The sequence below is a fragment of the Fringilla coelebs genome (assembly GCF_963513975.1).
Source record: "Fringilla coelebs genome assembly, chromosome: 2".
In the NCBI taxonomy this organism is placed as follows: Eukaryota; Metazoa; Chordata; class Aves; order Passeriformes; family Fringillidae; genus Fringilla; species Fringilla coelebs.
Window position 1 is genome coordinate 13,971,989 of NC_140029.1, and position 72,089 is coordinate 14,044,077.

The 72,089-nt window shown below is 39.7% G+C and overlaps 1 protein-coding gene across 1 annotated transcript; it reads right to left on the reverse strand.

The window, feature by feature from the left end:
* Nucleotides 1-4,174: 4,174 nt before the first annotated feature.
* PDK3 (pyruvate dehydrogenase kinase 3) lies at nucleotides 4,175-56,647 on the reverse strand. Its single transcript, XM_084226546.1, has 11 exons — nucleotides 56,437-56,647; nucleotides 37,757-37,898; nucleotides 31,023-31,094; nucleotides 23,324-23,508; nucleotides 21,139-21,228; nucleotides 20,287-20,364; nucleotides 18,112-18,188; nucleotides 16,806-16,907; nucleotides 16,095-16,205; nucleotides 10,424-10,537; nucleotides 4,175-9,353 (listed from the first exon to the last, which is right to left on the reverse strand). The coding sequence occupies exons 1-11, from the start codon at nucleotides 56,540-56,542 to the stop codon at nucleotides 9,210-9,212; spliced, it is 1,221 nt and encodes a 406-aa protein (XP_084082672.1). The 5' UTR covers nucleotides 56,543-56,647; the 3' UTR covers nucleotides 4,175-9,209.
* Nucleotides 56,648-72,089: the final 15,442 nt, after the last annotated feature.

The window sequence follows — 72,089 nt, forward strand, 5'->3', positions numbered from 1 at the left end:
ACCAAAAATCTCCCACATAATACAAGGTTCCCTGTATCACCCGAGATGGATTTGGGTCTGTTTTCAGCAGTGCCTTGGTACCACTTGGGAGATGTGTAAGGAATGTCCCTGGGAGTGAGCTTACAGTGTACAGCCCAGCCCAGAGGGGACCCTTGTTTTGGCTGGTGGCAAACCCCTCAGGAACAAGACAGTCCCTGAACCAACACCAGGCCTGTCAGCTCAGCAGGAAGGAAGGTTTGATGCTACAGTAGAGTTGCTTGTACAAGGGTACCAAACCATCATGGAAAGTCTTCTGTGTGATAGCATGTAACTCCCTGACCTTCTCATAAAACACAGCTGAAAATGAGGCAGAAAATGGAGCCAGGGCTTGCCTCTTGCATGGAGACCCTTTCAAGTATCAAACCATCTTAAGAACTCCTCTTCTGATTGGATTTTGACAAGAGATCACTTTCCTCTCACAACACAACGTGTGTTCCACAAGCACACACACACACACAGAGTATGTTTTCTGCCCTTTTCTTTCCAAAGGGAAGATCCCTTTCTGGTGTAAGGAAGGGCAGCATTAACATTTCTAATCCAAATGGAAATCAAGGCCACTGCCTCATGGCTCTTTCTGAGGGGAGAAGAGACAGACACAGACTGAATAAAAATAACTGAAAGCCTTTGGACATGCACTTTCACTGTGCCAAGTGGAATGTGGGAATGTGTGACTGAGACTCCAGCAAACACTGAGGTGCTTTCCAGGATGATCTCCCAGCGGAATGCAGGAGGCTCCCATGTTACATAAAATTCCTCAAATGTGAGACCTGAACTGCCCTGCCCCAGCACTTACTCATGGCCAGTTCTTTCACACCTGGTATCTCCGTCTCCTTTCAGATACTCTCTTCAACAGCACCAATCCCTGCTTCAACAAGGAATGGGGAACTGCAAGTTCTGAGCCAGGTGAGGCAGTTTTGCCTTTCACATAAACACAATTTAATTTTTTAAATGTTTAATGGCATTAATCAAGAGAAAAATGTTCCATTATCTCAAAACAATTATTCCTGTGCCTAAGCACGTGACAGCAGGAACACTCAAAGGGAAAATCCTCCCGGTGGCACCAACCAGGCTGCATGTGCACATCAAGTCTCACACATCAAGTTCTAGAAACAGCCGTGATAGAATAAATTATGTCTTCTTCAGCATGTTTTGTGGTATTTTTTTACCATATTCCTGTGATTCTCTAATCATATTTCCCTACAAGCACTGATTTTCCTTAAAATAAAGTGACTGTGAACTGCAAAGGCATCACCTGCGCAGTAAGAGCAGATTAATTATAACCTGCTCTTTACAAGTGACCAGTTCTGACTACCAACAGGGGATGTTATTTTAATGTTCTACACACCATTCTGGGCTCTTCATTTCAAAACTAACACATTAACCAGTAGGGATCCAGTTACTTTGCTACTTGGCCATACTTAAGATAGTTTATATCATCATCAGTTTAAAAGTTAATGAGCTTCATTTTTACCAGCGTCCTGAGCTTGCACTTCTGTGGTATGTCATTAAAAGCCAAATGCCAAAACAAAACGGGAAACTACCCCTTGGGGGAAATTTTCATTTTTTTCCACTCATCCCCCCTTGGTTATCTAAAAGGCCTCTCACAAATGAGTGCATTTATTCTAGAAAAGAATCAGCCTGACATTTTAAATATTCATATTGTTCACATGCAAACAAAACTGCATAAAACCATATCCTGTATAAGAATTAACAAATGCCCCCAGAATAGCTCATTCCAAATTAAATACAATTCAAACAGCATCACAAATCTTGGGGGCTTGTTTTAACTTTCTTTTTCCTTCTCCTCTTCAAATGACTCCACAGCACAAACCTGGTACCACAGGCACAGAGAGAACATGAAGAACTGTTAGAAAACCCATAAGCTCACAGTCTGTATGTTTTAAAGAAAGGGAAAAAGAAATAATGCTATGAGGCCAAACACCTCTTAAACTTCCACTTTGGGAAGTCAAATCAATTTGTCATTAAGAATGTAGAGCTAAAGCACACAGGAGCTAATTAAAACCCAGCCAGTATGCAATGAGTGGTGGTGGTACCATGCCATCAGCAGAACTGACTCTGGCCATTCTGACCTGAATGAAATTGCACCCACAGAGAACTACCCAAGGCATCTTGTATGTTTTACTCAACTGTTTACCAAGAACCCAAAAGTTGAGATGCATTATGTATTTCAGCACTAACAGCAAGACAAAATGCATTTCAAAAGACCAAATAAAGCATAACTCCAGCCTCTTCACCCATCACAAATGGCTATTTGTGAAATAGTTGGTGAGTGGCAGCCATGTCCATTATAACCTGCAGGACCCAGCAGTTTTACACAGGCAGTTTTCAAGTGCTGCAGCACACTGACACAGACACCCATTCGCGGAAGGGACTCCCAGATCTGAAAACCAAGAAGGAAGATTTGTTTCCCTGAGGGGAAAACTTAACCTTTAGTGCAACAAAGAGAAACTACCACCCAGCAGTGACTCACTCCTGGCACACAGAGAGAGCCACCTTCCTTCACCTCAGTGGTAAGGTAACCTGACCCTGCCTCGAGTGCTGGGCCTCCACCACCCCATGGAGCCCATTCCATGTCCACAAAGAGGTTTATGAGCCAAAGGGGGAAGAGCCACCTGGATCAGGCAAGGGAGGTGCTCGTGGCAGCCATGCACACCCACAGGCCTGAGTCTGCCAGGACAGCTCTCACGGCACAACGTGCAGCATCAGCTCCCATAACCACATTCATGAAACTCCTCTGAAAGTTGCCAAATACCAAAAGAGTCAACATGGGACCTTGAAACAGGAAGAACTGAAGCTTTCTTCTCTAAATGATCTTTTAAATCAGTGTATTGCAGGTACCTGCACATTTATTAATTTCAGGAAAAGAATCCACAGTGGCAGATCAAAATGGAAAATGATTTTACAATGTTCAGGTGTTGGTTCCAGCTGCACACTGGCAGAAGCAGTGATGTGCCTACTGCCTTTGGACTAGGACACACATGAGGGGAGTGGCCTGGGCCAAAGAAATACAAAAACTAAGCAAGTCACTAGGATGGAAAAGGACTTTGGGATTGCTGCAGCACCATTTCTAAATGGCTGCTGCTCTTAGGCAACACACAGCAGGCATTATTTACTACACTCCATCTAACTCCCAGTGAAGATAGTACAAAAGCTTCAAGTAAAAACAGCCTCTGAGTTAGATCATGAATATAAACTGATCTGACATTTTTAAAAAGTTTATTTTTTCCTATCAAGCATGCCTGACATGTTTTATATGTCTCACTTCATTTAAAAACTGTCTAATGCAAGACTTCTTTCCACTGAAAACAAATTGAAGTACTGAGTAAGTCTACAGCCATCTAAAAAAGGCATTAATTGTATAACAAGAAGCAGATCCCTTATTACAAACTGTTCTCCCACATATGCCTGTGTCCTAAGCCATAAATCTTCATTATACTGCTGCTGCAACTGTTTGCTTTATCTTCTACAGGCAGCAACTGTCAAATATGCAGCACATGCTGACACATTTTGCAATTCTGAGCTACTTAATTAACTACTCAGCTCCTGTGAATACCCCGTCACGGCAAATGGTAAGCAGTGAGAAAGTACAACACACAGATTTCTTCTCAGCTGAAGTTTTAAAATAAATTCTTAATCTGAAAGAAAATTATCTCAGTTCTAGCAAAATTCTGGCCATCTGGAGCCTCATTTATTACTTAATAAGAAAGCTAACAAGCCAAGCAAGATGGGTCCCCAAGCATTTTCTTGCTCTGGAACTGCTTGGTAACAAACTTTGGGTTTTTTCATTTTCTTTAATAATTTATGAATGCATATAAAACGTTACAGAACGCTGAAGAAATTTCAAGGTGGAAGCCTTGGGTGTTGTATATCTGTTTATAACAGCTATTTTGGCTGTTAAGAACAATCTGAGAATTAGCTTTTGGGAGGTTTACATAGCAGGAAAAAACCCAAACCCAAAAGCTGCTCATATGCTAAAATTCCTCTTGAGCTCCCAAGTGAGCTGTCTGAGGGTGCTCCTCTGTAGGCATGTGAGAAATTGACCTTAGACTGCCAAATCACAAACTGAGCTCCATATTGTGTGAAACCAAACCAGTCCCTTAAAAATTTCAACATGTAGTTTTTATGTAATTTTATTTGTCAACCACGGAAAGAAAAAAGGAAAATAAGAGTATACACAAGTCAAATACACAGGTAATAGACTAGAAACAAGACAAGTATAAGATTCAAAAATAAATTTAAAATATTGCCAAGTAATCTCATGAAAAAATACCTTCTCACCCTTTCATTACAGGTTTAGTAGATTCAAACAATGCCACCTCAGAGGAAAGGCACCACAAGACCACTTTCCCTTGTGGATGCCAGGTGCAACACAGAGCAGCTCACCAGGAAGAGCTGTCCTGTACCTGCCCCTGGGGACAAAGGGACTTAATTTCCACCCACATGACAAACTCATCACATGCCAGGGCAGCGTGAGCACAGCTCCAAGTGAGGTGAGCCAGCCTGCAGGTCCCTGAGGACAATCCCTGCTGCGGCGCCCAGAGCATCCAGGGCACTGCCTGGAACCTGCCTCTGCCTGATGTGACTGCAGAGGGTGTGGATCTCAAAGGACTGTGTCCAACACCTCTTGGCAGTATTCAGCTCAAAGGAAAAATTCAATAAAGCAATTAACACCAGAAGGACAACGTCAGAATTATCATACACTCATCAATCCTTCTAGTACCACCTGAAAACCCCTCCAGATTTAAGAAGCAAACAAGTTCACTATGCTGATTTCTGAGGACTTTTAAGGCAACATAATGCTTCAATTAAAGCACATGAACTTTAAATTTTCTTATTTATTTTTAATTAGAAAGCCACTTCAATTACACAAATCTTCATTGTTTCAAATTAATATCAACCGCCTGAGTCCTGATCCTGAGAACATTCAAGTGGCATTCCTTTCATACACTGGTGACTTGTGCAAGTATTTGCAAGACTCAGCCCTGAAGTCACTACACAATTTATAGCTACGTTCCTCATTTGTGAACAAACTCAACCTCTGAAGTCAGTAACACTTTGTTCTGTCATGTGCCATCATATTCCCTTAACTTCAGCAAAAACACATTTACATATGTGAATCCATAAACAGGTGCCAGGATGCCAGGAAGAAGCAAGGAAGAGCTACCAGAAACCACAGCAACCTGGAAACAAGCAAGGAAAGGGAACACTGTACAATGGGGCATGTTATCCTCAAGATAAATACTAACACTGACCATTGAGGTTGTTTTCTACAGAATTATTTCCATGAATCTTGACCACATTTGCAGCACCTCACACATAAGGATCTAGAGGTACCCATTAATAAGGTGAGGAGGGAGGAAACCTCTTCCATGTCAATGAGGTCAAGATATCACCTTAAATACTATGGCTGGGTGGAGGTGAACCAGAGATTGCACTAAAGATCACTCTTGCTCGCTTCTTGGAGAAAGTGAATAGCTGTTTCAAAGCAAATGTTACTGAGGACAAAGAAAAGAATGCTACCCAGTTGTAGCAGTAAATGCAGCCTTTCATGGCCAAAATGTAGCCTGAGTTTTCCAAGAACACTATAATTAATATCCATGTTCTTTAAGCATGTGCCAATGGACCTGCTTTAAACACTGCCCAAGAGGTAGCACAGATTGCAGCAGGACAAAGACTTTCTCTGTGCACTCCTAGGTCATCGTAGTCAATTACACAGGCAAAGGCTGCACCTGAGTTGCAAAAGAAGCATTTTGGTACCTTCTGAATTTTTCTCATCAAATGTGGACTCTGAAAGACCCCTTGTTGCCTTGAAACAAAGCCTAGAAAAGCAGGGAGCATATGTACATGATTTGGAGAAACTTCTATTAATATTAAACTAGGCAGAGGATTAATAAAATTACATTCAAGAGACATACTCCAGAAAAATGCACAATGGACAAAAAGTAAACTATTTGTTACACCGTAACATACAGAAGCTGTTTGTAAATTCTCGGGAAGAATGAAGGAGCAAACATCTCTTGTTCATTTTCTTAATCATAAACGCAACAGGTAAGGAACATTTTCATTGAAAACTTTTTTGTATTTCTGCGTCCTGTAAGTCAAGACAAGCAGGTTGCAATGACATCAGCAGGCCATAACTCTGAAATTCATATAAAGGAAATATACTTGTGTATCATCAGAAAGTTTGGAATTAACAGTCCCAAGATATTAAAATATAGTTATAAGAGAATCCAATCAAAGCTAGAAGTAACTGAAAAAAACAGTATCTGTAGTTAAACCAGCCATATTAAAAACCCACCCATACTCATTTTTCAGGCACAGCCACTGAAAAACCCTCTCCTAATTGAAGGTCTACTGTTACTGCTTCCTAAAACAGTTTTCAGACTAACACCCCTATGCAGAAACATGGCAAAGGACAATAAGTGGGTAACAACTGATGGCACACCTGGGATTGCCACTAAAGCACAGGCTGCCCGGACAAGGTTGGAGAGAGGAAAATTCTCTCTTGCATTCATTGTAATGCCCCCATAAAGACCTTGGGGAATGGAAAGAAAATGAGTTCCTTGTGCTCCAGCCTGCTGTTTCCAGGTGTTTGTACAAGCTCAAGGTTCTTGGAAATGGGTGTCATTTCAGGGGAGTTCAGTTTTCAGGTACTGGAGCACTCCAGTCCTGTAAGCAGCCAGCTGTTTTTGTGGACCAAGTGACGTCACTAACACAGCATAACATCCTCCACGGTAACTTCAGCTTTTGTTCAGTTTCCATGGTTTACATCCCATGGCTCCCGTGGCCTACATGAAAACCCGTCCAGTGTGTCAGCATCCTTCCTTTGCTTTCTGTTCCCTCTCCTCATCATGTAGAGGAGACAGCCAAAAGTTTCTTATGCAGACTACCTTATTCTTGGAATGTTTCGGTTAATGTTCTATAAAAAACTTACCACGTGCAACTGAGGAAATATCAGTTTCATCACAGGTTTCTATCTTTAAGCAAAATCGCCTCTGCAATTACTATAAAACATAGGCAACAGGAAATAATTTTAAAAACAGTATGAAGTTACAGGTGGAGGCAGAAGATAAATGACTGAATTTTAGTAGATGTGACTTGCAACCAGTGTTTCAGTCAAACCATTCCCCTGGTTTCACCACAGCTGTATTGCTTCAATAACAAGCTGCCTTCTCTGCAGCAGTGCCTGCAGTGCTGGGAAGCTGCTGCTCTGGAGGCCACACTGTCACACCCTCACTGTGCCCTGCCAAGATCCTCAGGCCAGGGCCAAACAAGTCCAGTTTGGGAACGGGAGGGCCCCATCAGCCCCCTCCTCTTCCTGCCTCTGGCAGAGGGAGCTGAGGGAGCACTGCCCAGCTGAGCACAGGGGGAGCCTTCAGCAGCTGCCCCACCTGATCCGCAGGGAAGGGCAGCAGCCCATGGAGACAAGGAGCCAGTGCTCCCATGGCCTGATCCCAGTCCCTCTGTGAGGGAACAGCCACGGGCCCTCGAGCCCTGGGAGCTCATCCACTGCCACACAAGATGGGGAACTCACTGCAAGAGGCAAGGCAAGAACTTTGACTCCTCAGAAATGGGGCTCTATGGAGTTTATTGCTCAAAGCACTTTATAATCCTTCAATGAGATGTACTATGAAGTGCAAAGTACTATTGTAAAATCAAACTAAGATTCTTTTTCTTTTTTTAAAATACCTAGGAGTTTCTCATCATTTCCCTAATAAATCAGTTTTTTATAAAAATAAATACTGGGAGGACAAAAGGGACAGTTCCCCCACAATTTTAGTAAACAAGTTTCATTTTTCCATGCTAAAATCTCTATTATCTTTCCAAAAAATATCAAAACACCTAAGAGAAACTGAGGGTGCATCAGAGCTGCTTACAACTCATCTCCTTTATTGCCACAGCTAATATATCACTAGAGCTTGTAAATTTCACAGGTTTTTCTGAAAGGCCATAATATCAGAAACAGCATTTGGCAAAGACTTTTGAAGAACAGTTTTCTAATAGTCAGCAATGACCCTTACGATAAATTTAAGGGGAAAATACTTGGATTTTTTTCATCTTTGATAATTTTTTAACTTAAACCAGGTACTGGCCACATTTTGTCCCTCCCATTTCTACTGTATTTCCAGTTTCATGTACTTAGACCAATAACATGTTCCAAATGCTGGTGTACAACATCTTTATATACACTACAAATTCAGATTACCGGACTGCAGTCAGACATTGAATGTATAAATAACTTTGCAAACTATTTACAGATTTTAAACTAATCAGGTTTCAAACAACCAACACTCTTAAGGCAAATTCATTTGTATGACTGGCTGTCTGGCCTCTCAGCATTTCTCTCCCAATTCCCCTAAAATGATAAGCAAATAGGAACATGAATTACCCCCTGTCCCTGTATTGACAGAATTTCTTGTATGAAGAGATGATCTAACTACTTAGGAGCTTTCCTGAAAACAAGGAAAAATTCATAGAAATGCATTTCTGTGTCAAGAAAATCATTAAGTTGCATACCAAGGAGTTTAAGTCCTACCATCTTATAACAACACAACTTTAGTATGCACATGACAAATGGGTTTGGGAATTTGGAGAAAGCATCAGTTTAAAGCTGCACAACCCTCTTTAGATCTATGCATTTATAAACTCACTAGAGATAAGATCTGAAGAGCTCAAAGGGATTTTCTCTTAGGGGTGACACTGTGCAATACAAATGCTGCATGAAGCACACGTTTAGCTATGTCAGAATTTTTCTCTTACACCATATTGCTGTGGAAGATACTATTCACCACTTAGGGGTTCTGCACATCTTACCAATCCTTACACTGGAATAAGAATTGGCCACTTCAAATAGTAGCCTTTTGTTACAACATTGTGTTCCTAAGTGCAATCACAGTGCGATCCCTTTTGTCAATGCATGACTGAAGCAACCAAGCATATTGTGGTGAAGTACACAGGATTCACATACCAAACGTGCTCAGTGCCTTCCGCAAGTCCCAATCATCACTTTGTTCTTAGTATTTTTCAATGCCCTGATCAGGTCTTTGTTTGGAAGTAATTAGCTACTGTGGTTTGAAGGATTTTGGAACAAAGCAGAGACTTTATACTGAATGCAGAGGTCATCTCCAACAGAGACAAAAGGTGGCAAATTATCGATTAGCTTTGTATTTAGAAGCATCCCTTGGTTCACTGCTAGGATTGCTCCAGTCATCTGCTTCAGGTGTGGTCTTGTAGTGCCGCCATGCTGACTTATTAAAAACAGGAAGTCTTTCAAATGATTCACTTGAAAGGGCCTATGGAAAAACAAAAGCAATGGTTAGGGTATCACTGGAGATCCAGAGCAAGGTGATACTCTGGCAAGTTCTACAGTTACAACTTCTGTACCCAACAAGTGTCACAGTTATCCCAGTGTTACATGTCACAGCACTACTTTGAAAACACTTGAGCTGTGACTAGTAGCTCTAGTTATACTCAAAGTCCCAAAGTTGAAAGAAAATAATAGCATTGAAAAATATTGCCCTTCTTTCCAGGGAGTGGTGTCTACACAGATAGCAAGAAAAAGATTTTGGATCAGAAACATTTCAGTATTTCAGTGAGATTTGTCACTGACATAAAGCAGACAGCTAACTCCAACACTTCCCCTCCCCAATGCACTTGGGCTCTGCCAGCACACTGACCTGTGGGGGCTGACCCACTTCAGCACCTGGGCCACCTTTTTCCTCTGAGAAAGGCCAGACAGTTTTCCTCCACACACACATGCAGAGGATCAAACCCATCGGAAGCAGAGGAGTCCACAACTCACTTGCTATGTGCAGCAGGGCACAGTGACAGTGCCAAGCCAACAACCTACATGAGCTATACATTCTGGTTTTTTAAACTCCCTGATGGAATTCAAGCCGTGTTAACCTTTAGCCCCTGAGTAGCCTAGGCTGCCTCAAAAAATGACAACAGGATCAATACAATCTATTGCATCAAGAACTGCATAGAATAGAACTGCATATTTACTAGTCAGGAGCTGGCCAACAGCCTTGTCATTTCTATTGTGGCCAAAATTTAGAATCAATAAGCATTAACCAAAATTATCTCTTATCACATTCTTGGAAGATTCACTGCCTATGACAGATTAACAAAATGCAACAATCCAACACAGGGATTTAAAAAAAAAAAAAAATCAAAGCAAACTAACTAGTGTTAGTGCCAGATAAATATATATAATCTTGGGGTTTAGGATTTTATGTAACTGATTTAGGTAAAAGTGTCAAAGACAGCAAAAAGAAATTTGAAAACAAGCTGAAGAGTGAAGAGAACCTGCTACAAACAATCTGCACTGCATTATTAGTTTATAAAAGGGTGAAATTCATACCTTCAAATAAATAACAGCATCTGAACCCACGCCTTCCATTGAGTAGAGTTTAAGGTCACCTTGAAAGTACCTCGCATACAGACGAGAAATTGGCAATCCATAGCCAAACCCAGCCTGCAAAAACAAGAGAACAAAAGTAAAAACACGATGAAAAGTTAAAAAAAATGCAAGAGATCTCTTCATTAATTTACAAGAGAGGATACCTAAACATTAGATTTGTATCAAATTATTTTTGAAACTTTCCTTTATTTCTCAGCTTACACTCTAAGTCGATATTCAGTCTTTTGATCATACTCCTTTTTTCCCGTGCATTAGTTTTTAGTACAAAAAAGTCTGAGTCCTTTGCCAGAAGTCCCTTGTCCATTTGCACTTTCTCAGAGGCAGGCAGGTGCAGCATACCAGACATGCTGCTGGCAACCACCAAAGCAAGCCAATGCTCTACACAGCTTCCTCACTGTAGGGACCATTGCTGAAGTACTGCATTCTTTCTTTGGAAAAAAATCAGAGTTTTGACAGCGTATTTTTTCTCCCCCAAGCTTGTAATCGTTCTCTCAAATGTCTCCAGACTTCAGAGACTACACGAGAAAGCCAGAGACAACTCTTGTCTACTTCATCTGGGTCACACTATTAAGTGACTGCTGATGCCACAGTGATCAGCAGAGTCCTGAGATCAGCAGAGGAACACACAGACTAATAGAAGGCAAATTATCCTCTCTGTTTAACAAAAGATGAAGATTCCACAGCACTGAATGAACTCCTGAGGACTGAGATGCAGTACAGTCAACACAATTTTCAAAGCATAATGGACTTGATGGGTACAAAGTTTAGATTTTAAATTGACAAAACTATTCATAATATTCATAACCATGCCTGCAACAAGATCAATCACATGGCATCTCTTCCAACCCTCTCTTGTCAATAAAGTTGTAAGAAAACCCTCCAAGTCTCTCTTACTGGAGCCAGGGAGTAAGATTTTGCTCAACACATGACTCCTTCAGATAACTGGCTCTGTACTGAGAACCACAATGTTTGGTTATGCACCCAAATCCCAGGACTATCCTGGGCAATAAAGGAACTATTCCAAACACACAAGCATTTGGGGAAAAAAACCCCAAACATTTACAAGGCAAGGTAATATGGGTGGACTACAAGAAAAAATAGACACTTGAAGCTTTCAGAAAACCAATAAATTAATTCCACAATGATATTTCTACAAAAGCAACCTGACAGAAAGTGATAAACATGCCCTGTATTTTATAAACAAAGGCCTAAAATGATACAAAAAAGAGAATGCTAAGAAGAAGGATTTGCAAGCATTATGTACGGCTAATATGTGGTATCACTTTATAGGAAATCCCTCGAGGGAAAAATGAATGTAAAGAACTTGTACTACAGTGTCCATCACAAATTCTCTTGCTGTCACCTACTACAATATCTTTAGGCTATTTTCCCCATTTTCACAGAATTCTAAATTTAATATTAAAATTGGTTCACAGTTGCTCACTTAGTTCTTCTGAGCAAAATGAGATACTGAAATGCCAAATATGCCCTTTTCACACTGCCTGTCATAGCTATTAGTGTCCATTAACATGTTTGGCTGCACTTTTCCCAACAACATGTTTTAAATTTCTCAAAGAGAAATTTCATCTCCCACTCAAGACATATGCATGACTTTCAAACACCTGGCCCTGAAACTTCAGAGATTTCTTTCTTAACCTCTAAAAAATTGATTTGGCTGTCTCCAAAAGAACTAAAAAAAAGTCAAAAGCTGACTTCCTCTTCTGGAGACTGGACAATAAATACATTACAGAAATTATAAAGCACAGCAACCAAAAGGCAACTTGTGGACAGTCCATACCCCAAAGACCAGCTCAAGTAAAGGCCAGTATCAAACAATACTGAAAACACTTTATACTTTCCTCACTCCAGAACTACCCCTCCTTAAAAGCCAACTTCTGTTTGTCTCCTGTTCCTTTATGCTCTGTGCTAGCCCACATCATTATTTCATACAGCCCTCTTTCAAACATTTCCTGTCAGCTTCTCTGTGCACTGCCTTTAGGGTGCTGTCCAAACCAGGTAACTTAAAAGAATTAGAGACAAGAGACCCCAGATGGGTACCTTGTTAATCCTGGCCTTGCAAGGGTCTATTTTGCAAAAGACAATTAACAAGAGGTGTTTACTACATAGATCTGTGCTTGATCTAGGGGACAGAACAATCTGTGATGGCACATCTGCCTTGAAAAAGGAAAACTCCTTAGAGCAAATTTATCATTAAATGTTATGGTATGCATTAAACAAAAAGGAAGTTATTACATCTCTGTGTTACTAGCATCAACAGATTTTAATTACAACTAATTTAAACCACATTTCTCCTACTAAAAACAAATGCTGTCAGAGAGAGAACCATTAAATTCCCTAAGAAAACCTACTATCATTAAACATGACCATGTGTTTTAATCTGTACTCTATGTGCAGTGCAGATGAACCTAAAGCCCACTAGAATCTGAATGCTGCCATGGTAACAAGGTTTCTCAGCAGGATTTAAACAACATTTGCAAAATGGAGCAAAAATTTTCCCCAATCAACAGAAGGATACCTCTCTTCCACTGCCCCATTCCATGAATGTTTCATAAACTAGACAGGGCATCATATAACAACGGGAAAAATTGTTAGAACAGAAAAATATGTCTGTTTACACTTCACCCCAGCTTAGCTTAGAATATTACCTAAGTCAAGGATGACACACTACCAGCCTTCTGCAGCACTGTAATTCTTTAGTGGCTTGGTCTTTGTCACTAAAGGGACTCCTTCTGCATGGACACCAAAGAGGATTTATGTGGAACCTTTCTGCTGAAGGATTTTTATTTCCAGACTGACATAGAAAACACTGCATAATTGTTTTTATAACTGGATCTGGGCCATAACACATAACATGTCAAACTTCACTGCTAAGTTCCTTGTTCCTATTAGTGACAAGATTTGGCACAGACTCAGAGTTTATGACTTTTTTCTTTCTGCACACATATATAAATAACAGAGCTGAACAGCTTTTCTCAACTTTCAGTCTTGTGCAGGCATTGGTCAGACTCACAGGGCAAAAGCTGCCAGACTCACTAGAGAGGGGGATCCTTTGTAGGTTTGACTACAGTGGCATAGACTGGGAAAGGAAACTAAAACCTGAAAACAGGATACAGAAGAATACCAAAGATAAATGCCACAGAATCAAAGTAAGCAGTTTTGAAGATGAGGAAGTAAATATAGCAATGCATTGCTAAAGATGCACTGAAAAAAAGAAAAAAGAATAGCGTCAGTCCTAAGACGAACACATTTTACAATCAGAGCTACAAAGGAAGAGACAGTTTAATAGTGAATACAACTGGTAATCAAGCTATAAGTTTATCCTGAGAACAAGTTTCAGGAAATCCTTGTAGACTGATAGGGTAAATTGCTGATCAAAAGTCAGACAGAACAAAGGCAGATTATGCATCAAGAGAGATTCTACCATTTGTAACAAAGAAGAAAGCTTGTATTTGAATTAAGGCCTGTTGCCTCTCACCACATTCAAGAAGATTTTCTATGAAAAAGCAGAAGTTTGAAACATAAGACTCAGATGTGCTGTAGAGGTGGGAGCTGTGAAGGATCAGTGCCAAGCCAGTGCAGACACAGGACTGTGTTTCACACCTCCCACAGTGCAAAGGGGTAACCCAGTGCAATGCACTTCCATGACACAATGGTACCCACTGTGGACCAAGGCAGCACCATAAAGACTTTCTGCTCATAAGCTCAGAGGAAATTTACTACCTCTGAGTCACTCTGAACTTTTATTAGGGCGGGGGTTCTCGGGGTCTCTCTGACCCCAGGTGCCGTAGGTGTCCGGATAGCAAAGTCCTGCTAAGCACAACCTGTCCAGGCATCCCAGGCAGGCTCCCAGCCACAGGCAATCTTAGCAAGCAGCTCAGCTCTTAAGTGAGATCAGCTCTTTGGTGAATTCAGCTCTTTGGTGAATTCAGCTCTCTGCTTGCTAAGTGCCTTCAGCAGATGCAGGGAGAGGGAGGAGAAGTGCTGTATGAGGCTCTGCAGAGGTGTCTTTATTGGCAGCTTCTGCAAAGGGTGACAGTGACAGCTCTTCTGCTGAACAGTGCAGAAATGGGGGTACGTGGGTTTTGGAAAACAGTCCAATACTAAGGGTGGAGGCAAAAGTAACCTATCATCCTACAGAGAGATAACAAGGGTCCCGAGGTGGGAGAGCGGCTTCTTTGGCCCAGTCATCACGACCAGGCACTTCCTGTCTTAGGCAACTGACTGCCAGGGAGGCCTTGCAGGCCTTGTGCCTGCTACACCGAACTGATTTTACCCTCAGTTCACTGTAAATATTTTATATCCAAAATAGTCATGTGGACAAGAGGGAACAGCCCCAAGCTGTGTCAGGGATGTTCAGGCTGTGTCAGGAAGAATTTCTTCACTGAAAGGATTGTCAAGAATTGAAACTGGCTGGCCAGGGAAGTACTGGAGTCAGTCACCATCCCTGGAACCATTAGGAAACAACTGGACATGGCACTTGGTGCTGTGGTTAAATTCACATGGTGGTGCTTGGTCAAAGGTTGGGCTCAATCCTGGGAGGTCACTCCCATTCTTAATGATCTTTAAGGATCTTAATGATCCTTAATGGATCTTAGTGATTCCATACTCTGCCCCATTAATCATCTGAAGTCACCTGAAGCACAGAAGTATCAGTAGGGGAGAAAAAAACCCAACTACTTAGGAACGTGCTATATGAGAATGCTCCTAAGCAGGGAAAGGAAATTTCTTAGATAATCAACTTCTCAACAGGCTTACAGATAAAGGATTGCATCAGAAGCAACAGATGAGAAGAGGCAAAATACAGTATCTGTATTAATGCACTTTCTGAAACCAGTCAAGTGGAACAGTAGCTATACAATTTTTATCACAGTGAGCCAATATGCAACTATTTTAAAATAGTATTTTAATATTTTTTTTAAATCATGCTTGCTAAAAGAATCTACACATTCAACACTGAAATAATTTCCCTGCCTAAAAGAAACTATGAGGAAGTATTTTTTTATTTGAAATATGGCCCTGATGCATCTGAGAAAGGAATATCACAGAAGATATTTCCAATTAAATAGGAATATACCAAACATGTTCATACCATATGCAGGATTGGGAATGTTTTTTGATGTGTTTAAGTCCATAACTTCAACAAAAATGATCTTTAAGCTTCAGTATAAGCTTGTGCATTGCCAGAAGGTACTTCTCAAGTGCTGAGCAGTGTGGCCCAGCTTTTTAATCCATTTATGATAGGAAACTTAAATTAAGAATAATTTATACATCAAAGAGGAACTCATTAGGTCATTCACCTGCTCAGTAATACAGCACTAATGATCCTGCCCATTAACCTGTGAAAATACTGTGCTTGTGCAGATTTTTTATGCTTGTTTCCAAGAATGTAATGTCAAGACAAAACAAAGTAATTTTTTATTCTGTAGACTAAGTGATAACAGAATTCATTTTCTCCTGTTCTACCTGGAAAGATTTGCTAATGATAAAGCGTTTCCTCAATGGAAAACCTGATCCAGCAGATTGCAGTGAAGGGCAATGTAAAATCAGAGTATTGCAAAGGGACATTTAAATACATATTGCAATTGCTTACCAAAGGCACAGCCCTTGAGGGCTCCAGACTGGGCCTGGGTGCTGTTGAGTACATGTAGTTAAACAATCTGTCTATTTTTCTTAGAGGTACACCTCCACCTTTGTCACTTATCTAAGGAATGAAAATGGAAGAGTTTTAAACATTAGGTTCTGGAAAAAACCCACAAAGCATCAAGAAGCATTATCTAAATTACTTTAGAAATTAACTAAAGGAGCAGTTAAGGCCTTTGGGGCTGTCTGGTTTGGAGAAAAGTAGGCTGGGAGTGACCTTGCCATGGTCTACAGCTTCCTGAGGAGGGGAACTGAGAGGGAAGTGCTGATCCCATCTCCCTGAATCCAGCAATTGGACATGTGGGAACAGTTCTAAGTTGCAGCAACAGGGGGGGTTTAGAGTGGACATCAGAAAGCATTTCTGTATGGGAAGAGCAGTGAAAGAACAGGTTTCCTGGAGAGATGGTCAATGGCCCAAGTCTGTCAGTGACCAAGATGCATTTGGACACTGCCTCTAACAAACATGCTTTGGCTACTGGTCAGCCCTGAAGTGGTCAGACAGTTGGACAAGATGCTGCTTGTAGGTCCTTCCCAACTGAAAATATTCTGTTCTAATGAATATGAAGCAGGTGATACAATAATTAATTTGCTTTTTCAAATTAAAAGTCCTTCTACTCTAAACCTAGCAGGTTTTCAATGTATATTGTTTTTAGGCATTTACCTTAATAGATAGATCTTCTTTCCCCAAAGTGACTAAGGTTTTGATCGATGGACAGGCTTCTTTCTTACCTTCATGCAATTCCACTGTAGCTCTCATTGAATTCTGAAGATAAAAGAAAACACAGTCTCTTTGATTCTAACATTAACATATAAGATTTTTCAGACAGGTTAGAACTTGAATTTATTTGGCAGCATCTACTCTGTCCTACAGTTGTGTACAAGATAGAACAGCCTGTATTTAACACAAATTCAACTGCCATCAAGTCAATGAATTGTCCAGTTAAATTTTTACATTACAACTTTTTGTACATATCTTTTATTTATTTGATATAGTCAGAAAAAAGAAAGCAGGACTTTTTTTTTTTTTTTTTTTTTGGGTCCTGTGCGAAATCAAATAAATATATCCACAGGATAAGAACATCCTTCACCTCCATCATGTACCACACCAACAGTGACATTCACCACAGAAAGCTAGTTTTGATTTTCTCAGCCTGGGTCATGTGTAAGTTACCATCTGTCAATCTGACTTCATGTTAACAGAGTTTCCACTGCCAGTCCCAGTTCTTTACAGCTACAAATTACTGGCTTCAGCCTGCTTCATGACTTGGATCAAAAACATACTCACATGTACCATACAAATTCTCACCTGTTTTGCTCCAAAACTTACAAATGGCAAAATGGGAGAAGACTTCAATGAACCCAGTTGACAAATTTCAGAAATCGAACCCCAAAATCCAGTACTTTGAAAAAGTTTCTCTCTGGTCAAATACCAGTTTTCCTCTCAATTTCTGGTGTTCAGCTGCACCACCTAGAGACCTCCTCTCTTGTTTCAAATGATGTAACAGCTCTTACATGTTCCATTTGCACTCTTGTTCCAATTATTCAAAAAGCACAAAACCAAAACAAAGCATGTCACCTACACTACTCAAAGATACAGGGCCTGTTTTCACAATAAAGACACTGATCCTAGTCCTCAAATATGCAATAAAGAAGCAAGCTCATAAAAACTGCAAGGTTATGAATATTCCATCACACAAACCTAGACTGCCATGAGTGTTCTAAGTTAATAAAAAAAGCTACAAAAGCACAACAGGAGAAATGGGAAACAAGGCAGTTTCTAAGTACACAGGGTCATAAAGGAGGGGTTTAAATCTGGCTTTTAAAGAACTGAAGAGTGTTTGAAACTTAAGAATAAGCTTAAGAAAGGAAAACTGAAATAACATTTCAGAGCTGTAACTGAAAGGAATCACAATTTCAACAGTAATAGGGTCACAAAACCCTCCCAAGTATTAACAAGTGCATCCTACCTTGAATAATTCAAATAACATATGAAACAAATGAGAAGGTACATAGACTACTTGAATAGGCTTGTTTGGAGCTTTAGCTAAAAAAAAAAAAAAAAAAAAGAGGGAAAAAAAGTCAATTTTTCTTCAAAACATTATTTTGTAGCATTGCTGTTTATCAGAAAAGCACAAACATGTAAGCACAGACAAGTATGTAAGCATGTTCTACTTTTCCCAGCACAAAATTAGTTCCATGAAGTAAAACCATAAATTTTAGTCACTGCTAGCACCTGAAATAACACATTATAATTATGATCTTCAAATCCATCCAGTCAGCAGAGTTTGTTTAGATATGAAACTTCACTAAGGAATGGTTGGTTTTCTACAACAATGAACACTAACCAAGAAAACATTCCTACTTAAGTGGGAAACTTTCATATGCTCACATACTATTTAAGCATAATATTTGCTGCACAGAAATATTCTTAAAGTAAAGAACTGCTTAAATATTCTAAGATCAACTACATATTTTCCCTTTGTTAAAACACACAAAATATAAGTATTCACAAAAATTTTCAAATATACTTCAAACAATATTCCAGCTTCCATATTCCCAGCCATCACTGAATTGTTTGTCCACTGCTGTCCCACTGTGAATGTTTCAGCAGAGGGGTATGGCTTGGCACAGGTCTGAATGCCAGAGTGCTCATTGATTGATTGGGCAGGAAATAATACAGCTGCATTTAATACATTCCAGGACACTTTTTGGGGCTGAAGATGAAGTCATCCCTGAACATTCAAGCATCTACTGACATTAAATTATGCAGTTACAGAGAGACTGAGCAGCAGTTCAGACTGAAGGGAATTCTCAAACTGTCTGCTTCATAAATTCCAGGAAGATTTAAATATGCACAAAGAACATGACTGGAGTCAACTTCATTCCTTTTGGCACTGAGGGCTGGTAATAATCCCAGTCATTATTTTAAGAAACATGGTAATGAAAACCCCTAGGAAAAGGAGAAGACCAAAACAATGCTCTGCAAGGCAACTTGATATTTTATTCTGTTATTTTTGTCTGTCCATACTCCCATTCCCTTACGCTTCACTGAAACCAAGGCAAACTGACTCACACTTGTTTGAGGTACAGAGATAGAAAATGAGTCATTGTTGCTCTTGCAAGGTAATTTGCAAAGCTGCTTTCCTCATATTGACAATAAGCTGATTTAAAGGAAACACATAATTCTTTATTCACTTTTTTTTTTAGCTCCAGCAACTTGCTTTCTCTTCTGCTGGATCTTTTTACTTATGCCTTCAGAGGAATTTTGCATTGATTGATTCCTCTGCTGCAACACTCAGTACTTTTATCTCTAGAATCACTCAGTTTAAAAGGGGAAGGTTGGATCCTTTGGTTTTGGGAGAGATGGGTGGCAATGCATCATTACTGACAGCATCACCTTGTGTAGAGAAATATTTCTACACTACTCAGTAGTACTTTGAGCAACACACATTTCAAGTATCACACTCTCCCATTGAGTGTTACCTATTTCTGAGACTTTTGCAATTCTTCTGCTGAAGTTTGGGACCATCTTAGTCTTATGTTTAGCTGCTGTCCAAAATCTGGGAGAGGATCACTCAGGAAAATTTTTTTAAATAAAAAAAAAGTAAGCTTCCTTTTGTCAATAAAATAATGAACAAAAAGCAGTCAAATGTACTGACACAGCCTGTCTCATCAGCTTGGTGTCATCCAATTATCTCTGCAATCAACTTAGATCTGCATGAGAGGTTTATGATAGGATTTAAAGCATAGACTACCTAATAAAAATTCCGATTTTGCCATCTTACACAGAAGGGCTCACTACTGTGTTGAGAGTACCAGTGCAATTCTTGGGTTTATAAGCATATTTCATAATAAAACAAGTTTCAGTTCTGTTAGAAGATGAGGAGGCTTCTCAGTTATGAGGAGTCTTGGTTTATTTTCTTTAAAGTGATAGTGAATTTAGCAGATATAGCTCTGCTTTCAGCATAGAGAAGTACACATCATGATGATAAACTATAGTTCAGGTGCCCACGCAGACACATTAGAACAAAAGTAACCGCATAGTTCAAATTATAACTCACAATTAAATAACAAAACTAGGAACCACAGATACCAGAAATGCATTTTCTTACACAAATCAGTTAAATTAATTTCATAATTACCATTGAATTCTTCAACTTCTAGATCAGGTGCCACTGTATAGTACTGTTCACATAACATCTTAGCTGTTTCATAAGCATCTACAAAACAACAGAACAAACACTGATTTATCAAAATCTTCTAGCAATGACCAGCAGTGTCCATCCTCCCTGTGAAGGGCCACAAACAGAACACTCACTTTGAGCACTAGTTTACAAGCATAAAGCTGATATCCAATCTAATCCCTTTTTCTCTCTACACTCATAGCCCAGTTGTCAGGAAAGGGAAAACTCTATCTAAAGCTCTACAAAGAAAAGCACAGTACTGGAGAGAAGCCATTTTTCTTCTTTGTTCAGGGCTTGAAAACCAGAAGGATGTAATCTAAGGCCGACCATAAAACCTACTTATTTTTTATTTCCTAATCACAACTTAATACTTGTTCTTTCCATCTAAAATAAAAAAGGATGGCATTACAGCCACAAATTCAGGTTCTCCAAACAAAATACTATTTACAATACTTAATTTTCAAGGTCTCTTGGAGGAAAAGCTGGAGAAGATTCTTCATTTCTTCCCACTGAACCAAAAATTACTCCCCCTGAAAATACCTCCCCATAGACCAAATCAGGCCTTATGTATTGTTGAAACACCGGTAGAAAGTTCTGTTAACAGACCAAAAGTTTCCCTCTTTTCAATAATGAAGACATTAGAAAGTCTCAATAAGCCCAGGGCTTTATTGTGAGCAGAACTTTCAGTTAATAAAATAAGAAAAGAAGAAACGGATTGAAATCACCTTCAGTTTCTTGTATCTCAATAAAATATTTCTGAATATTTTAAGTTAGGGCATTTCAGAAACAAAAATATTAACTTCATCTTACCTTTAACCACCTCTGCCACATCACAATTAGGATCAATACTTCCAATATGTTTGGGATGAGCAGGATTAATATCTCCACCAAACAGAAGTGCTAAAATAAAAAAGAAATGGTAGTAAATTATTTATTACCCTTGATGCAGGCCAGAAAGTTGGAATCTGATGGTATCTGAGATTTACTGGATACTGCATCATTTTGTAAAAAGATACTCCAGCAAATTGCCAGAATCCTTGTTTAAGAAGACTACTTGTCTAACTGCTCATCGTCCCTCCCTTTTTTTATTTTCAGTTTTTACAGTCAAGATTAGTTGAAAAAGAATTCATGATGTGGGAGGGTTAAGGTGAAAACCTACATTTCAAAGCAGATTATGAAAAATTAGATAAAATTAAAATATAAGACACTTAATTCATTCTGTTATGTCAGAACAGAAGCACTCACAACAATGAAAACATTACAGTAAAAAGGACTGGGGAACTGTAAGGTGTCATTAGAAGCCTTTTACACTCACCTAAGCTGCAATTTCACAGCTGGCACAGAGGTCTCACTCACTTGACTTTCTCCCTGGATTTCTGTAGCATGATCCCCACTCCCTCTTTGTACACGGGTCTGGTACTCACTAGACCCTTCACCAAGAATTTAAAGAAAACCCCCAAAAAAGTAGAAAGGTTTTGTACTTTATTTTGGGAGTGATTTTCTGCCATTTTAGCAAGTTAGTGAGCTCTGACATGAAGCAGGTGCAGCGTGAGGTGAGCAAAAGTCTAGCTCTGAAAGCTTTTCCTACCCTGGGCACAGCAAACACACACTGGGCACTGTGTCCTACAGAAAAGTTCTGGAGGAAACAGTCTGCCAGGAATGTAGGAACAGAAATGCAAACCATGCAAAAACCTGGATTTGCATTCTGCTTTCCATTATCTTTTTCTTCAGTGCTTCAAGATGAATATTTGCCATCACAGACAGACCACTAACACTGCTAACACACAGACATTATACAAGGTTAACTAAACTTTAAGCATCTACAAGCAGTTTTAAGCTCCAAACAATTAAAGAGGAGGATCCATAGGAAAAGCTAGTTCAGTTCAATGAATCAAGTTTCATATTTTAGGATTACTGCAAATTACAGTAGCACTCAGCCCAGGAATTATATTAGGACAATGTTTGTAGTCTATTGCTAGAACTCTTCTTTGAAAGCCTTTTAACTTGGTTTTACGTCTGTCACTTCTCTGCCTAGGTGCAAGTAAAGAAAAAGCTGTACATTTATCTCATTTTCTGTGCTTTGCCACATTCAACTTATCTGTACACACACTGCAAGGCATTTGTCAGTCACATGAAAGGTTACTGGAAAGACACACAACTTGTAGTAAAACACCTCATACTGCAGCAACTGCATTATCTGCAGCATACAACACTTTCTAAAAGCTCAGAAAAGCAAAACACTGAGTAGAGAATGAAGCTCTAGAGGGAAAAGGCACAAGACACACTAAAGCAGATCAGAAGACTGTCCTTAACTTTACACAGATCACTTTCTGCATGGTTGCACATACTGGTTAATAGGAGCTGTGCAAGTAACTCCCTTCACTCTGTAATATGAATATGAAAAAGTGAGCTTATTAGTAACAACAAATGAAACAGAACCTAATGACAAAGGATGACCAATTCCAGCATTTATCCATAAAGAGGAAATAGGAAGTAAGGGAAGACAAGAAATGTAATTTAAAACTTCAGTTAGAAATACTCAACCTCTTTAGAAGGCAAGAAAGTCTAGATAACTTGCTGGAAAAAACAGTATGTATAGTACCTAACCTATTCAAAATTTACAGCATCTTTGCATTTCATTATGAAATAAATATGAGCTCTACAAACTATGAAAGCTTTGTGAGCAGGAAGATACAGCTACTCTACTACTACCAAAAAATACTTTATGTATCACTTCACAAGCCATCTCAGCCACTAAGACTAAAAAGCAACAGCCACACTAACAAAGACTGACAACTCCAAAAGAAAGCACACTGGTGTTTTGGATTCATTTCTGATCATTGCAAAGTACCAAATTAACCAGCTGCCAGTATCTATTTTGCCACAATTAGCACAGAATAGTCATGAGAAAGGAAAAAAATTACAAAACAAAGCTTCATCTTCAAGTTTACGAGCAATAACTGAGTTTCCAAGGAAGAGAAAAGCAATTACTTACTGTGTTGGTTAATAAGCATACGGAAAGAGATGCGGTTGGTGTAGAATCTATCTAGAAAATACTGGATGTTACTGCTAACAAATGGATCAAAGCCATATTTTTCCTTGTACTCAATCACCCCTTGTGCCATGGTTGGAACCACGTCATTGTGTCTGTTCCTGACTTTAATTAAAACATCTAAAAAGCTGGAGGAAACAAAATTAGAAACAGATTGTTAGAAATAAAATTAAACTCAAAACAGCATAACCATATTATCTGTTTACTATGCCTCCCAGTCAGTAACAAATATCAGAGGGAAAATACAAAAATATAGTACCTAAACAAGCCTATTTTAAAAGTATTTGATCAACCTCTCACTCACAAGACCTGTGAAGCATTTAGAGCCCCAAATTAAGTTATTCCTCCCACAAATATTCCTTGAAATTAAATCAATCTCTCTTCAACATTGATGGATAGCAAAAGATTCTCTTTCACCACAATCATATGCACTACCATAACTGCCATCCCCTGCAACTCCTAACAGTAGCTGAGAGACTGGAAAGGAAACTCAGGAAAAAAAACCTGACCTCACTTTATGATTTCCTTAGAAAAATTTGTTTTCTTCCCAACATGTTAACCCATGCAGTGAACTTCGAATGCATTTCCTTCACCAGGCAACCTTAGGGCTAAGAAAGAATCTCAGGACAGGTAATTGTGTGACTCGTGTTCAGTTTCCTCTGCCACCACTGGATGGCAGAGCGAATACAACGGAGCTCTCGTCCGGAGCTCGGCAACTTTTAGATAACACTCCCACTGCTTTTAACAAGCATTTCCTTTGAAACAGCTTGGAGGATTTCTGTTTCTCCTGCCAAGGCTGCTCAACACCTATGATCTTCAATGTGCTCATCTTTTTTCCCCCCATATGCAAACCCATGCATACTTGAAATATCAATTATTAATAGCTTTCTAAAGAGGAAACACGGAAAATCAGTACTACTTAATTCTGCTACATTCTAATATTAAATATTAAATTAATGTTAACACCACAATATAATGCTGTTACAGAAAGTACAAACGGTGAAATGTAGCTTTCCAAAGAAAGCAGAGCTGGAACACTTGCCAAACTATGCCTGCATCTGCAACTCTACAAATTCTTTTCCAAAAAACATCAATGGAACATTCTTTGTAGATTTATAACAAATACTGAAAATAAATTTATTAATTATTTTTATCAAAAGTAGAATATACACTAGCTAATGAAAGAATCACGGAAATCATTAAAAGGTCATCTAGTCCAATGCCCCTGCAAATGAGCAAGAGAAAGAACAAAGACCACAGAAAGTAAAAAAGACCAGCCACTGGTCACCACACATAATTAAGATGTTTTCTTCCTTTTCAGCACCCCTTAGTCAAGACAGTAATTTTTTTATACCATTCTTAACAAGTGATACACTTTTAAAATAATTTCTCCCACTCTACACAGCCCTCTGCAAAGAAATGTAGGATCCCTTTTTACTAGTTTTTTCCTGATCCTTAGTCTAGCTAGCAGTTTTTGCCTGAGTGTTAACAAATGGTTCAGCAGTCTTTCAACACTACTCTGTTGCATAAAAAAGGGGAAGTTTTAACTGCCTAATTCCCCATTCTAAATACTATCACAGTACAGAACGACTGTTCTCTTACTTACCAGTCTTGCTGACTGGGCAGCTTAGAACATTTAATGCTTAAAAGGTTTATAGACCTTATGTGTTTATTGAGTCTTGGCTCAATCTATTACCTCTGAGAGGTGATGTCAGAGCCTGGTGCCTGGCTGCACTTGTGCTGCTTCTCTGTTTCTGAGCAACAAGGCCCTAGCAAAGAGCAGAGCTGGAAGCAATGTTTACGGTCACATCTGAAACAGAACTGACAACACTCTCTCCTAACTGTTGTTTGCTCTGCTATTTGTTTTTAAATACTTCCACTCTCCAAAATATATAGCTGATGCCAAGAGGGCAAATTGTTCACTGATATCCCACTACAAAAGTGCGTAAATGCACAGAGCATGCCAAAGGGCAAAGGGCTTAGGTTTATCTGCTGCAGACCAGCAAAATCATAGCTGAAGCTTAGTCAGCATAAAACTAAATATATAATAAAGGAATGCCTCATTATTGCACTGATATGACAAACCTCCTGTTCCATCTTCCAAGATAACTGAGTTCACTCATGTGTTTCTATTAAGTAGATGCTTTTAAAGGAGCAAACACAAGAGGAATACAGGCAAATTTCAAAGTAGCAGAGCAGAAATCAGAACACACCTCCTTAATCTTAACACTCATTCCTTACAGTCCCTCTACCTGCTACACCCCCGAAAGCCACAAAGCTTTTACTGTACTCAAACTGTGGGACACCATATCAAGGAATTTTTAAACTGTTTATGGGATTAACTAGTAATACTCCAGAAGAGCTCTGAAATTTTTTTATCAATTACCCTTTTTGTCCACAATTCTGTGTATTTTCAAAACCACGAAGAATAAATAGTGCAGTTGGTTTGACAAATGAGAATTTATTAATAAGAAGCTACTTTAGTTAGGTGAGCTTCAGTGGTCTCTGCATTAACAGAAGAATACATAAGGCATTACCACAGGTGTTAAATAAATGAATGCTAAAACATTCTGCAAATACGAGAAATAACCTGTGTGGTGACATTCATTAATTAACTTCCTAATAACCTGTATATATTATTCTGTTTTTATACATCATTACAGTACAAGAAAACAAGCTTTAAAAAGTCAATATAAAGACAAAGGGAATTTTTTTTGTGTCACTTATGGATAATATTACCTGAAAGATGAAAAACACAAAAGTAATGAGTAGAGTAAAAACCCTTTTAATTGCAACAAATGCAATGATCTGAGGTTTTTCTCAATGGCTGCTCTTTTTTGAATCAGTGCTAACTGGCAGCTGAATATCACAGGAAAGAGAGGTAAAAGTTCACACTCTGAAAGATTTCTCTATTAGAAAGTGTATCTACTTCCAAAGTTCAAAACTAATTAAAATAGCATTTCACTTTACGTAAAAGTAACAAAATGGCACCTTCTTAATCAGATGTACTCCAATATTTACTTAGCTCAAACTGCTTACAGAGCCACTATTTTAGCTGCAACGCTGCAGAAAGGAAGGTTCTTGTTTACCAAGTTCCTTGTGCATGTTATCTCAGACATGCTGGCAGCTGACAGCCTCAGTGGCTGCCAGCTCCAGGACACTCCCCCACACACCCTCCCCTGAGAGGGCCACAAAGAGAAAAACCTGCAGAGAAACTCAGGGGTATAGAGGCTGCACTAAGTGTCCTTGGAGAGCACATGTGAACAGCATTTTTTACAAACCCTTCAATTTTTGAAACACAGCTTCAACCTCCGTGTGTTTATTGGATAGTGACATCTTGGGAAATTTCCAACACTTCTGCCCGCTTGCACCAAGCGTGGACACCTTATCTTGGGGCTCCTGTTATCACACTGTTTGGCAGAACTGCAGAAGAACTTCCACCTGACCCCTCTACAGCTAAAAAAGATATCTGTGTTATCAAAAAGGTAAAAGTAACCTACCATTTTACAAATGCCCGTACTACTGACAGTGACAGGAATGTGTCAATGCTGCAGTGAGGCTTCATAAGGTCTGCTAACCAACAGAAGGCAACAGAGAAACTGAAACACTTCTGAAATGCTTCACTAGAACAATGCCAATGGAAAAAATCCCTTCAAAGGATTTTGTCCAACATTCACAAAAAGGTAAAACTCATGAACATCCATCTGCCCAATTCATACACTAGGAGCAGAGAGAGGTTGGGCCACTCTGAAAATCAACTTTAGTTTAGTCTCTGCGCCAACTCCTATAAACACTCACCCTCTCCATTGCAGGGGCACTGCTGCCTTTGTTGGCCACACACTAACATTTTAGGGAGCACAGAGCTCAAAGTGGGCTATTCTTCCACTACATCCATTTCCCAATTCACTTCACTGTATCACCTCCCACACAGCTGTGCCAGTGCATGGATGACATCTATAATACCACAACATTAATACAGAAAATGGTTTCCCCAGAGAGAGAGCCCAGACTCAGAATACCACAGCAGGCTCTGCAGACAAGTAGCGATAAACCCACAAATAGTCAGGGGACAGTTTTCTGTTCAACTGATAAAAGCATTGCACCATTTTAGAAAACAGTAATTGAAGAACTACTGCCAACATTGATAGAGCACATCTGTGGCTATCCAACCTCCTTGAATGATCAGTTTAGCTTCCCTTCTCTCCTTTGCTACTGTTACCCTGATTAGCCAGAACAGAAACTTGAAGTCCACCTCAGCTGATGGAAAGTCCAACAAAGGCACTCCTTAATTTCTAAAAATCAACTGCTCTGTTATTCTTCATGTTTTTTGAGTGTCTGAGGTGGACAGGCACGGACCATGTTCAGCTCCAAAAAGAAGCTGCTGGGATGGTATTGGAACAAAGGCACTTCCACCTGGGCAAGACTCACATCCTGTGACACTAGTTAAGGGAGAAGGGATAGGAGCCATCATGAAATGCCTAAATCACCTGATATCCTTGGACAGGATGGGCATTCAGTGACCAAAGGATGCAAGGCTGGGTTTTCTGTACTACAAGCCATATACCCTGTAACATTAACGTGTAAAGTGTGCTCTTCTAGAGCATGCTCCACACAGGAACAGCACAGTGAAAAGGAGCCAAGAGATGAAGCTGCTCCAAGCCCTCATAGGCTGCTCTTGGCAAGGTACTCAGAGATACCCCACAGCTACTGCCTGCAAAAAGGGCTTTGGTACAGAGGACCAGACATACCTTATAATCTTCCAGGTTTTTCCTTAAGCAAATCAATCTGGTTAAAGAAAAGAACTATTTCTATGTATACATACCTAAAAACACTTAAAGTGTCTTCTAGGACCTAAAGTCCTAGATAAAGGCTCAAATTCCATTATGTAATGATATGTGCAATCAGAAGAGAACAGAAAACTTTTATGCAAACTTAATTTAACTCAGAAATGTGAGAGTTTTCCCCAGTGAAAAGCAGCATTCCTGATACTTTTCTGACCATACCAATGGCACTTCTGACCATGAAGGCCACTTCTGGCCTTAGGATAAGGCTAGATAGCAGCAACATGGAATACTGACACAGGGGTTGAGAAATTTGTTAGATTTATCTGTATTATCATAAGATAAATATGAACATAGTTAAGAGTATTTTTGAAAGACATTGTTTGTAAAGAATATTTAAAAAATCAAATTACAGCTCAATATGCAGTTAAATGGCATGGTCATGTGTAAGTTAGGAATAGATGACATCCCAGATCAGGAAAGTAAATCTGACTTTCTAATCTTAGACAGTCTATCCAATACTGCCAAAAAGAACAAATCTGCTCTTGAATCAGATAATAGTTTTAATGTCTTTTCAAAGGTCAGATGCAGTAGAGAAGACAGGTCTTACTGTCAAAGGCCCTGGCTGAACTTCACCTCAATAGGTAGCAATAAATTCCATGCGTATTTATTTTATGTACTTAATTACACAGAATACAATAACTGCAAGATTTCAAAGCTTTTAACAAACAGTTATCCTGAATGATATTGATATTTGCTTCATTATGAAATATTTGTTCTCATACTCATTTAGAGCATTGCAAACAATATTTGCAGTTGCCATGAAACAGTATCAAGAATGCCATATCCATATGGCAGAATGAGATAATTGATGTGTTAATTAAGAGACTCTAAAACTAGATCTCCAAGAGAACTACTCACTAGCCTTTATTTATTATACTGTGAACTACCTTGAACCTCTGAAGTTCATAAAAAGCTGAAATTCAGCTACCTAAATACTGAAAGATGGTTTCAGAAGTTACAAAACCACCTTGCCTCAACCCACACATCCTGGACATTACAGGCTTAAAAGGACCTGTGTTACATTTGCCAAGCTCACTCAGGTGTTCAGGACAGCTCATGCCATCTGAAAGGGCAACAGACACCCAAGTTTTGGTAATTTAACCCCATAAAGGAAAGCCTGCTAATAAGCTAGTCACAAACAGAAATTCCTGTGTCATCAGCAAACATGCTGATGATGTAAATACAGAATCACAAAATCTGACAGCTAGAGGTGGTTAAAAAATTGATTTGATTTATCCTCTACAGAATAAGCATGCCTAGAATGTCACTAAATCTATCTAATCTATTTATAAAAGCTTTTAAATTGGATGCTTTACAGCCTTCAGTCTGTTCTCATTAATATTACAAGCTTTACTTTTTGCCCTGCACACATTCTCAACTTTAATAAAAAACAGACATTTTTTAATGCTCCAGTTCTTCAGTTAGAGCAACCAATTATCCTTTATTACAGTGACCTTACTTTTTGGCACATGCAGACTTCCAGTGTCTCCAGAATCTTCTTTTGCCAGTCTAGACAAATGCCTTCAGCATTATTCAGGTGGAACTATCCAAGTCTCTATATCCTGTTCCCTTCACATCAGTACTGCCCATGAGTGTTTTAATTTCTTAAAAGGCAGTACCCAGAACTGCAGGCAGAATTCCAGCATAGTACTCACTCTGAGTAAATGGTTACTTTCCCCTTTTTCAATAGCACTACAACTCAGTTAGTCTTTAATCCATATGGCTCCTTCTACAACTCTGCCATGCACTTGAGCTTCTCCTATGTGCATGTATGTGAAACACAAAAGCTAAAGTGTGAAGATCTCAGATAACATGCTCACAACCAAAAGTACACAACATTTGAAATGCAGCATCTCCCAAAGCCCTTATTTAACCTAATGTACACAATGTACGTATATGAAGTTTGCTGAAGGCAAAACACCATTTTTGCACAACACAGGCTGCACGGTGCACAAACAAAGCAAGGCATTTGATGAAACTCTCTTTAAAGCACTGCTTGATCATGCAGGATTTCAGAGCTTAAATCCAAAAGACAAACTACCCTAAGAAAGCTAATTAACAGAACAAAATCCTGCAAGAAGTAATATCCGGAAACAAAGTTGACTGTTATAGGTACAGGGTAACAACAGACCCTAGCGTTGGACAGCTCTGTGTTTGTGTTAGTTGTTTTGTTTTCAAGTCTCTGATGCGTATGTGGCACCTGCTGTTCTCACAAGTGGGGTTCTTCTCTGTTTTATTCATACACATTTCAAGGAAACATTCTAATGGCAATTTCAATGTGATTTTGTTGATAAAGAAAATTGGCTAAGTTTTCCTTTCTTTTCAAGTAATGCTATTCAGTGAGGTAAGTGAACACCACTAATTGAAGTCCATTAAAAAAGCTTTTAGATAAAAACAATGACATGTTAGAATGCCTTCCAAATAGGAAAAAAATAAATCAAACTATTAATGTATTAACATACTTTATATACCATAGAGCACTAAGCTCAATGTATACTAAAACAACACTTTAGTCTTAAGCATCTGATATACAAGTATGGTCTCCCATCCATGTTCTCTCAATACAGTCTTGAAGGAAGCATTTCATGCCATTTCTTAAACTACCAGTCTGCATAAATACAAAATATACTGTTCAAAAGCACTTAGATACCTACATTCTACTCCAGATTACAATTTTACCTTTTGCCATACACATTCTAACTTAAAAATATAGTAACTGTTTTCCTAGAGTACAAAAGCACTAGGTATTTGAGACAGATTATCTGAAAATGAACTGCTAGAAAAAATAAGTTACTCACTCATCCAGAACATGTGGATCCTCAGGACTTTTATTTTCATATTCTAAAAGCTCAAGGAAACTCTGCATGTACCTGAAATAAAAAAATATAAAAATATAATTAAAATACTTAAACATAAGATACTTTTTAATTTCTTTAATTTTAAGACTACAGGGTCACGTAAAAGTAACAGATGCACAGTACACAGTTCTCTTCAAAGACTAAAAGTAAGTGGGATGCTGCAACAAACGGAAAGAAAGCAATTACAATATATTATATTAAGTTAAAAAGCATTACTTATGACCTTACATTCTGCAATTCAGGAAAATTGCTATATAAATGAAAGAAGTCAATAGTAGCAAAACCTCTCTACAGGTACATCTGTAATTTCAGGTAGTTTGTCCCTGTATTTTGATTTTTCTGCTCATCTACTCTGTACTGATGTTAGTTTTTTCCCATATTCCTCAGACAGCAATCCAAGTTTTCTTTCAAAAGAAAGCTCAGGGGAACACTCCCCAAAAGGCACAATAACAGGACTGCACGAAGCTGGTCCTACCAGAGTTCTCCAGGAGAGCACACCCATTCACATACTCCCACAGCTCCTCCGTGTGACACAACCCTTGGTTTCATTAAAACCCCTCTTACACAACACAGCTCTCTCCTGCTCAGATATTCGGTTCACAGGAGATTAACTGAGGCTTAGAGCCCCAGAGGTACCACAGAGGACCCAAACCAGAACCCCTCAACAGGAACGTGGCCAGCCTGCTCTGTAGGACACACAAATTCTGCCACTCACACAGCACTGTGCCTCAGGACCAGCTATTGCCCCTGGAGCAGACACACATTCAGCAGCACAGATGGAGCTTTAAGGACTACAGAACCAGGACCTATTTCCTGAGGTAAAATCACACAAGGAATCAAACACACACATAAAAGGGATGGTTTCAATGTAACCCTCCCTTCACTCCTGTGGTTAAGCACTGCACTCAAACTACACTATCAACACTAATCAGATGTTAATCATATGTGCATGTCAACAGCTCCAGCTCCCATCAGAGGTGAAATAGACAGAAGAAAAACCAAGCAAAACTTTTTTGCACATGAAAACAACTAATTGAAAGGTCTAAACAGCTGAAGCTAACACAAGAGAGAAAAGATAACCACAGAGCCTACACAAGGAAAAAGCAAAACAAAACCAATCCTCTCCCTTTTCAGTAGCAGCTACCCAGTAGACTAGGTCAGCAATGACCTATGCATAAGCTCTTTTGGTAGCAGTTCTATGTTAAGACCAGCTTAATAAGGCTATGAAACTTCATCCTGCATCTTCAAGCTACAGTGAAACTTAGGACAGCACCGTTGTCTATGTGACTCCCTTCAGAACTACATACCACTTGGACCACCCCCATTTCAAGCTTCAACCACAGGTCACTGTGACATTCCTCAGGGACACTGACATTTTCACCATGGTCAGCACAGGAACACCAGCTCCTGTCCTTCAGGACATTTGTGCTCTCCTGCAAACATCAGGAGCCATTACAGAAATCCCCCAAATATTTGTCACTTACAAGTAAGGCATATAGCTCATACCTCTAGTAGTGCTTATCTTAAAAGATGTTATTTTCTGCTGCTAAGAGATGGCACCAGTTCACAACCATTGTACTCTGAACTCGGCTGATTCACATGCAACAATTAAATCATGATCATGCTCACTCAAAGAGGTACATGCTGTTCAACCCCCACCTGCCATCATATAATACTATCAAAGTCCTGTTTCTAAAAGACACCACCACACTTGAGAAGTAACACAAAGGTTGTTTTTAATACAGGCTTCCTACCATAAATGTCAAACCACAGAAATCCTGTGCTGACACAAGGATAAAACAGCAATGAAGGCTGCTGGCACTGAAGGCAGCTGATACTTGATTTTTGTACTGTGTGGATTTGACTGGTTGCCTGCCATTACTGGAGAAATTATGGAAACAGGCAATGCTTTTCCTTTAGAGTTCTCTCCTTCTGATTCTAAAGTAAAGGAAATACCACTTTAGAAGTCAAGTTCATTAGCAAAAGCATGGTATCCAGCAAGTTAGCTCAGAGAAAAGGTGAACTTAAAACCAAAGTCACTCAAATTTCTTCCAAGCCTGTGACTAAACCAAGCCAGAAAAAAGTCACTTCATGTCAAACAACCCTCACCTACTGCTCAGTGCCTACCACTGTACATCACCCAGTCTGGGGTGTTCTAATACCCTGTGTCTTAAGTCTCTGAATAGAAACTCAGAGGTGCAAATGCTGAACACATTTTTCTTTTATGAAGGTGTGATTTCCAGTTTGTACACCAAATTCCCACTCCCTCTCTCCCAAAAAGATCAAATTTAGAAATTAAGAAAAAATACGTTTAAAAGGAAATTCGTAACTCTGGTCTTAATGACCACCATGACCATTACACTCTGAGGACAGGTGAGCAGCCAGCAATGCAGTCCATTCCTGTAAAAGTGCGTGTGAAAAAGTTATTCCCTTTTCATATAATCCATCTACTTCCTTGCATTTTGTTTTAATTTGAATTGTAGGTGCAGAGAGGGATAAATGAAGATGGTAACTACAGGATTTGTAAAGCAATGAAAAGCATGACCTTGTGATGTTTAAACATAATTCACACACAATTACCAGCCAGAAAGAACAAAAAAGTACCAGAATAATGCATGAATTACTGCATCATTAATAAATCAATACAACTACACAGAATACAAATGTAAAAAAAATTCCAGCATATATGAGAAAAAGAGAATGTCAGTTATATTTTGCTATATTTGGTGAGTCATCAAAAGCAGAAATCAAAGTCCATGCCCTTCAAGCATATTGTCTCTCTGGTGTTTAATTTTTTATCACAATACACTACAATTCATTGGGCAAGCTCTTTGGTTTCAAGCACCCTTTTGCCTTGTTCTTCTGCTAATTACTGCCACGTACATTGAATTCTTGTTAGTCTGCCAAATGCAATAATTTTAGAATGGCATGAAAGCACTGCAAAAGCCCATAATGTCAGCTCTGGGTTTTCTTTTCTTAAAAAAAATCATGCAAGATACTTCTGCTTTTTTCCGGACGTGTATTTCACTCAGATTTTCCTTTACAATAATTTTAATACCAAAGCACTAAAATGATAAAACAAATCTCCATGGTAACACAATCTTGCTAGCATAGTCTCAATGCAGAAAATAGGAAAAAACCCAATTATTAATCCCTAAACTGTACATATTTCTCTAATGGGTCTTTCCCAAGAGAGAAATGGAAATTTATAGCATTTTCTAAGGAAAAGCACTAGAAAAAAATAGAGACATTTGTCCAGGGCTAAATAAAATGTGAATTTTACATATAACTGAGTAATACACTATGCAAACCTCACGCTTACTTTTGATATTTTATAAGCTCTAACCTTATCTATTGTAAGGTTTTATTGTAACTATTTTCCCTCATCACATTAGTGACCATGTCCTTTATTAAACAACTCTGTTATATATTCAACATCTTCCCTGCACTTTAACTATAGTGCCCTCTCAAAGCTGGCCAAAAACAAGCCCACTTCTTTGGATCAAGCAAGCTGCCCATTGATTTTGAAAAGCTGAAAACAAGGTTCTGATTGTTGATCTGTCTGCTGTTTGGAATCATTGCAGTCCACAGCCAGAACATATTAACTGTGTTTCAGTCTTGAGTCACTTTACTCCTTCCCTACTTCTTGCAAAAGATACACGCAAATTAAGCTATGAACTCGAACTGGGACAGAGCTGATGTTTTACCTTCACTGAAATGCAAAACTATTATTTTTGGTTTGTTCAGAGTTCACTCTCTGGGTAATGCCAGCTTTATTCAGGAAAGTGTTGCTGAGAGTACAAAGGAAGGAGAGGGGTCTTGCCTCCCCTCAGTGCTGCACATATGAGGCTGAGGAGCCCAGAAAGGAAGGAGAAAAAACCAACAGAGCACCTTTCCCAAGAGCAATCAAGCAATCAGTTATAAAATCAGATAGGCAGAGAAGCACAGGAAGCAAAGTGCCTCCAGCATGGCCATGGAGATGGATGGGAGAAGGAGAGAACAGGCCTTGCCTGCAGCAGGGAGCAGCAAACCAGGCTGCCTCCCAAGGGAGCCACAAGGGTGAGAAAACTGATGCAACCCAGAATGTTTGATGGCTGAAAACAGAGAGGATTGATGGGAAAGGATCCATGCTGCACTGCAGGCAGGGCTCGTTTCTTATTCCTCTATTTACAGAGCACTTTAATTTAAAAGTCTAATAAAACCCATATTAAAGATTAGGACCTTTTTGTATTAATTTTTGGCATGCTGGCATTAATGAATAGATTGGGAACTCAAATGTTAAAGCTCCAGCTAATTTGGAGTCTCATGAAAAGCACATAAAAACATAGGTTTTCTAGTGTAAAATTGTAGCAAAAATGAAACAAACATGCTTGTGACTAGATAAATTACTGAATATTAGCAAATAAATATATTAAAGTGAGTATGGAATTAAGTGTCTTTCTAACTTGTGGCAAGTGTACAATAGATTTTTGCTTGCTAATTAATGAACTGCCAAGCTTTCTGAATCTATGGCATAGCAAAAACAAAGGATTGTGAACTGACCCTCAAGAAAATATTTTCTTGAAGTAGTTTTGAACTGCATTAAGAAGAGGTTTCTTTCATTTTACAAGCTCACAAAACAGCTAAACAACTAAATTTATATTTATTTATTCTACTACATAAAATTCAGGAATCTCACTCTGATAGTATCTCTAAACTCTAGCTTAAGAAACTATAAATGTGTTTCAAAACCGGCTATCAACATAGCTACATAACACTCAAGGTCATTCACGCTGAAGTTAATAAAACCTTTGGTTTGATCTTTTTAAAAGATAAATTTAAAAGTAAATTTTGCCCAAGGTTTATCATCAGGACTTACAAACTACAGGTAAATGTTTAATTAAGCAATTTAAAACATCTGAACATAAAAAAAAGAACTAAGCTCTTTGAAGTCCACACCTATAATCAGAGGGGAAAAATGCTACAATTACTTTTATTATTTTTGACATAAGATGAAAAAAATATTCTCATATAATCTCAATGAAGATACTCCTTTCCACAAAAACTATTAGTTAACTATAGATCACAATCAGAAGAAAATTACAGAAAGCACTTTGATTTCAAACTTCCATCTCTGGGTTTGATGCCCATTCCAACTTCTTCAGCACATTACAGTCCAGTATTTTAGCCAGTCCAATAGACAACTAGTGGTCTGCAGCTGTGATAGTGCAAATCACATGGTCAAATAACACATGCTGCTGCTTTTTCTCATTTGGAGTTTTGGGGGTTTTTTCCTTTTTTTTAATCAGTAGTTGACTATTGTGGCCATAAAAATCATCAAGAGTGCTCAAATCTCTTCAACAAAAATTCTGAAGGGGGCCTCTACTCTGAACACCCATTCCTTTGCCAGGGGGATCCAAATGTTGCTTAGCTCGGTATAGGCAGGGCAGAAGCACAAGCCACAGCACAGACATTTGGACTAGAAGTATTATGCTGCAGTCACTACAGAAAAATGATTTCCTTTTCTTCATTCACCTATTTGTCCACATTTCATTAAAGACATGTTCACAAGTCAATCAGATTAGAAAAGCCTAGAAGGCCTGTATATTATCTACTCTCTTCTACAAGCATAACAACTTCCTGTGACGTCAGACAGACAAGTCTTCAAACCTTGCAACCTAACCACAAAGTGATTGTGTGGCTCCACAGCATTTACACTCACTTGAAGCACTTCATCACTGTACTCAAAGTGGTCATCAAGACATCCACTCTTACCTTGTAAAGACAAACACAATACCACATATCCTCATTTATATTTTCTAAGTCTGAAGCTTGATGCATAGGAGACCCAAGCCAGCAGTCAACATACAGTCAGCACAGAAGCTCTTGGCTCAAGGGCTATGACTGAATTTAACACAAGCCTACAACATTAGCTGCTTTTACTGTTAAATAAGCTGCTACTCACAAAGAGACTTCTGTCTCTTTTCCAAATACTTTTTTTTTTTTACAAAAAGTATTTGGAAAATATTAACAGGTAAATGAACAATACATACCCCATGAACAATTTTTTTTTTTTTTTGTGCTTATACATCCAAGGCAGCAGTCTCTAAATCTCACCAAACATGCAATTAGGCTAGAAATTAATTACTGTGGAAAAGATGGCAGGACTTTGAATGACTTTAAACCCATGCTAGTTATTACAATGGAGGATGCTGTTTACTAGATGACACAAGATTTTTTACTCATTCCATAATTTCCACTGAACACCAGGTTGTTTTTCAAGATTTAGCAGTGAAAAAAACAGATGAGGTTTTAAATTTCTCTCAGTATTTTTGACAAAGGAAGAGTAAGGAGAAAGAGCAGCTATTTCAAGAAGCCATGAGTGCAATACAGTAAGGAATGTTTAAAAAGCTTGTTCTTGGAAGTTATGGACTCATTTTAATAACCTGGGAGACAACAGTATGTTTTTACTAACTTACAAGACTAACTTACAAATCCTTAGTTAGGATCCAGATTAGGGTATATACTCAACATTAGAAGAAAATGAAACTTCATTTGACAAGACACACTATAACAATTCACGGCAGAAAACTGACCGATTCAGAAGAATTCAATGATTCTCTGTTGCAAGCAGAACAATACCTACAGTTAATTTTACAATAACTTTCCAATCCACTTTTTTTTTTTAAACTTACCAACTCTGTACCAGCCCAACTGAAGGCCTGTTCAGTAAATTATCAGGCAGCAAATTGACTTCCCTCATGGTGTTCGCCAGTCGCACAGGAAGCTCCTTCCGCAGGAACATGTACGAAGTCTTCTCGCAGGCATTGTCACGACCTGTCAGAAGGAAGGAAAAACATTGTAGCAGATCAAATTTTAGACTTCCTAATGTTAGAAGCTTTAAAAAAAACAAGTTGCACTTGTTAAAATAAGCAATTTCAGTGCTCACCTTTACTTTCTTCTCACTCATGAGACACATTCTAAACTTTTACCTTCCTAGAGAGTACCCTTTTTGTCTGACATTCTTCCACATTTCACATCATCTCATTTTCTCTCCCATAAACAAAATCTCTCATCATAGAAATAAAATTATTCAAATATCAAATACTTGATATTACCAGGAAATAAGACCCGAAAATACTAGCTTTTATCGATACAGCTTTTATATTAAAGTGAGCTTTTAAAAAGTAAATGCTACACATCTAAGAGGGGGTAAGGAGTGCAAACAAAAGGACAAAACAATGACAACAGTTTGCTGATGTTTCATACCCCAAGTTCTTCAACCTTTAGTACTTTAACATTTGAGCAGCACCTGGTGAGACCAGCACAGGCCATCATCCCTCCTAGGGCTGGCCTGTAAGATTATCACTAGAGACCTGGAAGGAAAGCCCAGTGCTTAACACCATACTTTCATTTGGAAAGGCCTCAGCTAATAACTTTCACTTTTAAAACACATTTTTATCAAGGCCAGTATTTTGAAAATAAAACATACAAAAAATCCCAACCGTACAATCAGAAAGCAAATAAATGGATCCAGCAAAATAACAATAGCTTCCTGCAGACCTAGTGGTAACAGCATTCATTCTATGAAGCCATCCTATACAAATTGAAAGACTGACATGACTTAGAGTAATCTTAAGCTAAAGTAGTTACTAAGGATACCACAAATATTTAAATGCACAAGATATTATGTCACTTGTCCAAGTAGTTTAGATGGAAGATCAGACTTTACTTAACATAGTTTTTTGTGTTTTACATCCTTTAACAAGTGGACAAAGTCCTATCATAACTAATCTCTAAAGAATCCAGGTAAATTAATTCTTTTTTTAAGTCCATATTTTACTTGTAATGAACAGCCAAGATTCTGCTTTCATCTAGAAAGAGAGCAAAGGTCTTTTGTGATGATAACCAATTCAACCATCTGCAAAATTTCTGAGTGAAGGCATAATGTGAGAGCTATAAATTATGTTCAAGCAAACCAGAAAGTGTTAAAAGCACTGCTAGGCACATAATCACTAAGATATACAATTTGCAAGATTCAAGTACAATGCTACCAGCACAATCAAGGAGATACTTTTTAAGACAGTCCCATTATAATCACAGAGTTTTCACTTTCTTTGCATGGGTAGAGTGCATTGATGGATTAGTTCCCACACCCCAACATTACCTTGGGGAATATGCAGGAAGGATTAGGATTTCCCTTTTTTTCTTGCTCATTTAGGTATCATCAATTTGGGACTCATTAAATTCTGATAGTGCTATGAATTCCATTATAGTTCTTCCAGTAAACATTTGGACCTATTTAACTTGCTCCCATTTTCACACCTCAATTACAGATACAAGCATCCTGTCAAAATTAGACAAAGGAAACAAGACATTACATTGTTTTCTGTGAAGCACAGTAATGACTTCAGAGTTCAATCTTTCACGTAAATTAGATACCAATTCACCTACAACAGATGACAGATACATGTTTTTTCACAAGTCACTGTATACAGCAAGTCTTTAAAGACTGAGGCTGGACAGCAGGAAAGACTGACTCAGCTCAGCCTAAACCTTCTGAGCAGGAAAACCCCTCAGAACAAAGAAAACAACTGCTTCTTCCCAAGAGTGACTGAGAGCAAGTGCAGTGATTCTCTAGATGATAAAAAGCAAAATGAATGAAAGACAGCCCATGCAGAAAATTAGAAAATTATGAACAAGAACCCACAGCTCATGGGTTTGTGAAATGCAAACAAAAGCTGCTACAGGCAAGCACGACTGGCTGAAGAGACCCACATCCTCTCTTCCCACGTGCAAGGGCACATCTCTATTCAACCTATCTCTTTTTAAAGAGCTGCCTTGCCCTGTTGCACAGTTACATTTTAGGTACAGAGCCCTTTGGGGTCCCTTTGCACATTCAGTGCAGGAAGGGGAGAGGAAGCTCTGGTTTTTAAGACTTCCCTGTTTACAAGCTTACTTCAGCATAAGTTCAGCTCATCTGTTTGGTTTGGGGCACATGGTCCTTGTATCAGCTCCTTAGCTGCTCTCAGTTTACCTGAGAGCCTCCACAGAGCTGCTTCAGCATTTAGCACCAGGTCAGTTACCTGCCTGCCAGACAGCACGTGCATGGCCAGAGAGAAAGGCTACCCACCAGGAGCAGCAGTAATTAGATATCCCCCAGCTTTCAAAGCAGAAGCAAACTGTGTCCTAACACTGCTCCTTGGCTGCTGTTCCTCACAGCAACACCTGTACAACCACTTCCATCAAAAGAAAGGACATCACGCTTACATTACAGTAAGAAAATCCCTTAGTCTGTATGTTAGGTGTTTTCTGAATGTAATTTCTTAGAAATTATATGATAGTTGCATGTACAATACAGTCAGTCTAAGTTCTAAAAATATTTCCAGAAACAGCATTCTAATAAGCCGCAATGAAACTTCTGCATGTTTAGCCATAGTCAGTTTAATTTTTTTTCAAAGGCTGGCTTTAATTTTGATCTAGTCATTCCATCTATTTTTCAAAATATACAGCAATCATTCTTGATTTTGTTCTGACTCTAGCTGGGTCAATATACATTGCCAGCATCAGGCTTTTGTCTGAAACAGCACAGGCTAAAGCCAGTCTAAATCAATCAATTTCAGTTCAAATGAATTTGAAATCACTCTCTCAGGGTTAAAGTGCAAGTTAAGTTTGTGAATAATCCCTCCTTGATTTACACCTCAGTAAGTTATTTAGGAACATAAATATATGAAACAATGACCTGCTTATCTTTGTATGAATTCAAATGGAAAAGGAAAGTCATCCTATGCCCTACTAGAAACGACACTGCACTAGGCATCAAGGGCTGTATTTAGCTTTATTTCAAAAAACTTAAACTCTTTAAAAGTATGCTTTTAAGAAACTGAAAATGGAAATACTAGAAGACTCAAAGTGAAACACTTCCTATCCACAAAGTCAAGAAGAAAATCAAGTAAGGCATCTCATGATATATATATCTCAGAATTTAGCACACACCACCACCATTTGTTTCTCACTGTCTCTAAAACAGCAATACTTGATTGCAATTGAACAACAATTCAGTTTTGTGGCTTCAAGTGGAATAATTGTGCAGACCAAAGTCAGGCATTGAAACAAGTTTCTTTCAACAAGAATTACATTAAGACAACAAAAAGACCAAACTAGGCAGGATGCAACCACTTTGTAACAGATCTGCTGTACTGCAGGGAACAAAGCAATCCCATACTATTCTTCCTGGTAGAAAATAACCCTATAAAGTAATTATGTTTTCTGTGGGATTAGGTGTTAATTCGGGGTCAAGAGGCTAGATTATCTTCAGATTTTTACTCTTAATGAAGTTACACTTTCAAGCTGATTAAAAAACTCTTATGATCATACCTACAGTGCCTGCAGCTTAACCCAGAATTTGATCCAATGGGATAAAGGAAAAGCACACACAAAATACCCCACTCTCCTGGTAAATTACATGATTTTTTGATCATCTTCTAAAAGCATAGATGGATGCAAGAGAAATCAAAATAACAACAATAAAACAGTCTGTGACACAGGAATGAGTGAATCTGATGGATTTACCTAAGAAGAAATAAGTGAAGAACACAGCAATGCTCTCCAAGGACTCAGTTTGCTACAAAGAAGGCAGCAGTAACCTTGCCCATCAAGCTTTGGACTCAAACTGCAGAAGATTCAATTCTTAATTAGCAGAAATTTCCTGATGGTAATCACTGTAAAAGAGAGCAACCTGATCTGATTTAAGCATGCCTTTTACTAGTGAAAGTAGACACCTGCCCAGCTAAGCTAGTTGATTGAGTCTCTGAAATGAGATTAGACTGAACGTGGCCTAACATTCTTTGTAGCCCTAATTCTCTCATGACCCAAGAGGAAGAAAGTGATTACCTCACATTTTGTTAACCACTTGCACGGCAAAAGCAGTGCAAATTTGCACAGGGAAACAAGCAAAAAGTGAAAACCCTGAAGCAAGTCAGAGTTTGAAAAAACACAGCATAGACTGCATAAATTAAGTTATACAGTAACAGCTACTTTGACAGAAAAATTACAACAAGAAGCAAGGTATTTGTGAAGAAACTAAGCCTCAAGTTAATACTATTGCATACATAGCTAGCACAAAAACTGAAAGAAATGTCAAGTGTCACCACAGGTTTAAAAAAAAAAGGAACTGTTTAACAAATGTTCTACCACCTTCAATCTTCTGAACAATCTTACCTGTCTGGGCTCATCACTTACCCAATGTAAATCACACAGAAAAGCATATTCATGGCCTCCTCTCTGCCACTTTCAAACCTTCAGCTCAAAACTAGCACCAAGGAGAAACTGTGATGCCAATTTTGAGACTATTTTGTTTAAAAACAAGTCAGTGTAATGGACTGACAACAGACACAACCTTCAACATTGTGAAAATAAGAAAATACATCAGTCAAACAAAGATCTAAGCAGCAATCTCCTGGACTTGACATCAAACTAAGGTCACTGAAGAATTTTCTAATTTTCTATTTTTTCAGTGTGGCAGCTTTACACATGAGAGACATAGGGTTTGTAAAAATACTTTGGGAGTGGTACCTGTACAAACACTGCTGCATTTGGAATGGTCACTGTTAGTGAGAGTGAATGTTGGTGGATTTGCTTATGTAGTGAAATATGACACACCTGAAGAATGATGTGACTGCCACAGCAAAAGTTTAAGTTGAGAATATACACATTACTTACACATTAAAATTTTAAAAAGTTGACCCAGAAGATAACATTTCATATTAAATCAATTCTTCCAGATATGAAAAAGTGTTACATATTTCCACCAAAAATGAATCATGCCATTTATTCAATTAGACAGGTATCAGAGGGAGAAAAAAAGCCTAAGAAAAACATAGCTATAAAATACGACCCAGAACCTTTGAGGTAGCACAAGTCACAAAAGCAGAATTGAATGTATTAGAATTTCTGAATGCAATGCCATCAGAAGGGAAAAGATTGAAAGTGGAATGTTTTGGGGTTACACATCAATGTTATCACTGGCAAACGTTCCATTCAAAGGAAACTCAGGAAACAGAGTTCTACTCTCAGTTTTCTCTATTACTCTATTTCTCCTGTCTGGATTCAACTCTCCTCTAACATTTACTCCTCTCTCCTGTTTCTCACTTTTACTCCACAGTGCTGAGAAATGGAAAACAGACAACTCTTGCAAAGCTCCACTTACACAAAACTTTTGTTCTGGTTCCTGCAACAAGAAGCATGAACAATGCAGAGGCTTTTCACACACATGCAGCAGGCCCTGATCCAATTCTGGCAAATTCCACCAACTGCCAGAGCAATACTGTACTGTCTAAGATTCACATCACAAAAGGGTTAGTTCCATACAGAAGGCCCTACACAAATCTCCATTTTGCTGCAGAAGAGGGCAGAAATGCAGAACGAGACCATGAACCCTGGTTCCAAAGCTCTCAGTTCAGCTGCCAGATTCCCACATTCATGAATACCCATTTGAGAACGGACTCCAGCAACAGTCCTTCACAATGAAGGTCAAAGTCACCTAGTTCAAAAACCTAATACAACTGCCACATCCCCAGGCTGCCACTGGACTGCCAAGGTCACAACATAAAAGCATCAGTAGTTTCTGAATATTAACTCATCTGTCAGAGGAGGCAGGAAAAGAAGAAGCAAAGTGTTCTTTTCAGTCTTAGCACTGCAGGCAGAGGTCTAGTTCTCTTCATTAACTATGCACTGAATAGCAGAGACAGACACTGTACTACTTTAAGACTCAAAAGCAAAATCTCACCTGTTGTATACCCGAGACAAGGGACTCCATCCAGAATCCATAAAAACAAGATCAGAAACTACTACAGTTGCTTTTAGATAGGGCAAAATAAAGAAAGAAAGACAGGAAAACAGGAGTGATCAGCCATATCTACTGTCGTCTCTTAAGCTTCCAGAATATTTAATAGCTCCTGTATAGGCAAACAATACAAAGTGAAGCAGAAGGATGAATAAATCTTCAAAAGAATAGACAAAAATATCAATGCATCAGAGGAGACTAAGCAAAAGCTAAAACTAATAACTTGCTGCTGAAGGTAGGAAAACAGAACTTAAGAAGAATAATAGAATAGTTGAATTCCAATGATTACACACCATTTCAGGAACATGGGCTATTTATTAAAAAACAAACAAGCTATGCTTGCACAGTCCCACAGTTTGCTACAAAGCAAAACCCAGCAAAACAAGTTTGAGTTTAAAATCATTCCTATGCCCAAATGGAAATGATTATATTTTCACATAGTCTCTAGATATTTATCTCACCAAGCACTAAAAATACAAAAAAAGTATATAGGGTTTGTTTGCTTCCCACCATACAGGGTTTTGTAAAACCCGATGAAATGATGAAGCAAGTGGAAAAGGAACACACAGAATATAATAGGCGATGTTGACTCTTGTTGATCCTCACTCCCCACCACAGACTGCATCTAAGAGATCTGTATTTTGAAACTGGACCTACCACGCTGTGCTACAGAATAGCAACCACAGCCTGCACAGCTGTTCAGTTAAGGATCCAAACCTACTACTTCAGGTATTCATATATACTCTTTTTAGACACCTCAGGATTAAGCTTTAGCCCAAGTTCCATTACTGCTCTCTAAGGCTACTTCCACCAAGCCTTCCAATTGTTTCATGCAAGTGTCCTGTTTTTAAGGGCATGCTTTCACTTAGCACCTTGAGAGACTGATTCTGTCAGGATGGAAACCAGAGAAACTCGAGAGTTTCAAAAATGAAACTTGAAGAATTAAAACCAAAAAATTTTTTAGATCTAACTGAACGATAATAAACATATTACTTTTATGAAGTCAATTAAGTTCTGTCAAACAACTAGTGCCAGAAAACCAGCCTAAAGCCAGAGGAACTGAAGTCTGCAAGTAATGTTTCCCAAATACTTGTTTGTCTTCTTCAGCCCAACTCCCAAGACTAGTTGGGCCTTTTCAGCCTAGGGAAAGCACACCAACAGGGGTGCTTGAGTCTCCTCAATCTACATGGTTTATGTTCACAGATGAGAACTCAGTTGTTACCACTGTATGGCCACTGATCTGCACTCTGTGCCATTTCACTGCTAAGTGCAATCCGAACTAGGAGGCTCATATGTTATTTAGCTTTCCAGTTAAATTTTCCAACAGTCACATGACACAGCATATGGATAAAACAAGAGCTGAAACAGCTGAGCTTAATAAACTATTTCCAATTTATGCAATTCAAATACCACATTCAAGAATTCTTTGACTGGCATGGCAACTGCAATGCTCACTTCCTGCTCCTAAGGAATATTTCAGTACAGCATTTGCTCAGGAGAATATACTAGCCTATATCCTCTTGGAATGACCAAACCCCATTCATATTCAAGGTCTAGACTTTTTAACTTAAAAAATAAATACAACTACTCTTGAATTTGTATACAGAAAAAAATACTTACCTCCACTTATTTCCACAACCCCTGCGAGTGAGCTGGTTTATGTCTCATGTGTATTAATTACTGTGCCCCTGTTAAGGAACACCACTGGCATCAAGAAAAAGTCAGTTCATGTTTTCATATAAACACAGGTAAAGAAAAAATGCCAGCTAGCTGTCCTTAGCACAGCAGGACAGCTCAACACAGAGTGAATCATTACATTTACTATTGTATTAGCTACACACTAATATAATAATAAATAATAATAACAACAATATATAACTTGTCAACTCCAGTAAGCCTGTTTCAAGTAAATGGTGCTCTGTATGAAACTGTGCTGGAAAGCAGCTTAACTTACTGCTGATCTGAAACAGATCAACAGGAGGAATTAACAGATGCACAATACTCTGCAATCATTAATTTTAACTCCAACAGCCACAGCCTTCCTGTCACAGAAAAGACCTAAGTGAAGATACATCTGCTCCTCTCAAGAGGAATGGATCATCAGATAATCACTTGTCAAAGCTGCAAACCAGCACTGTGTACTGTTAAACAGAACAACCCAAATTAAAATAAAAGCATGAATTTTTAAAATAGGCTTCCCTGATCTAAAACTCATGTTTAGCTGCTTACCACTCAGTTCTAACAAAATAACTTTTGGAGTATTTTAATGCATTTGCCTAGAGACAACACAATAATCAAAAGTATCTATAAAGTTTAATGTGGAGGCACTCAACCAGTTACCCACAGGCTGTACTATTTTTAGACATAGGGACCTAAGGCTGTCTTTCCTTTGAGCAAGTAGGCTAAAAGTCAGGTGAATCACTTCAGCAGCAAAGCTCTGTCTCACCATTATCACAGGCACTCCCCGCAAATAATGACAGGCAAAGAGCCAAAATGTTCTCTGGAGAAACCATGGCCCTCATCAGGTTCTTGATGTTAGAACAACCTGTGCAACCCAGACTCGATCCCTAGGATGGCACAAGGGGCTTCCAAACCAGACAAACAGAAGCAAAACACAGTGGCCCTGCCGGCTGTATCAGCTCCTCTTCAGCAGCACTCCTGAGACCTGAGCAGGGACAGCCGCTCAGAGCAGCACAGAGGTGCACAGCAGCCCTGGCCTCCCCTGCCAGGGGGCTCTGGGCTTTCAAACAGAAGACCCTGGATAAAACAAATCTTGTGTTTTGCTCTGGTGAGATGCAAAATTTTAAGACTAATTTAAATCTTTTTTTTTTTTTAGATGCAGAATGAGGCTTAAAGCACCGAGCCAAAGAAACCTTATTCCCCCTTTTGATGCTCTGATCAGCTTCTGTTACAACAAACCGACCAGAAAAGACTGAGTTGTGCTTCTTGGGTCTTATAATCACCTTTTCCTCCCATAAGAGGTAAAAATGTATATCACATTGAAGATTATAATTAGATGTTCCAAATTTTTAACACTCTCCCTAAGTTCTCACAACTTTGACAACTTCCTTCCTAACCTTTATGAAAAACTTCCATAATTCTCTCTAACCATTCCAGAAAAATACAAATCCCTGCTTTATCCTCTAGTTCCTGACAACCTGCCAAAGAAAAAGCTATTCCAAATCCCTGGCATACATAAAATTAATGTTTATGAGCAAAGACTCACACAGTTAAAACCAATTACATAAAAATACTGCCAATACCACATGCTCCAGTTTCCCTTCAGTCTCACTGAGGTGAAATGTATTAGACTGTTAAACATCTTGATTCAAAACACTTTTGATCATTAACAAGCCACATTATAAAAAAGGTTAAAGGATTCTTCTATGTCATTGCTAGTTATCAGTGTGAAGATACTTTTGCAATCTGTAAAAATCTTTCAGAAAAGCAAAAACAAGGACTAAACCAAACAAGTAGCAGTTGAAATGTAAATTATTTTTAGCAAAAAAATTGTCTTTCTCTCTATTCAGTCTTAAACCTAATTCTGAAAAATGCCAATTATTTGCACAAGCCTACTATTTTAATTAATTAAGTCAGTGAAAATATTTATAATACTGTGTCACTTCTTTTACATTGACTACAAACAGAAAATAATTTAAACAGAACAAAAAAAGTGGGAGAATGTCACATCTTACATAGAAAGGTTTAAAAGGAAACAAGAGCCAATAAAATAGCCTCTTGTAACACACAAAGCATCAGAAAAAGGAGAACTATACCTCAAGAGTCAGTTCAGTGCTCTAATCCATCCTTTCAACCTAATATTTCCAAAAAGGAAAATTACATTTAACTGGCTCCAGAAAAACACAAAACCCCAAACATTTTTAAAGGATAAGTAGCAGCCTGTAAAATATTTCAGCAGTTTTGAGAAAAAAGTGGCTTTTAAAAAAGGCCATTATATTAAGCATAACTGGGAACAAGAAAAGCTGTCCTAATATAGTAACTGTGGAATTAGATAAAACAATTCCTAAGTCTAGGCCTAATTTTATGATGGATTATGCTGACTTGAGTTAAGGGGGACTGGAGACGTACCATTCACTCTTCACAACACAGTCCTGTGAAGATCAAGGACTGCTAGTGCAATGTAGAGTATTTATGAAATGTTCTCCACCAACACCTGTGTGAGCTGGCTGCTCAGTTTTCCTCTCAGGGCCCAGAAGGGGCTGTTTGTGCTACGGCTGAACAAGACCTGCACAGCTTCTGAAGGGTTTCTCTCTCTCCTGCACTCACTCCCTACCCCAGCAAGCAGGCTTGGGGGTGGGTAACAGGCTGGATGGGGACAGAGCCAGGACAGCTGACCTGAGCTGGACAAAGGGATGTTCTATATGACATGATGCCATGTCCAGCAGTAACAAACTGGTTGGCTTTGTCCCCCAGTCACACAGTGACTGGCTGGGCACAGCTCTCCTTCTGGTGGTGAGTGACTGCCCATGCATCACTTGTTTCTCTTCCTCTTTGCTTTATTTCTTGTTCTGAACACAAGTTTTCTCATTTTTGCCCCCCCTTTTCTGTCCCCATGCCCGTGGGGATAGAAGGAGGGGAGCAAGCACCTGGGTGGGTGCTCAGCTGCTGCATGGGGTCAACCCACCATAACACATCTGATATAACAACCTCACCTTGCAGTTATTCCATTATTTTGTATATTGAGTTTGTTTTGTTTTGTTTGTTTGTTTTTAATTAAGAATGTCACATGGGGTTGTGCCAAACTTCATAAAAAGCCAGGTACAGCACCAATTGCTACTGCCTTAGCACACACCAAATTAACATGGAAATTAGACCAGGCCAACACAATCTATTGTCTCTTTACTACCTCACTATCTCTTGGCGCTTATCTATGTATTACTTCACTATTAGCTCTATCTCTTTTTCAGCTACTTCAGACAACCTGATTTAACTCTAATGTCATCCTCCCCTTCCTCTTCTCTTAAAGACAAGCATTGTATTTTCCCACTTCCAAAGCCCTGGGGCCATCACCATTATTTCCATGGAGCCCATAAGCACGAGCTGTGCAGCACCAGGCCACACACATTTGCAGAAGGAAGTGTTCAGCTACTCACAATACACAGAACTGATTGACTTCCACTGGAACCCACTAAGCCAAGAGGATCTAGACATATCTCACTTATCTAAAATTTGGGTCAGGGGAGAGATGTGATTTCCTTTATGTTTCTGGATACAATTCTTCTTTTCTGAAGACCAAAGCAAAGATCAATTCAACAGTCTTTATCATTATGTACTTACTTTCATCAAGAAATTGGTTCAGCATTCTCCCCAATTACTATAAATTATCTCAACATCTTTTTATCTGCTTTTCTAACCCCTGACTTTTCAACTTTGCTGTTATTTGTACTGCAGCCCAAGGCAGGATGTCCTTGCTTCCCGCTTTTATAGTTTTTTTTAATCAACAGTATTTCTAGAAATCCTAACACTGCTCTGCTGCTTTCCTATCTTTTGTCTGCATCAGAATTGCTCTTTCTCAAACTGACATCTTATACTCCTCCTTATGTCTTAGAAGAGACCCTATCAGCCTGTTTTCTTGGCTTGTAGAAGTTAGGCTATTTTTAAATCACTGGTTGTCAGTTCTTCCATTCCAGAGAAGGAATGCCACCAAATTCACATTCATTTCAATCAAAATTTAATTTCATATTTTCAAGTGCCTCCTTATTAGCTTAAGTCCACTCTAAAGAAGGCATTTCAACAATATCTACCATTTGCTAGAAGAAAAACATGTCCCAAAAATTCTTATATCTTCAAGAGCTACAAATCCTATCTTTTTGTCCCTCTAGAAAGAAGCTTCCCAAGCTCTCAATTTCTGCCAAGCAGCATTCATCCACTGCTTCTGCTACTTGCTAAAAAGAAATAAACAAACCCAGTGGCATTGTTTATTGCTTCTTGCAGATGGGGAGTTTTTGTCCTCTCTCTTTCACCCAAGGCGTTCAGCTGTGTGCTTACACGCCACACCATCTTCAGGGAATACAAAAAAGCTCAAGCATGCAGACACATCCACGTGCAGAGAAAGATCATTCCCTTCCCAGCATCCCAAGGCAGAGGATTGCACAGCTCCTCTGATCAGTCCATAGACAAACAGAACCCAGACTGAGAAATTTTCTGCTGCTATGAGAAGCAAACATCAAGCAATTCCATCAGCTGAAGGATGCTCACTTGTAGACTACCAGCCTGTGCTTACAAGCAAGAGTGACCAGCCAAACCAGGTACTGAAGGCAGAATTTCAATGCTTAGGCTCTATGAGGAAGAAAAAATCTTGGTGAGCCAGTTTGATCATCTACAGCAATTTATGGAATCTGTACTATAACTATATGAAAATACTGAATTCAGAACATATGAAGTCTCAATTACTCACAGAAATTAAGTACTCCTTTATTGAATAAACAGCCTGTAAAAGTGATAGAGATAATTCTGTAGATCAAATGCATCATAATCTAGTATTACAAAGCAGTCCCACAAACAAATATCCCTATCACAGCACAGTTCAATAGTGACTGCTGAACAAAGTTACCTAACCACAATGACTCTTCCAGACCTTCCAACCAATCAATACTAGGCCTTATAAAACCCCTCAATATTATATATAGTATTGGAACATCACTGCCTGCCAGCAACTGGCAGTTGTAAATAGGAACAGGTTATAAATAACAGTTGCATCAAAAAGGCTTCCAGCTTACTTACTGTGCTACAGCTCATTCAAAGGAAACCCTTTTTAATAGTCTGAAATATAAACTTCATGCACGCCCAGATCTAGGGAATGAAAGATTCGACATGGAAAAGTGGAAACTGCAAAACAATTCAAGAACAAAAGCAGGCAGACAATCCAGCTTGCACATCCAGCTGCCACTGGTAGCCTTTCAAGGTAAAAACTAAACAGCAGTAAAACAATTTTATTCCAGTGTTGCACAAAACTCTTAAAGGGAATTCTATTTAAAGTTGTAAAAGACATATCTGAAGAACAATACTGAAAATTCTGGAACAGCCACAAAAGTTAATCCCATGGGTGTTTTCGTAAGGCTGCAAATAGTTCATTTAATGTATTTATCTTTATGAAATCAAGAAAGATAACTCCATCACAATGTACATACACCACACAGTGCAAATAGTCCAGGCATCAAAGGATCCCAACCTACCAACAAAAGCTCAAATGAAACTGCTGGATGGAAGCTGAAGCCAGTCAGATGAAAATAGAAGACAGTAATGTCTGGCTAGCATTCAGCTTCCTGATCCCATGCAGTGGCCAGCATACCAATGGTTAACATTCATGCTAAGAGGACATTTTTGTTTTGAAGATGCATTAAAATCAAGTCTAAGGTTTTAAGAGCAATGCACAGAGAGCAGCAGGAAAAGCACAGCTGCAACCAATAAATAGCAGGTAATTATTCAATATCTTTTAGTCCTAAACTTCGCAAGTGCTATAGATGCACAGTCTGTCCACTAATGTTCTATTAAAAAAAACCCAAAAAACCAAGAGAAATCTTCCAGTACCTTTTTATGTAGAAAAATCTTCCAACAGCCATATTCTATAAGAAGACTGATAATCATATTTGGAGATATGAGGCAGGTTTTGATCTCTACTTTCCTACTTCTACATGTTGTTCAAATTTTATCTGCCAGCTACCTCTCCAGTGGCAGGCTTTCAGCTCAGATCCATGCCTCTACCAAGATGGCAACATGAGGCATAAACCCCCAATCTAATATTGCTCGTACAAATGGCAGCAACCAACAGCAATGCTGATACCTGATTTGCTCTTTATGTCATTTTGGAAGAAGCCTACGTGTTTCCCCAAGACATGTAAGTTTAATAGGTATGACATAGATGAAACAATTCCATACCAAAAACTGAAAAATGAGAAGGATCTATTGATCATGTTTTCTTCCAATATGCCCCAGGGCACAACAGTTCCATGCACTCATTGTGATTATCTGCTGCATGCTCAGCTGTTCTCAGTACAGTAAAATTATTAAATTACAACCTTTGTGATATTTTTCAATGCCACTAACTGCAGCAGCAACCACAAATATTTTGATTATAACCTGCAAAATCAGGATCTCCCACGTCACATTCCACCATGAGAATTCACTGTGATTCACTATCTTCTGTCTTCAGCACAAGCACAGCTTTTTTTATCCAAACTCATTAGTGGTACGTGAACACTAATATATGACATGTTCAAAGAGCTAACAAAACAAGTTTAACCCCTTAGGTACACAATTCATCCAATGCATTTTGTTTAAAACATGAAACAAAAAGGGACAGAATATAGCTAGGTACAACTGGCCAAGACAGCTTCAATAGTAAACAAGCCCCAAAAGCAGATGGTCCATATTTCTGACAAAACACACCTCAGACTCAGGTGTCAGACACTTGGTCAGCTGAGCAGCAGCAATGAGAGGATTACATGAGAACAGTATCTTGGTACACATTCACAACACAGCCCTAACTCAGCTCCAAATGACTCTTTCATGCATGATCAAAGGATTACACCATTTATACTTCACTCATCTCTTTGTTTGTGCTTAATTATATGTAACCTCTGCAGTACAACCATTCATTTGACAAAACATGTGCCAGTAACTTTACTGACAACTGAGTGCCCCGATGTGAAGGAGCAGCTGTGTGGTTCCTGCCAGCTGGGGCAGGGTTCAGCACTCGTGCAGCTCTCCCAGGCTGGCTCATGCCAAGGACAGGCTGCAGGGCAGACACCAGCAGCTCATGTCTCTGGCTGGCTTTTTTAAATGCTAAGACACTCCTAAAAAAGCAACTCTACTTTCCTCAAACAGACAGGTTATTACTTCCCCAGGCACAGGATTGACCAACTGGTTACCCATGTGTGCAGTTGATTAAGTATTGGGTATTTTGGATTAACCTGTCACTGTCTAAGGCCCACATTACATCTGAAGCAAGGCTAAATTGAGATGCTCCATCAATATGAACTTCCAGAATGGGCATTTTTTTTCCTCAAGCAGTCTAGCCCCCAAAATATACAAAGATCCTGGACCTGAATGTTAGATGAAATCTCCATTTAGAAGTTCATTTCAGAAAAGATATTTTAGTAATTTATTTAGTCTGGGTCATTAAGGTATGCCTGCACTTGTAAATCTACCAAAAAAAAACTTCCAGAGGAACTAACAAAGTTTGGAAGTACACAGCTGAATCCAATTGGTACATTTTGTATTTTTTTCGAGAGCAGAATAGTTATGGAGGCCTGGATAAACCTGGAGTGACATGCTAGCATGTCACTTAGCTAGCATTAAACAAGGTCAAAATTTGTTTATATTGAAACACACTTACAGAAGGTCATTCTTTTGCAAAGGAATGAAATTGTACAAGAACCTTGGGAAATGCACTTTGTAATAAAACAAACTGCCAGAGCAGAATTCAGGAGTGTGCAAACAGAAAGTGTACACATAGAAAGAAAGAAAAATGCTGCACAGAGTGAACGCTCAGACTTTGTGACACAGAGGTCCCAAGCCCACGGCACAGTAACCTCTGACACACTCACAGCAGCTACAAAGACAGCTGCAAGCTCAACAGAACACAGACACTAACAGGACTCAGCTACAAAAACCAAGCAAGTGTCACTGCCTTAACTACTGCCTTCTGGTTTGCTTCACAGGCTTTTAGTACTAGCAAGCTACTTTAAACAAACTGTCTATTATAGTGGTTTAAATAGCTGAATTAAGCAGAGAAAGTTTTAAAATAAATGCCATTAATTTATATCACTTGAACTAAATAGAGACTCTACAGCCTCACTATGCACACAACTGTGTTCTATACAACCCACACTGCTAGTCAGTAATTTAAAAAAGCCCGAGCTGTACCACAATATATATTGCCACCAATTATCTTTGAAGAGACTCTTCAGCTCACAAGAAATACAAAGTTTCTCTTCCTCAGCTCACCAGAATTTTACAAATTTCTAAGTCAACTTAGTCTAAACCAACACAACCAATATAAAAAAAAGACATAAAGAAGACATAGTAGTTTCACTATTGTCAGAAATTAGGTCAAAAAACTTTCTTCACACAAATCTGAATCACGGTAAGTGAAAATTCCATATAAGAAATGTGCATCAGACAATAAAATCAGACAGCCAGGAGAAGGCTATTCACACATTTCCTTTGGGCTTACTCTTTTTCAACATTTGTTGAAAATTCAGCCATGTTTTTGTAAAACTAGCACAACATTAACGTAGCTCAATTACAAAAACCATTTCTTTTGAAGTGAAACGCTAAACAACCTCTTTAAGCTGACCACAAAACAGTGTCTTCTTCCCATCAAACATTCTTACAAATGAACAAACACAACTGAACTGCACCTTGCGTATCGTGCTCCTTATGCTTGGCATATTTTCTCTCTTGAATACTCATCTCCTGCAAGACCACTAAATTCTTTTTTGGCTAACTCAGATATAAATAACACAGCTCCCTGACATGGTACATATTGTCCAGGCCTTCCACACCTCAAGTGGGAAAGCTTTTGCACTATCACTTACATTTTGATGTCAAGTTTTCCTCTAGGCCAATGAAGACTCCAGCTGAACTTGAAATTACCCAAAGCTGCAAACATTTAGGATCACGTAACTACATTTGGTTCCATTTATTTGCTTAAACTGCTGTAATTTTCCTACTTGAGTTTTCCCAAATAAATACAGGCACTAAAGAGTAAGTGGAGATGTTAAGTGGCCCATAAAACTTATTAAGATCAAGGTGATAGGTTTAGCAAGGTTGATACAGCATAAACCTACTAATTTTAGAAACTCCTGGTGACCTTTCAAGACTAAACCATAGACTGTTTTTCCTTCAGAGGTTTTAAATGTCAGTGACTAGACAGTTTCCCATCAGTCTTAAGACATTAAGACCCTTAAATACATAGCCACACACACAGAAGATTCCAATGACACATCCAGTGACAACTGGAGCACGTCTAAAGAATAAGGCTGGCCAGGCTGTAACGTCCTGTTCTCGTTCTGTTCATTTCCAGTAACAGAAGCCAGACTTAAAATTATAAAATAAAACTACTTCTTCTGAAGAATCACGAGACCATAAAGTAATACAGGCACCACAATGTCAAAACAAATGCAGCATTATGAAAAGGCTGCCACAGAAGAGATGTCCAAAGGCAAGCAGTAAGGCAGGGGAACATAGAACTGCAGAAATCCTTACCAAAAAGCAAAGTTTTGTCCAAACCTCCAAGGCATTAAAGCAAATCTTGAAATCTTTACACCTCTTTAGTCACAACTGAAAAGTCTCACAAACACCAATACTTCCCCAGCAACAATTCACAAACACAACTTTCAAATAGGCTAGGGTGACACAATGTGTTAGTGCCAGGGCTAAAATAAAGATGTTCTAAGCTTTAGGCCATTGTTCTTGCCAGTACAGAAAAACACAGCATAAGAAGCACCAATTCTAGAGAAGAAGCCCAGCAGCACAGGAAGGGGTGGGGAAGAGGTAACAAACTCAGGTGAGTGGAGACCAGAGAAAGCACAGCTTCTAGTCAGGTTCTCCTTTAAGTGGAGACAAGGGGTTTTGGTTTGTTTTTTTTAACGATACGAAATCCTGTTTCACTGAGACAATATATCAAGCCAATTACTGGCTTTTTGTACTTACAGCATTCTTTCACTAATACCATTACCATAATTGTGGAATTGTATTCACTTTTAATCACTTTCTGGCTGAACACTAGCTTATTTTTGTCCTTTTGTACCCTTACAGTAAGAGTGTAATGAAGAAACACTCTGTTAAGCTTCACGATGTTACACACGGCCTTTACATTGACTCTGCCAGCAATATTTATATGATAATAAAATCTCAACAACTTTCGTGTCAGAGAGCAAGAGTCAAATAACCTCCGATACAGATATGGGTTTATCGTTATCTACATGGAAGCATGTTTTTTAACAACAACACAAACCACTCCTGGATTTCATTCCAGGGCTTCTGAAAAGAAAAATGCTATTTATCATCAGCAACATCTCCTGAAGTGCTCCTGAATTTTACACAAACAGGTCTCCTATACAAGCGCGATTAAGAGTTCATGCCCGAGCTTTAAGTAAGCCGATCTCAGCACGGCAGATTCCAATTTTCACGCTCAAGACCATTAACTTACTCTCTCCTTCACTCGCTAAGCTCACAAAACGTCAGGTCAGGAGCCCTTACTTTGATCCCCATCCCAATGGCACCGGTGTCAAGGGATAACGCTGACGGAGGGGCAAGCCCGCTTCTCCCGGCCCCTGGCGAGGCGAGCAGCGGCTGTTTGCCGGCCACCGGCTGCCGACACCGCGCCCGGGCCCCGGGGGTGTCAGCGCGGGGCCTGCGGGGCCGCCGGGCCGGGCCGCGGCCGCGCTCCCGACGCGGGCCGAGGAGCCGCGGCCGAGGAGCGGGCCCTGCGCGCCGGCCGCCGCTCCCCGGCAGAGCCGCGGCGACCCCCACATCCCCCCACCCCGCGGCCCCGGCACTCACCGAAGTCGAGGAACTGCTTGATGGAGAGGGGCGAGGGGGAGAAGCGCGAGTAGTACTCGATCTGCTTGGGGATGGGGTTCTTGAGCAGCGCCCCGCACAGCCGCATGGCGCGGCCCGCCCGGCTCCGCTGCGCTCCCGCCGGCGGCGGCTCCTGCCCGGGCGCGGCCGCTCCGCGCTGCCCGTCGCGCTCCGCGGCCCGGCCCGGCCCGGCGGGAGGGGCGAGCGGCGAGCCCGCTCCGCGCACGCGCACGTCGGCACGCGGGGGACGGGGCGGGGCGGCAGCGTGAGGGGAGCGGGAGCGGAGCGGGGCTCGTGTGGGCAGCGCCGGGTGGGTCAGGCCGGCCTTGGAGTCCAGGCACTGGCCTCAGCCGGAACGACCCTCGGAGTCACAGCCACTGGCGTCAGCCGAAACGGCCCTCGGAGTCACAGTTGCTGCCCTCAGCCGAAACGGCCCTCGTCACAGTTGCTGTCTTCAGTCAGGTTGGAGAAGACCTCTGGGACCATCGAGTCCAGCCTGTGACCAAGCACCATCGTGTCAGCCACACCATGGCGCTGAGCGGCACATCCAGTCTTTCCTTAAGCGCCTCCAAGGACGGGGACTCCAGCACCGTGTTGTCCACAAAAATCGGATTCATGACCTGCTATGTGAAAGGCCGATAATAATAATACTCGAGAGAGAGATATTATTTTGTTTCAGGGTTGGGCAAGCTTGAGTGCTCAGTTGTATTTAATAAATCAAACAGACTAACTGTCAAAACTTTTTACTAATTATAGATTTTAGCAAACAAAAGAATTAGTGGTCATTGGCTACAAGTTACATAGCTCTCTTATTAGTCAGTGTTCTTCTATTGGTTAATGATTCTCTCGCCTGCCGCACTAATTAGACCTCTCCTCTGGGCTTGCTGGGTCGGTGGGCAGTACGTCAGTGGTCCCAATGTCTCCCTGCCAGAATTACCTCTTACCCAGCTGGAGCTGACTCAGCACAATTGCTGAGTTAGCTTTATCAGTTTCTTCTTAATGTTGGGACTTCTGCCAGATGTCCTTGTGCATTCTTTGTGTCCACTATCCTTCTCCCCAAGCTTTGTTAACCTCCCACTACATCTGAGATCATCACAGTGTGTCAAGCCCTAAACCTTAACAAGACAATTCTACCAGTTGTTTTTCTAAAGTTGTTTTTCTGACAGCTGGACGTCACTTAGAGCTTGCTTGCTAGCTGCTATCTGTTTCACAGATTAACTCCTGCTTGAACATATACAAAGATCAAACATCAAAGAACATCCTTTCTTGAGCAAATTTTATATATTCCACATTTTGCAACACCTTGGCAGTCCACTCCAGTATCTAATCACCCTTTCTGTGAAGAAATTCCTCCTGATGTCTGGCCTCACCCTCCCCTGGCAGTTTCAGACTATGTCCTCATGTCCTGTTGCTGGTTGCCTGGAAAAAGAGCCCAACCCCCGTGTGGCTACAGCCTCTGTTGAGGTTTCACATGGACCAGTTAATATGTCTCAGCTGGTCCATCAGAGGGTGCCTGCCCAGCTGGCTCCCAGCCAAAATACAGCCCTCAGGTATCCAGTGAGTTGTACAGCGGGTGTGAGACTGGCAGAACAAAGTTCACTGCGTGTGACAATAGTTGGAATTTTCTGAAAAAGTCCCATTTTTATCTGAGAAAGCATCTGAATACAATTAGAATTAATTTTGATGACTAGAACCAAAAATGAAGCGAGGTATTGGAGAATCAAAATGTATCACTGAATGCAGTCACTGACTGGTTTTTGTTATGATGTGGTTTCAGTACATTTAAGACAAATAACTGGTGACCAATTCTTTATTTTTCTCCAGTGAATTCAATGTAAGTTTCAGCAGGTACAAGATAGTATTACTCTAATTTTATAACTGATTTGCAAAAGAAACCAGTACTCTTCAATTACTGGAAGTCTCTCTCTATCCTTTCTGTCATGATTGTCCTTACAGAATTTGAGACTGAGAAATCCTGACCTAATGTACAAAATAACTGGAAAGCATTTTAAAATCACTTAAATTGCAGCTTATAGGAATGACTGGCTTGAAGAGGCATGTCATGTAATCAAGACTGACAAAATGAATCATCTACTGTAATTCTGAAGCTTTTTGGCAGGTGGGAAAAAGTGTTTTAAAACTTTTGTTATATACTCATCAGGATTTGATTGTGATTCATTTAGAGCATAACTCTGAAATCAGTTGTGGAATTATCTGGTAGAAAACAATATCTTTTTTTTGTTAAAGACAGAACAACATTTCCTAAATTAAGATGAAATTAGCAACTTCAAAGGATGATTCATTATCAACATTTAAGCCACTTGATTTTATGTATTTTTCACATTTTGAAGTAATTCTAGTGTGATTTCAGCTTCAAAAAGTAGCAAGACAACAGTTAACTACTGAGTTGTCTTTCTAAACACAGAATCATTTTTGCCATATAAAGCATCACAGCATCATTTTTTTCTTTAATTTCTTAAATTTATATTAACCAACCCACACGAAAAATTGGAATTGTTTTTGTCTATGGTGATACAGACTAAAACCATGATGAGGACACACACAAAGTCACTGCAAAACAGAGGTGTGCTCTTCTCATCAAACAGACTCCCAATAGCTTCTCTGAGCTCTGGAGAAATTGTTGACACAACCAACAGATTGAATTTTTCAAAACTGTTCAAACACACACTGCAGAGACATTCAAATCCCAGACCCACCCAGCAGCTCTTCATGGCCTCGTGCTTAAGAAAACTGCAAGACTTGCTTGAGAGAACATAAAATGCACATGGGAAGGGCTATGGTTTACCAATGCAAGACAGCAGCAAGCATACACATAAACCTAGTTCTTAAACAATCTACCTAAATAAAGAGAAGTTAGTGGCATAAACCATGCAAATACAAAATGTCACTGGGATCAATAGGATGAAATGATAAACTGGGTTTTGCTTTTTGGACCAGTTGGATTTCTCATACCTCATACCTGCCTTCTTTATGTATTTCAGAACATGTCTGGTGCAGAAAAGCTTCCTGAACTCATTCTGTGAGAGCCCCCCTGCATTTTTGTTTAAATGTTAAAAAACTTCTACAAGCGTACAGGAAAGAAATTATTTACCCCTAAAGAAAATTTGATTTTAACGTTGATAACGCCTAACCTTGGTGAATTTCTCTGGTGTTTTTATCATCTCTCTTTTACTGAGGGTATAATTTTCATATTTTCCAGTTAGATTCAAAATGGAATAACTAGAATTAACCAATGGGTCAAGATGGCTCACGTTTACATGGCCATTTAGTATCCAGAACAACTTAGTCACTTGTTCAGTTAGAATCTGTGAGCGTACAGGCAACTGGAAGCCTCAGCACCTGTAAGGGAATTAGGGTCTTGGTATGGACACTGGCCAGGATCCTGCACTGAGGACAAATGCCTGTGGTGTCCTGGCTTAGGGAGCACCACCCAGCCCCACTGCCCCTGGCTTGCTCCCAGGAAGCCCTAGACACATCATGGAATCAGTTTTTGTTGGGCCATCACTGTGACAAAGGAGATGGATAATTAAATCTGAGTAAATGATCTTGCTTTAATAATTTTTATTGGTTTTCTGTGTTGGAGTTGGTATAAAATCAATGCTTCTAACTCACAAACCACAGAAACTTTGAGAGGGAAAAGCAGCAATATCAGGTTTTGCTGCAGAGTGAATCCCTAAAACAAAGGAACTGATGTAGAGAATATTTGCAAAAGCAAAGTTTTTTGGTGTTTTCTACCTTCAGAAATTTCAAGCACTGTTGACCACTGGATTTAGTAGCAGTACTTAAAAAATTGGCCTCTCCTGGGTTTGTGTTTTAGCTATGATGGGAGGGAGGGACTGTCTACCCTAATGACATGGGAGAGCCTTTGCTGTTCCTTGTATGGGACTTGTCTTTATATGTTAATTCAGTGGAGCCAGGGAGATAAATAAGAGATACTTCTATGACTAGTAACCAGAAAATAAAGTTACCAGAAAATAAAATTCTCCCTAAGTTTGAGTTTTTTTAGCCCTTAAAGTGCTAGGAGAGGGAGTGCTTAACAGTTAAAATTGGAAATTCACCCTACAGAAATTTGTAGCCAAACTCAGTGTGGAGATTTTAAAAGATGCATTTTTGTTACATTTTCAGATCTTGTTCTTTCTGGACCCTTATATTACATGCACTTGTTTTCAGGGATCAAAGCTTTTGCCTGTAGTATTTCACCCAAGTAACATTTATTCACAGTGAAAATTTCAGACCTTTAAAACACCAGAGCCATAATCTTGGTAACAAAGCTTGTTTTATTTCACTGCAGAATACCTAGTAAGTCTATAAACTAGCTGCAGGGGATTCAGCATAATGAACTTCTTTGTATGGATGTCAGAGGAGGGGGAAAGTAATGCTAAACTGTAAACCAAGAAAACATGGTTATTAGTGTTTTCTAGACACATTGACTTCATGGAATTCATTGGGTTTTTTTGAAATTTTTTAACCAAAAAAATAAACCTATATTGAAGTTAATATAACCCCTATTTCTTAAAGTTCAGAAGCACTCATTGAGAATGGGGATAATACAATTGAAACATGAACAATAATAATAACCAATAACAGTTATTTGGAGAAAATTTACACAGAAAATTATACTCCTAAAGTACCTCTTACAAGATGACAGAAAAATCAGCACTGAAAAGGAAAAACTAGTATAGGATGATGTTTCATACAAATTCCTCCTCTTCAGAGTACTAATATTTGTCAATAACCCCACTGTATTTTCCTGCCTGGCATCATATGCTCTCAAGGGTAGATTCAAGTAATGGATCAAAACCACACTGAGAACACATGAAGTGAGAAAGGGATAAGGTTCTTTACTGAAGCTTTCCTGAAATTCAAAAAGGATCTGGTTTTATTTTTAATAATTTATCACTTCCTAGTATTTGTGCACTCCAGTGGGTAACTTTGGAAGGACTGTTACCCATAGTGTTCAGAAGATTGATCGTTCTTGAATTTGGGAATGTGCATGTAGTGTTATCTCTTGTTGCTAGCATAGTCTACATTTTCAGCCATTCTTGTCTATTACCCAAGAAAATAGAGGTTTTTTACCAAGTTTTTTGCCTGGTAGTGATTGCATTTAGTGTTTCTCATCCTAGTTAGTTGACCAGCGGTGTTCAGCAGTTTTTCTAAAGGAACCATCTGAAACTATCAAAGATTGCACTCAGCAAATCTAAGAGCTGGGTATTTGAAGAAAGTCTTTACTCTCTTTGCAACCAAAAATACTATGGTTTGTCAAATAGTTCATCTGGTTCAGAGGTCTTAGGGTTTTTTTAGAGTATGCACTCCACAATTTCTTCAATTGCAGAGTTGTCCTCTGTAATTTGCTTTAAATTAAAGTTGGTGCCCCCATGGAGCTGATGTTGGCTCTCTATCAGATGATACCATCTGTGTGTCCAGCATTAAGGGACAGACTCTCTAATAGACAAAAAAACCTTTTCATGTGTAAAGAAAAACTAATAGATTATTTTCTTTTGAAATTGTTAAGGCATGCAGAAGAGAAAATTCTTGCCACTGAGATAACTGAGAGTAAATGCAGAGCAAAAGAATTAAGTAATGTCCTTATTTTGTCCTGCCTCTGCCATAAGGGAACCATTGGAACCAGTGAGGCAGAGCTATGAGTGAGAGGCACAGAACCACAGCAGAACAATCCCTTCCCTATAAGACTGTCTTGGTGCTTCCTTTACTATTCAAAAATACATAAAAACCCACAGCAAGGTCCTAACTTGCACCTGAAATGTGCAAAATTGCAGTCAGTACACTTGTACCAAGGATTTGCATTCAATCTTTTTTTCCAGAAAGAGCTTGAAAGAACACCAGCTGAGGAAGAGTCACTGGTACATAAGAAACACAATTTTGGGTTTTGTACTAGGTCCTTTAAATGGAATTGACAATATACTTTGAGGAGAAGGACAGAACTAGTTTGGCATTAGTAAGAGAGGAGTGTCTGTGAAAAAAAAAAAAAATTTCTCTTTTTTTTTTTTCTTTCCTTCCCTTGCTAGGGAGTCTTCCCGGGGAAAACTCAAAACTTTATTTTAGATTGAATAACCATAATCACACCCTGACATACCTTTATCTTTGGAGAATATAATCTCATCAACTTATTGTTTGCAAAATTGAAATTTGCAGGGGTCTTGTGAGAAAAAGCAGAAAAGGAGTTGACCTTGAAGCATGAAGTTCATCAAGCAGCAGGAGAAGTTCTCATATCCTTGGATAAAGGAATAAAATCTGCCATTTAAGGGAGCAGGGTTCAGTCATCTTGGCTCTGAAAATTTTCACATGGAGATAGATATGCACTTTTTGTTCATTTTGCATAGAAGATTTGTTTTCCATGCACTCAAATCTTCAACAAGAAACTGCTCTTTTTGTTTGAAAAACACATAATCTCACAGGAAGTTGTTCCCATCTCTTCTGGTACTTGGCACCCTATCTAGCAGGCTGAAAGATTGGATGAGCAGGTTTCCCAGGACTTTCCCAGCTCTACCATATAGATCTGAAACTGGGGGGTTTTTGGTTTCACTGCAACCCATGAGGTGAGAACTAAAGCTTCCAGGAAACACCACAGTTTTTATAGAAACATCAAAATATTCTCCTTTGAGAATCCACCCATTTCATTGGATTCCTTAAATAAAACAGCATAAAAGTTCAGCTCCTGTGACAACTGAGAAGAGCTGTCATGCTTGTCATTGTGGAGCTTTCTGAATGTTAAAAATCTTTCAGAATGTAATTCCTGCCCCTGAGCTGCACTTTCCAGAGGAACCTGTGTGCCAAGAGACAAGTTAATAAAGAAAAATCTGAGTCCAAATACACATTTTGTAATGAATCATCAGCCATTTTCCTCTCAAAAACCAACCAACCAAACAATATTAGGGAAGCACAAGTGCATTTTCTGATTGCCTCCTCTTCCAGGTCTTGGCAGTAGAAAATGGGTTGAGAAGAGCCCCTGTTCCAACAGAAGCTCTGCCCTTAGAGAACAGTGATGCATCACTTTGTTGTTCTGCATTGATCAATCTACTTTTCACCCTATTGTATTTTCTTGTATCCCATGCACCAAATGCTAGTTTTATAATTCAGTGTCATATCAAGTGCTTTTCTGAAATCAATAAGCATTATATACACTGGAATATTTTTATATGACACACAGGCAATTGCAGTGAGTTTGGGTACCACATTTGTCTGACCTGAAATGTTTTATTAACCTGCAGTTCTTACTCTTCATTGGGCTTTTTCCCTCTACAGATTTACACATGAATTGGTGAGTATTTTAGTCTTTAAGACCATGTAAAATTTAAAGAAATAATTGTAGTTTCTCCAATTTTTCTGTTAAAAACATTTTCCTGCACTTGTCCAACCAATAAACTTTTGTTATTCCTATTTTCATATACTCCTTCTATTTGGTACTGATTTCAAAATGCACAGTAAGGAAACTGAACTAGTTTACATAGCTCAAGTTTAACATCATATTTAACCTTTTTGTGACATCCTGGATTTCAAATACATACCTCTTGCTGACACTGCTTTTTTGCTGGATTCTGGGGTTTCTCTTCTCTGTAAACATATTTTGCAATACATATTTTGCTTGATTTTCTGTAATGGTGTGCGCACTGTATCTTGTAGGCTGTCTAGATGAGGGCAAACACAGTGTTATGTCTATGTACACTGACATAGCAAATGAGCCCTAAGCTAAACAGAAAACTTGTCAGGGTTATAATAGCAGTTTATTTTGGGGTTAGAGAGAAGCTTTTCTGGTAGGCAATGTACAGGAGTTCTTGCATCATGACCGTTATTTCCAGTTCCTCTTAACAAGGTGGAGTCCCATCAGTCTGCAATTGGAATTGCTCAAATCCATGCATATAGTGGAGCTCAATACTGATGCCAAACAAGAATCTATTTTAATTTGTTATTAAAAATACAGAGTTCAAGGGAGAATTAAATTAATCATATTCATGTGGCATATCCATGCACCTGATCCTGGTAAATGTGGTAGCCTCCATTCAGGCTCCTTTGAGCAGCCTGGAAGACCTGCTGCCAACAGCTGGTGACTTCTCCAGGAGCACCTTTTGGCAAAATATCCTGTGTCTCTATTCACAGACTTCTCAAAGATGATAACTGGAAAAAACTGCAATTAACAAGATAAACAAATAAATAGTTTTTCCAACTGTTCTACTTACAAAACATAACGTGCATCTTATTATGCAAATTAATATGCAAATTATTTCGATGATCTGTGGGAAAGCATAGCACAACAGCTTCATGGGTGGGAAGAAAGCTTTTGCTCTGGTGTTTGCTTGCAGATGAGTGTTTTGAGATAACAGGAGTAATAAAATGCCCTTCTTAGGTGGAAAATGGATTCCATGCAGATTCCTGATAACCTGGAAGTTTTACTTTCTCCGTGTTGCAACATCACTCAGGCCTGCAAGTTTGTTGTAGGATGGATTAGCTTTGAAAGATTAGATAAGGATATGGACGTGGATGTGGATAAGAATGGAACTACTGATGATCCAAAGTCATCTTTTCACTTCATTAAGCAACTGAATGCTAAACAAGAGGGTGTCACACTCGAATGAGCAACAACATTACCACATTTGTGTAGTTCAGTGCCTTTCTTCTCAGCTGCAGCTTGGAGTGGCGTGTGATGGACACACTGAAAAGCAGAATGAAGAGCACAGATCATTCTTATTTTGAAGGTTGCTGAATGCTTGCCTTTAGAAGTCATTTCCAGTTGCGTTCAGCAGATGCTTGCCAGCTCTTAGCCACTTGATGTGTACTGACTTCTGGTAGTGTGATCTCACACATACATAATGAATGGGAATTAAATACAAGATAACTTTTCTAAGTGAGAAGAAAGGAAAAAAGTGCAGAGATTCCCCTTGAGGTGCACTCATAGCTGAACCTGCATCATAGTCAAACCCAGATATCTATACCCTGTACCTCAAAGGGACTCTCCTCAAAGGGACAGCTACAGCTGTTACCCATGGTGGAGCACAGCTGTTGAGACTCACATTTCCAGATAAGATAAATTGTCAAATTTGAACTGCACTTCTCTGCAGAAACACCTTCACCCCACACACATTCCCCTCTTGTTGATACCATCTTTACTCCCAGATTCTCTACCCTCCTCCCCAGGGTGCAGAGGGTTAGGGAATGGGAGCTGCAGTCAGTTCATCACACCTTGTCTCTGTCACTCCTTCCTCCTCACACTCTTCACCTTCTCCAGTTTGGGGTCACTCCCACAGCAAACAGTCCTCCACTAATTTCTCTAATGTGAGTCTTTTCCATGAGCTCCAGTTCCTCACCAGCTGCTCCAGCATGGGTCCCTTCCACAGGGTGTAGTCCATCAGGAACAGGCTGCTCCGCTGTGTATCCCCCACGGGGTCACAAATCCTGCCAGCAAACCTGCTTCTGTGTGGGTTTTGCTCTTCACAGGTCCTGCCAGGAGCCTGCTCCAGGGCCAGCTTCCCACAGGGTCACAGCCTTCTTTGGGCATCCATCTGCAAGGGATCCTGCAGGTGCATCTCTGCTCCACCATGGTGTTCCATGGGCTAAAGGGGGATAGCTGACCTACCGTGGTCTGCAGGGGAATCTCTGCCTAGAGCACTTCCTTTCCCTCCTTCACTGACCTTGGTGTATGTGTGGGGCTGTTTCTCTCGCTCCTTCCTCCATCTGCAATTGCTGCTGTTCCCAGAGCAGGTTTCTTCCCCCTCCCTGTTCTTAGAAATTTACCTCAGTGACATGATCAGCATTGCTGATGGGCTCAGCTTTGGCCAACAGCAGGTCCATCCTGGAGATCTGCTGGACATGGGGGAAGCTTCTCTAGGCTTTCACAGCAGCTCCCACTACAAAATCCTCACCATGCAAACCCAATACACTGGCCAATATATGATATCACAGAGGCTTCTTTTTCTTTTAATGAAATGCAGACATTCCACTCAATGTTTATGACTTGATGTAGGTTCACATAGAGACAAAGACAAATGTGAAGCATGTCTGTGTAAGGATGTGTGCTTGCAGTGTGTGGGGGAACAGTGCACTTAAAACATTCAGCTCAATACAGCTCTGTACTCTGCCTTGCCACACTGAACAAATCAAAGGTAGCTCCTAAGAATAGCATTCATGATATATAAAAACAGATTAATACATCTCTTGGGAAATTATTTCAAGGAAGCTAAGAAGCTGAAACAGCTCTGAGGAAGATTCTACATCCTGACCCCAGCCAAAAGTCACTTAGCTGTTTTGCTAATGCTCAGGCTTAAGAATCCATGGGCACCCAGCAGTTAATGGCAATGGATGGGCCAGTCCTGAGTTGTCACGGTGAGCTGTCTGCAATTGCTGGACTTTGCAACACCAGCTCATTTTGAACCTCAGGTCCAGCAAGTGGAAAGTACAGCTGGTGTCTGTATCAGGCTCACACCTTCCACAAGCACTTCAGCTGCTGCCTAACCTCCTCTATCCCTTTCCCAGGTATGTTTCTTTGCCCAGCTGAGGGCACAAACTCAGCCTCAGGCTGTGCCACTTAAGGGAGCTAATCTGCAGAAACAGAAGTGGTCCAACTTCCTGCTCATTATCAAAACAATGGAGAGAAGTTACAGATCCTCTCTAGAGCTGCAAAGGAATCAGAGGTGTTGTAGAGCCACTCCTTTCAGCATGAGACTTGTTCAGCCACGTTATAGGATCTCATCTGCTGTAAATACAGCAGTAACTCTCTGATTCTCCATTACAGACATTGACTTCATTGAGATCAGCAGACAGTAAAGCTGATTAAGGAGTGTGACACCAGTTACTATCAAAGGACAGTCAGGGTGACTTCAGCTGAAAAGTGGCATGGTCTTTTCCACCAGTTACCACCTAAATTGCCTTCTCTTGAGGAGATTACGGGTGTCTTATGATAAATCCTTTTGGGAGACATTACATCTCAATACAAGGCAGCACCAATACCAATCCTGTATGAATCAAGGTTTTCACTGAACTGCTTAGGAAACCGTTATTGCCCAGTAGAGCAATAAGACAAAAATTTTTGTTTGTTTAAAAACAAACAAAAATAAACAACCTTTGTAATCTTATGACTGTAAACACTTGTTTTACTGAACGACTTACCTTCCCCCTACGAAGCGAAGCAGCTATTGCATTGCAGAGTCAGTGATTTAGTCAGAAGGGCAAACACTGGCATTGCCAGCAGAAAGAAGAGTCTTCTAGCCTTTAAAGCAGCCTCATATAACTGCACCTCCTGCTACCTTTCCAACTGGCAGTGTAGCACCAGTGGATGTTAGCCACCACTCTCTGATATTGCAGTAAGCACAACCAGATGCCACAGAGCTCAGACTAGTGTTACTTCATAGGACGAAGACAGCCATTACCCCCCAAAAATAAGAGAACTAAAACCAAAGCATCATGTTATTGTCAAATACAATGTTATGTTAAAAATAATGTGAATATAATTGCAAATAAAAGCAGGCTGGGTGAGGTAGGGAACATCTTGCCAAGTGATATTTGCATGACTTGGCTTGAGAGCAGCCCAGAGTGGTCCAGCTCTGATGTCATTACTTACTGCAAGCTCCCTTCTTTGCTAACAGAGGCACTTAGAACCAGCTACAAAGGTTTTGCTTTGCTTTAATCATTAGTCAGAGGCAAGTACAATGCAATGAAGGAAGGCAAATGTGCACTCCATCACACAAATACAAGCAGGTATTTGAAAAGCAGGGCATGTTACTATGGCTAATTTGGGGGAATGGAGGTGGGGAAGAGGAAGGAGGGGGGATCTTGGAAGGCAAAAATTTGCTTCCATTGGGGAATTTCAATCACAGTAGAGATTCCTGAGTTTTTACTTCACATAAGCAAAAAATAGAGTCTGCTGAAGGTGGCTTGACTTGTTGCAGTATGGGATTAGGCTGTTTGAGCTGTGAGATTTTATTCACCCAGGTGCTAGAAACATTCCTGAAACGACCTCCCCAAGTCTCTTCCCTTTGGCAGCACTAATTCTCCTGTGTCACTGCAGTCTAGCTTTGTCAGCAATATATTGCTGCAAGCCCATCTTATTTGCAAGGAGTAAATCAGCACTGAAGGCAAACCTCTCTGGCAAGGCTGACAGTGCAGTCCTCAGAAAAAAAAGGATTTGATGAGGAAGGATAGAGTCCAGGCTGGTTTGCCATTCACATTCTTACTTTGGAAGTGTTTTCATAACCATCAGTCCTGAAAACTGAAAGTGAGATCCAAAAGAAGAATTAGGAAGGGGGAGAGAAAACAGGTTGTTTCATTGATTGCAAGATTTGTAGATTATGGCTATTAGTAAAAATGACAGCACCTCTAGTCAGTGGGGTACAGGCTCAAAGCCTATTAATGCACTACAAGTAACATGATTTGGGGCTCTGAGAAGGGAAAAATCACAGTGTGAGATTTAAATCCTACTTTGTACTTTGAAAGCCTCCATTTCAAGAGGGAGAAGTCCAATACGCCCCATTCACATGCTAATTCACTTGTTTCAACAAACTGGTATTCTCCTTCACCTCTTCACATTAGCATAAAATGAGAAGCTTGAATCTGCATTTTTCAAAAGACAACCAGGTTTCAAATTTCCAAAATGCAACTATTCAACGATGGTTCATACATGCTAAATGCCAGAGTATTGTAAATGCAATACTCATTTGCCTCCTACATCCAGAATATAATTTCCATTTTTATTTTAATCACTAGTGATCCATTGTTCCAAGTTTCTTTAAATAAATGTCCCCCACTGCTGCCCGTAGCTTCTGCAGAAACAATTTTGAATATTTTGCAGGCAAAAATAGCAGATGTGTTGAAATTTATGCCATTCCTCTCCAAAGTAGATGGCTGATGAAATGCATATATCCAGGCCTCTAGAAATATGAGTCAGAAATAAATAGCAAATCAGATTATCCTTAAATTGATTTCTCTGCAGTACATTCTGATTAACCAGCAAATCAAAGATTTTTTTTTCCCAGCTGCTCCACACAGATCACACTCTTCACTCTCTGCATGTGTACCTCCTGGTATGTAAGTGATTCTCTCAGTTATCAGATATGTGAGGGCTTTTCTGCTCTGCTATCCAAAAATCTTGGTCTTCTTCCTTTCTGTCTGAACTTTCAAAAGGTAGATTCTAATATTCTCTTTGTTCTCCTCAAAAGAATCCACCACAAAATTTGTTGTTCAGATCTGTTACAGCCTGTTTCAAACCCAGCAGTCCTGCTGAAAGCATTCTGGTGCACTTGGTCCTTCTTAAGGTGTTAACACAACCCCCAGGAAAATATGTCTGAGCCAGTAGGACCTTTTCTATCACTAGATTTTTTCAGCAATCAAAACCAGTGTGTTTATTTGATAGACCACCTGCGATATAGTGAGTGGTACTTCAAGGACTCTGCTGCTGGTGTCATGATGAGCTGTCCAGCCTGAACTTCGTAATGGTACCAAAATATCCAGAGCCAGTGTTCTAATCTGCCCTAAAAATAATTTGTCTCTGCCCCTGAATATTAATGATCAGTATAACATCAGTCTAGGTGTCACAGCAAAGAGCAATATTATGCCTTCACCTTTGTTCTGGTGAAAACATGCAGGTAACTTTCAGATGCTAAACACCAGCCCAGATACTCAGCTGCTCGTGACCCAAGGCTTGCTTTTGCTTGTAGCACAGCTGTGATGCCTTGGCTGAGTCTTGTTTAGAACATTCTTGTCCAGCTGCAAGAACCACTGTAGGCTAACACCACATGAAAGTAAATTCACGGGCAGAAGTGAAATTGTAAAGGCACTAACAGTCAGCTGGGAAATACTGAGGAGGGTCAAAAGTTGCAACACCCTCAGAAAGAAGACAAGAGACTCAGCAAACAGCAACTTGGCCAGATGAGAGATCATGATCGTCTCCAAAGAGTCATGGAAATGAAAACTCCCCTCCAACCAGCAGCTGCCTACCTGCTTGGTAATACTTGTAATAATTAGCTGAATTAGCCTGTATTTAAGAGCTTAAGTCATAGTTGATACTTGAGTACTACTTAGCTGACTAGTCTCTTAGTTGTACCTGTGTTATGTATGCCTTAGTTGATACAAATACTTGTTATGTTTCTAAACCTTGCAATCTTTTAGCACAGGAGAAGGTGCCCAAGGGAAAATGACCCATTGAGGAAAGGTTGCAGGTGTGAACTCTAGTCTTGGCTCTCTCCCCCCTCTCACTCTGCCCCTCCTCCACTTCTTGCCACACAGTCACACTGCAGGGCCTAAAGTTACCAGGTACCAACTAAAACAGAGCTGGATAACAGGCATCTCTGGACAGTCTAACAGAAGGGATTGCCATGAAGAACTTTTTTCCATGACTAAGTGGTATCAACAGGCCTTCTCTATCCTATCTATATTTAAAGAGAGATCAAATCAGGGCATTAAATCCTGACAGGACTTCTTTAGTCAGAAGAAGGAAGGATTGGCTCTCACTAGAGGGCACATTGAGCTTGGATTTTATACATCCTGTTACAAATCAGAAGGATAAGGTGAAAGGTGAAAACCAGCAAGGTTGAAAACAGCTACCATGTGTGACTGAATTCTCCTAAAGCCAACTTGCAGCATGCCTTTAAAATGCTTCATCCCCTTGGCATCATGGACTATGGGGTAGGGCAGGGGGTTATGTTACTTCTCTGTATGAAATAGAATTTTTCCTGTGTCTGGTACCATGTCCACCAACACTGCAGAAGAACAAAACCCTGGGACAGTCCGGACTGGTACTTCATAGAGACCCAAGGAGAAAGGAGGGAAGAAAAATATCCCACAGCAGGCATGTTCTTACTGATTGATGGGAAAACTCTCCACAAGCTTTAATTTAAAGGAAACAACATAAAGTATAGAGATCACTGACAGAAATTCAAGAACTGCTCCTACATGAAGACTGAGAGAAATTCACAATAACTATCAGGAACAGTATCTCCACATGTATTTCACCACTTGAGTTGCACCAGGGCTATGTCTATACAGTGCAGGGTTGTGTTTTGTGGACTTGGTATTTCCACTTGCTCACATTTTGGGCTAGCTCTAGGCTAGTCCCCGTGGGCACTGGCAGCCCGCTGGCAACCTGGGTGAGCTCCAGGTGTTCTCAAGACCACATCTCTCCCTGTAGTTGTCTGCATCCTGTTGGAGTGCTCGGAGGTCAGCCCCCCTGGGCAGCTCAAGGCATCATTAGAAACGCGATTAGGAGATTTGCTTCACACCCAGTAATCCAATTTAAACCGTTACTGTAGACACAATCAGACTGACAAGCTGTAAAAATGCATCCCTGAGGAGCTGTTTGCTTTGTGCCAGGCGGGGAGTGGACTTGAACACAAGCTGGAGAACCAGCCCAAGGTCCCAGCACAGTGTCTCCACGTGGAGGGCAGGGCTCAAGAGCTGCACGTGTATATAACCTCACATGCCATTAACTTACTTGTGTTGACAAGGATGAAATTCAAAGCAAAATGTACAATAAGAGTAATTTCACTGAAATTGTGATTACTGCAACACATAGAAGCACTGTGTGCTGAAGGAGATGGAGTGTCCACCTGGCAGGACTAATAGAATAGAATCGCAGCAAAAACTGAAAATGGCACCCATCACCTGCTTTGATT

Bases quoted from the DNA above. Each gene is read 5' to 3' on its own strand.
- PDK3 (XM_084226546.1), bottom strand. From the start codon at position 56,542: ATGCGGCTGTGCGGGGCGCTGCTCAAGAACCCCATCCCCAAGCAGATC. The intron at 21,229-23,323 runs GTAAGTAATTGC...TTTTTATTTTAG, and splicing joins TATGCTTATTAACCAACACA to CACTTCTGTTTGGTGGAGAT. The intron at 10,538-16,094 runs GTAAGCAATTGC...TTGTTTTTGCAG, and splicing joins CCTCAAGGGCTGTGCCTTTG to GCTGGGTTTGGCTATGGATT.